The 72,089-nt window shown below is 37.4% G+C and overlaps 2 protein-coding genes across 2 annotated transcripts; one reads left to right on the top strand and one right to left on the bottom strand.

Moving 5' to 3' along the window:
- Window positions 1-21,821: 21,821 nt before the first annotated feature.
- Window positions 21,822-49,280, bottom strand: LOC104214771 (uncharacterized). The gene is made up of 20 exons (XM_070162890.1): window positions 48,161-49,280; window positions 45,849-46,287; window positions 43,145-43,232; window positions 42,852-43,033; window positions 39,564-39,700; window positions 38,386-38,452; window positions 36,403-36,541; window positions 36,156-36,270; window positions 33,991-34,066; window positions 33,718-33,900; window positions 33,136-33,296; window positions 32,165-32,270; window positions 26,490-26,691; window positions 26,076-26,362; window positions 25,744-25,865; window positions 24,841-24,985; window positions 24,642-24,734; window positions 22,796-22,869; window positions 22,653-22,706; window positions 21,822-22,580 (listed from the first exon to the last, which is right to left on the bottom strand). Exons 1-20 carry the CDS (start codon window positions 49,138-49,140, stop codon window positions 22,295-22,297), a joined length of 3,936 nt encoding a protein of 1,311 aa, XP_070018991.1. The 5' UTR covers window positions 49,141-49,280; the 3' UTR covers window positions 21,822-22,294.
- A 3,897-nt stretch (window positions 49,281-53,177) lies between these two features.
- Window positions 53,178-53,963, top strand: LOC138880816 (uncharacterized). Its single transcript, XM_070160995.1, has 2 exons — window positions 53,178-53,474; window positions 53,544-53,963. The coding sequence occupies exons 1-2, from the start codon at window positions 53,178-53,180 to the stop codon at window positions 53,961-53,963; spliced, it is 717 nt and encodes a 238-aa protein (XP_070017096.1).
- The last annotated feature ends 18,126 nt before the right edge of the window (window positions 53,964-72,089 follow it).

Raw genomic sequence — 72,089 nt, 5'->3', positions numbered from 1 at the left:
TTATTTTAAGAGCAGTTAACTTAACTATGATAAAGGAACTTAAAAATGTTAATCTTTGATATAGATACTTTGAAGTGCATTATGACATTTTTGATTACCTCTGAAGTTGTCAGTGAAGGATTGCATATAGGTGTTCGTAACACGCAGCGAAAGACAATAACAATTCTAGGTAGATCTTTTCGTGTTTAAAATTTATTTACATGTCAAAGATCTGATCTAAGACGTACCAGGTGAAGAGAGTCTCGTTTCAAATTTCTTCGATAGTGCGAAAACTCTATGCGTATCCACACCGAGACTGATCCTTGCTATCAACTCTTTGATCAATGAAACCCGCGAACAAATTGAACAAAATATTGTGTTGAAATTTTTCACAAAAATCTCAACTCAATGTTAGAAGAACAAGAAACACTTTTCTTGCAATTGTATTTTCTTTCTTGGCTTTGTATTGCACTCTCACTTTCACAAAGTAGGTTTTCTTCTCAAGAATCAGTGGTCTAGCAAATTTTTTCCATCACCCTTTATATAGCATCACCTACAAACCCTTTTCCTATTTGGTTGAGGTAATAATTTACTTAGGGTAAAAGTTTATTCCAAAAATAAACTTCATGGAATATTTTATATGGAAATTCGTAATTCCATCTAATTGGCATCATGACTGCCGATTTCAAATCCAATTCCAATTGGAATTGAAGTATCATTTAATGCATTATACTAAAAAGGAATATAATCCCATATGAGCTCACGACGTTCTTTGGCAATCTAATCCTAAATTGGTTTTTCCAAGTAAGTCTTCATCATTAATATATTATATACATCCCATATAAATTAAATAAATAGTAACTATATATATCACACATATATTTTGACCAAGAGATAATTTAATTTTCTATTCCAAATAGAAAACTTCAATTTATTCACAATATTAACTATATCCTTTGTGCTAGCAATGAATATAATAATATTTCACTTAGACTAATAACTAAATTTATTTGACTAATTAAATTCCTTAATTTAATTATCAAATAATAAGTTAATTAATCCTTTAGCAAAGATCAGAACACTTGATAATAGGCGAAATCTAGGTGATTTAGCTATTGTTTATGCTTCTGCTTGATTATATTCCGATGTCATATTATGGTTAATTGATGGAAAAACAGGCTCTACTCAAAATATGTATACCTTGCAGGATGAGAAGCCTAAATGATGCTTTCAAGAGGATATTGGGATGATTTATGAGCAAGAACAACCCCTAGGAGTTGAGTGTGCGCAAGGACGAGACGGACAAAATAGACAAAATCAAGCTTCAGAGGTGCGCTAACTATCGCGCGAACTACAAAGTTCGCGCAGTAGTTCGTGCGTATAAGGAGCAGAGGCAGAATACTGCGCGAAGTAGTGTGCAAACTTTGTAGTTCGCGCAATAGTTCGCGCACTACCGACCCGGAGAGACTTTATTTATGGGTAAAATTGGAATTCCTTCTTAATCCCACTCAATTTACATAAAACAAAAACTCCATTATTGGAAGGAGATCAGATTTTGAGGGGAGTAAGTGCAAAAATACTATTCATCCTAGAGAGAGAAAGTGAAGAGAAGACTCAATCTTGAAGTGAAGAAAAGAAGAGGATTACAATCTTGAAGCAAGAACTAAAAGAGTTTTTCTAAACTTTCTTCTTGTATTTACTTATATTATGTTTAAGACTTTTATTGTTGATTTTTGTATTATTATGAGTAGCTAAAAACTCTAGTATTCTTGGGTCATGGATGTTAGATGATCTTGTTGTTTGAAGCTTAGATTGAAGATCTTGAATCTATCGTTATGGGTTGTTTATTTGATTTTGCTTCTAATTATTTTACTGCGTAGCTAACAGTGAAATATTATTTATGAATCTTGAATTAAGACAAAGGAAATTCTTGGTTGCATATAGAATCAACTAGAACAAGTTTTGAATCTCGGGCATCGGGTGAAGAATTCGCAATTAAGATAGACATATACTTAATTGCCTTGTTTGGTTGAAAAATAGGAGTGCTAAATGCATTCTTGCTAATATCAATACCATAGACATATAGGTATTAGTTTAACTTGAAAAGATGCATAAGAACTCGAAAGAATCTTATGAATATTATTAACCCTATAATCAATAACCCGGATAATTCAATAAATCAATCTTAAGCTAAAATAGTAGCATGATCTCTAGCAAGTCCATGACCCTGGAATATCTTTACCCAAATTGTTATCAAAATATTGTGAATTTGGTGTAGTAATTTTGTATTGAATTATTGTTTAATTACTAAGTAAATTGTAAATTGGTTCTTTATATAGTTTGTGACAACTAAGCTTGAATTGATAATTGTTTAAATCTACATCAGTCAAGAAGTTGATCACAATTCCTCGTGGGAACGATACTCTACTTACTATATTACTTGTCGATCGCGTACACTTGCGTGAGTGTTTTGGTCGCAACAACACTCGTAAGTGTGTGACCCCATAGGTTCAATATTAAACCGGTAGTAAATTGATCACATCAAAATACTAATCAAGGGTGGCGTCTAGCAACACTCCTTAACGACCGGATAGCATAAAGTATACAATTTACTCTCAACAACCAGTAGAAGAATAATGTAGTAATTCCTTCTATCCTTATAGCTCTGGATCACCCTAGGATATGGTTCAACTGTCAAATCCTAATAGGCGACCAACTATGTGTTCACGTCAAATATAGTCGACCATTGAATGACCTAAGAAACTCATTTCGTCTTTCATTCAATTGCCCTGGCCAAGGTCTTAATTTGGTCGTTTATAATTCATGACAACATGGAGCTTAAACTCATTAACAAGAGTTGACAGATTCCATCTTGATCAATCACTAATTCTACAAGTATTTAATCGTACCCAATATCCTTTCAACTATCGCCCTAGGGCCATAGGTGTCTAGTATCAAAGCACAATAAATAACTTGTCAATTACTATGACGATCTCAGGTCAAAGGAAACGGTTACATCACATTCTTCAAGAGAATATCCTATTGACAGTTTATGGTAATTCTAACCATTAGGAATTATCCAATGAGTCGGTTCAATGATCATATCTCTATATGCATCATCTATCTATGTGATTTAGTTAATGAGATCAACTAATCTTTATCCCATAAAGACGATCACATAAATATTGATCTAACCGGATTACTAATGTCCAAAATTAATAATCCTACGATCAAGAACAAATTTAGATTAAATTATAAGAAACTTTACTCTCATTATCATGATCTCCATCACAATGTCAAGTCTCAAAATTTAATCAAGGACCTTATCAAATTAATCAAGCAATTAATATCAATGATAAAAGAACATCAAATGCCATATATATTTTATAAAAATATGTTCAAAACATCAAATATAATATTGGATCTAGGGCATATTTACTATATCCCTAACAATCTCCCACTTGCACTAGAGCCAACCGCTCTTGTACTTCATTCCCAATTTCCACTTGTGTTTGTCAAACTCCTTTGCGCCAAGAGCTTTAGTGAATGGTTCTGCAGCATTTTCTTTTCCAACAACCTTTTGAATCTCGACGTCTCCACGTTCAATGATCTCTCTTATCAAGTGATACCTTCGCAGAACGTGTTTGGACTTTTGGTGTGATCTTGGTTCTTTTGCTTGAGCAATGACTCCAGTATTGTCACACAACAGTGGAACCGCACCTTCTATTGAAGGAACCACACCAAGTTCAGTTAAGAACTTTTTCATCCATACAGCTTCACTAGCTGCTATATATTCTGCTTCAGCCACTGAATCAGCTATTGTAGCTTGTTTGGAACTTTTCCAACTCATTGCACCACCATTGAAGGTGAATACATAACCAGAAATAGATTTGCTATCATCTCTATCTGAAGAGAAATTTGCATCAGTATAACCTTCAAGTTTCAACTCAGAATCTTCATAGATGAGGAATTGGTCTTTAGTCCTTCTTAAGTACTTAAGAATGGTCTTCACCACCTTCCAATGTTCCTCACTAGGATTTGCCTGATAGCGGCTAGTCACTCCAAGTGCATAAGCCACATCAAGACGTGTACATGTCATGGTATACATGATAGCTCCCACTGCACTAGTGTATGGGATCCTACTCATGCGTTCTCTCTCTTCAGGTGTTTTAGGACAATCCTCCCTACTGAGAGTAATTCCAGTGCCTATCGGTAGATAGCCTCTTTTGGAATTATCCATATTATACCTCTTTAAGATGGTATCAATGTACAAAGACTGGAAGAGTCCAAGCAGCTTCCTAGATCTATCTTTATAGATCTTTATTCCTAATATATAAGCTGTTTCTCCCAAGTCTTTCATGGAGAACTGTTCAGATAGCCAAATCTTGGTACTTTGCAATGCTGGTATATCATTCCCTATGAACAATATATCATAAACATACAACACTAAGAATATAATTGTGCTCTCACTAACCTTTTTGTACACACAAGGTTCTTCTTCGCATCTAACAAAATTGAACTTTTCAATTGTCTTGTTAAATCAAATATTCCAACTTCGAGAAGCTTGCTTTAATCCATAAATGGATCTTTGTAGCTTACAAATTTTATTATGATCAGACGGAGATGTGAAACCTTCAGGTTGTGTCATGTACACATCCTCTTCTAGCTCACCATTAAGGAAAGTTGTTTTCACATCCATTTGCCATATTTCATAATCATAGTATGCTGCTATAGCAAGCAAAATCCGAATTGATTTGAGCATTGCCACGGGAGAGAAAGTCTCGTCATAGTCGACTCCTTCTTTCTGACGATATCCCTTGGCAACAAGACGGGATTTATAGGTCTCCACCTTTCCGTCTGCTCCAATCTTTTTCTTAAAAACCCATTTACAACCTATAGGTTTTATATCCTTTGAAGGTTCAACTAAAGTCCATACTTTATTTTCCTTCATAGATTCCATTTCGGATTCCATGGCCTTTTGCCACTTCTCATAATCAGAACTTTGTATAGCCTCTTCATAGGTCTTAGGGTCATCATCATTATGATCAACCTCATTTGATACATCATCTTGTACCAATAAATTTAATCTAGTTGGTACATGACGTTCTCGTGTAGACCTTCTAAGAGGTACTTGTACAACCTCTTCACCTTGTGCTGGATTTGGTTGTTGTTCAATTTGGTTTAGAACTGGTTCATTAACCTGTTTCTTGAACTTCAGTTAGTTCTTGAACTTCAACCGTTGAAGATGGCAACTTCAAAACATCCAATAAAGGTTCTTCAACTTGGGTTTCATGATCTTTATATTGTGTTGATTCATTAGTTTCTTGAACTTCATCAAGTTCTATTTCTCCATTATAATTTCCTTCTAAAAGAAATTCCTTTTCCAAAAAGGTTGCTCCTCTGGCCACAAACACTTTATGGTCAGAAGGGTGATAGAAATAATATCCCATTGTTTCCTTGGGATACCCAATGAACCTACACTTATCTGATCTTGAGTCAAGTTTATCAGACTGTAGTCTCTTAACATAAGCTGGACAACCCCAAACTTTAATATGTTTAAGGTTAGGCTTACATCCTTTCCATATCTCATATGGTGTTGTAGAGACTGACTTAGTAGGAACTTTATTAAGTAAGTATGTTGCTGCTTCCAAAGCATATCCCCATAAATTTATTGGAAGATCAGTGAACCCCATCATAGATCTCACAATATCTAATAAGGTTCGATTTCTCCTTTCAGACACACCATTGTGTTGTGGTGTTCCTGGAGGTGTCCACTGTGAGAGAATACCATTCTCTTTGAGATATCTGGTAAAATCTTCACAAAGATATTCTCCACCTCTATCAGACCTTATTACTTTGATACTTTTACCAGTCTGCTTTTCAACTTCACTATGGAACCTTTTGAACATTTCAAAAGATTCAGACTTGTGTTTCATAAGATACACAAATCCATATCTTGACATATCATCAGTGAAGGTGATGAAGTAAGAGTATTCACCTCTAGCTTGAATTTTCATGGGCCCACAAACATCTGTATGAATTAGTCCCAATAATTCAGAAGCTCTTTCTCCACTTCCAGTAAATGGAGATTTGGTCATTTTTCCTTTGAGACAAGATTCACAAGTTGGATATGATTCAAAATCATACTTGTAAAGGTACCCTTCCTTGTACAACTTGTTAATTCTTTTCTCTCCAATATGACCAAGCCTACAATGTCAAAGGTATGTTTGATTTACATGATCATCTCTTTTCCTCTTAAGACTTGAAACATGCATAATCGAATTAGCATTCACATTAGGTAAGACATAAACATCATGTTGGAGATAGCCATTCACATATAAATTATCACTATAATAAATAGAGCAAATACCATTGCCTATATTTATGCGAAAACTACGTTTGTCTAACATAGAAGCTGAAATTATGTTCGAAACAAATTTAGGAACATAATAACAATCATCCAACATAAGTACTTTGCCCGTAGGCATTATTAAAGAAATTGATCCTACAGCTACGACCGCAACTTTTGCACCATTTCCAACTTGTAGATTAACTTCTCCTTTCTTTCGCCTCTTATTTATCTTAAACCCTTATAACATATTACAGATGGTATAACCACTGCCAGTATCTAATACCCACAGTGAAGAATTAGTAGTAGCTAAAGAAACCTTGAAAATATTTTTCATTAATGTCTCACCTTGTTTCTTGTCCTTTAGAGTTGCAAGATACTCCTTGCAATTTCTCTTCCAATGCCCTTTCTTCTTACAGTGAAAACATTCAGCATCATATACTGACTGCAAGATGAAATCTTCAGAAAGCTCTTTACCAAGATTGTACCCCAACTTCTCATGTTCTTCTGTAAGAACAATCATATAATTGACAAGGGGTACAACTGGAGAGTTTTCAATGTCCAATTGTGTATCAACCATCTTCTTAAGATATTCAATGATTGCAATTGGATCCATATTCTGATGTTTCCTCTGGAGTTCAGAACTCATAGAAGCGAGAATGATGTGTTTAATAGCAAGGCATTCTTCCAAGTATTTCTGATAAACCTTGGTGCCTAGAACATCATTCTCTGGTGGGATTATCTTTGCAGGCTTATCGATCACATCAATGAGCTTTTCATGCATGAGAACAATTCTCAAATTTCTATACCAGTCATCAAAGTTTGGTCCTACCAACTTGTTGGTCTCAAGTATTTCGCGCAGTGATATAACAGACATATTGAGAAATCTAAAATATAGAAAAGAAAAGGCAATAATATAAGAACATATTTGCATATATCATAAAGACATGGACTTTTATCTAAATGATATTTCTACTAATTATTTTAAACTATTTACCCTCATTATAGTTTACGAAATCTTTATTTCTATTAGTGGAGTAAAGGAATCCTTTAACAATGTATGAGCCCCTTGGAAGTCAAGTCGTTTCTCACATATATTTTAAAGGTAGGTACTCTTACCAATTGTATCCACATACAATTTCCTTAAATAGCTCTATGTCAAATAGCCCCCTGGTAGTCAGGTCGATCCTATTGGCATAGTTGAGTTCAACCATCATGATAGCAAAGAACTTATTAAATTTTATACTCCCCCGGGTGGTCCAGACGTTTAGTGTAAAATTGAATAATTCTTTCAATCCATACATCTAATGCAAAAAATAATTTTAACACATTCTCGAACTATAAGTCTCCTGGTAGTCAGGTTGCTCCTTATAAACAAGAAATAAGTAAAATTATTTACCTTGATGGATAGCTCTTATAATAAAATATCTTATATTTTATTATTTAAGAACTCAAATTTTAGTAAGAGGGAATTGTTACTAAAATAGTTTTTTTTTAATAACATAAAGATCAAATCTTTTATAGCATGTGAATTTTGTTCAAGTTGTCTACATGCTTAGATCTAAATTAATTTACATCACATGTAATAAATAATTCAAAATTATGTAACGAACAAGCATGTGACATAAAAACGAAATTCAACATCTTCTAACATGTTTATCTTATATATCACATATATCACAAAAAAATAATCCATTCCAGAATATTATTATTAATTAACATCTCATGAACTAATAACAATTAAAAAATAACTATAGAATCATGTAACCTATTATAAATTCTCGTCGTATCTAATACAAAATTTCAAATTCAAGTTATGAACTATCTCAATGGTTATATGAATACATATTTTATCCACAATAAAATAATATCAATCCATATGTATTCAAACAATTTGACTATAGCACAAGACACATGTATTATGGTTTGAACGTTTCAAATATAATCTTGAAATATTTCGTAAATAAATTTTAGACACAATAAATCTGGCTCTGATACCACTAAAGGATTGCATATAGGTGTTCGTAACACGCAGCGGAAGACAATAACAATCCTAGGCAGATCTTTTCGTGTTTAAAATTTATTTACATGTCAAAGATCAGATCTAAGACGTACCTGGTGAAGAGAGTCTCGTTTCAAAAATCTTCGATAGTGCGAAGACTCTATGCGTATCCACACCGAGACTGATCCTTGCTATCAACTCTTTGATCAATGAAACCCGCGAACAAATTGAACAAAATATTGTGTTGAAATTTTTCACAAAAATCTCAACTCAATGTTAGAAGAACAAGAAACACTTTTCTTGCAATTGTATTTTCTCTCTTGGCTTTGTATTGCACTCTCACTTTCACAAAGTGGGTTTTCTTCTCAAGAATCAGTGATCCGGCAAATTTTCTCTATCACCCTTTATATAGCATCACCTACAAACTCTTTTCCTATTTGGTTGAGGTAATGATTTACTTAGGGTAAAAGTTTATTCCAAAAATAAACTTCATGGAATATTTTATATGGAAATTCGTAATTCCATCTAATTGGCATCATGACTGCCGATTCAAATCCAATTCCAATTGGAATTGAAGTATTTAATGCATTATATTAAAAAGGAATATCAATCCCATTCTTAATGGGATTGAAACGAGCTCACAACGTTCTTTGGCAATCCAATCCTAAATTGGTTTTCCAAGTAAGTCTTCATCATTAATATATTATATACATCCCATATAAATTAAATAAATAGTAATTATATATATCACATATATATATTTTGACCAAGAGATAATTTAATTTTCTATTCCAAATAGAAAACTTCAATTTGTTCACAATATTAACTATATCTTTTGTGCTAGCAATGAATATAATAATATTTCACTTAGACTAATAACTAAATTTATTTGACTAATTAAATTCCTTAATTTAATTATCAAATAATAAGTTAATTAATCCTTTAGCAAAGATCAGAACACTCGTAAGTGTGTGACCTCATAGGTTCAATAATAAACCGGAAGTAAATTGATCACATCAATATACTAATCAAGGGTGGCGTCTAGCAACACTCCTTAACGACCAGATAGCATAAAGTATACAATTTACTCTCAACAACCAGTAGAAGAATAATGTAGTAATTCCTTCTATCCTTATAGCTCTGGATCACCCTAGGATATGGTTCAACTGTCAAATCCTAATAGGCGACCAACTATGTGTTCACGTCAAATATAATCGACCATTGAATGACCTAAGAAACTCATTTCGTCTTTTCATTCAATTGCCCTGGCCAAGGTCTTAATTTGGTCGTTTATAATTCATGACAACATGGAGCTTAAACTCATTACCAAGAGTTGACAGATTCCATCTTGATCAATCACTAATTCTACAAGTATTTAATCGTACCCAATATCCTTTCAACTATCGCCCTAGAGCCATAGGTGTCTAGTATCAAAGCACAATAAATAACTTGTCAATTACTATGACGATCTCAGGTCAAAGGAAACGGTTACATCACATTCTTCAAGAGAATATCCTATTGACAGTTTATGGTAATTCTAACCATTAGGAATTATCCAATGAGTCGGTTCAATGATCATATCTCTATATGCATCATCTATCTATGTGATTTAGTTAATGAGATCAACTAATCTTTATCCCATAAAGACGATCACATAAATATTGATCTAACCGGATTACTAATGTCCAAAATTAATAATCCTACGATCAAGAACAAATTTAGATTAAATTATAAGAAACTTTACTCTCATTATCATGATCTCCATCACAATGTCAAGTCTCAAAATTTAATCAAGGACCTTATCAAATTAATCAAGCAATTAATATCAATGATAAAAGAATATCAAATGCCATATATATTTTATAAAAATATATTCAAAACATCAAATATGATATTGGATCTAGGGCATATTTACTATATCCCTAACAGTCAGACCATCAAGAAAGTTTAATTAGTATTTATAAATTATAGAAAAATACTTTTGAATATTCAGCTTATGGGCATGGTTTACACTTTACAATAGTTGAAAGCAATTTAATTATAATTTTATTTCTTTGACAAATATAGTTTTTATTTTTCAAAGCAATAATTTTTCTTTTCTTTTGTTTAATTATTTTCTTGATATTTAGAATTTTGAAATCACTTAAAAATTTAGTTATTAACTTCTTACTTATTTGAATCTCACATGAACTCCTAATATTTGGGAATTTAAATCGAGTAAGATTATAATTATATAATTTTTTCCTTATTTGAATTGAATAAAACAACTATATAAAATATATTTCCCAAAAAGAATCTCATAATCAAGAAATTTCGTCCAAGAGATTCTAGGTTTTGTGCTCGTGTTTTCTTATGAATTATGTTTTTTACATTCCTAGATATCTATTATGGTTCTACATTGTTAACTTTTACGCAAATTTGCAAAGCCTCTTCATGCTTTCTTTTGCACGCATCTCCTTTAGTTATGGATATTACAATTTGTAGCATGTTTAGGTAAGTACTTGGTAATTGCAAACATTTAGAGAAACACGTCGACTTTAGAGGTTTTATCCAATTCTGACTTCCATAAATTGTGATCTCTTATTTTAACATTTGTAGTTTTTTCTTCCTCTTACAATTTCATATTTTCATTCACCGCTTAGGCGCTTAACACAATATACAGTATTATGGTCTATATACCTCAATTTTGATTTCTCCCCAAGTATTATGGTATTATATCTACAAGTAATTTACAGAATAAACTTATAGTATTTGTTTGGTATTTCTGTTATCAAATACTTATTTTCTTTGATTCCTTTAGTGCTCTTAGATTATGTCTTTTTATTTGCTAACAAGAGATATATATATTTTTCTAACGTGGTTTAATTTTTCTTGACTACTGTTGCCTCTTCTATTTTAATTGTTAATATTTTTTTGTTTGCTTTCCTGACGTGGTTTGGTATTTCTTTCGTATATATATAAACTTTTAATTTTCATTGATCTACTTTAAGTAGCAAATTTAAAATTTTTGTGAAATACAATTTTAAATATAACATGTATGTGATATTTTTAAAAAATATATATATTTTAACTTAAGACTAGTAATAGTAATAATAATAATAATAATAATAATAATAATAATAATAATAATAATAATAATAATAATAACAACAATAATAATAATAATTCCAAATACTTATATAGCCCCTCAAATTTGACACATTTTTTAGTTAGGCGCCTTAATTTTTCTAGTAATCATTCACTCTACTTGTGAACCCCTATGTATCGACTCAAATTCCACCAGATGGTACCTAACCCAATACGCTAGACAAATCATCCAACATAAAACAAAACTCAAATTGAAGATTGTCAAATAAATAATAAAATAAGAACGCAAAATTTAATACAAACTACACCAAGAACTGATGACACAAGTTATGAGCAACTGAGAATAAGAATACAATACTGATATGAAGAAAATACATCATATGGTTGAATATATATAACCATAAATACAAGATCCTAAGCTACCATGAACAAATGATAGCTAATGATTGGAACGCTGACATGTCTTCAATGCTTCTCAAACTCCGCCACAACTCAGCTCTGAAATCTGCACGCAGGATGCAGAATGTAGTATGAGTACAACCTACCTTATATGCTCAGTAAGTATCGATACTAACCTCAATAAAGTAGTGGCGGGATTTAGTCAAAAGATACTCACTTTGTATAACTTGTGCAGTTCATAAGCATATGCAGAGATAGAGAAACAACCATGGAGCAACAAGTATAAATAATAAGGTGTATAGTCGAAGTAGAAAATTAGAAGCATAATTTCCAGAAATCATGACCAAAAGCATATATCAATACACCGAATTCGCATCTAAAGGAGATATGTATCAAGCAACATTTATTTAAATGCTTCTACATGAGTCTAGAGCGTCTATGTATAATAAAGACTCAAACTTTGCATCAACCGACACCCTCCAAGTGTCTAATAACATGCTAATAAAATACATACATATGTAAAATACATCGAATAGCATATGCAGATGATGTGCATGAATGTTGCATGCAAGAATGCATGAATATATGTATCTCGTGTCAAATCAGAAATCGGTCGGTTTCTTACAACCTACACACACGCTGTCATGACCCAAAATCCAGTAAAGGTCATGATGGCGTCGGACACCGCTGTCAAGCAAGGTAACAATAAATAATTAATTTGGTTCTCATTTTAGTATTTTTGAAATCATAATTTTCTTGTATTAAATAGTAAAAGATGGAATTTATGGAGTAAATAAAAATATTTTAACTATTTTAATACTGAACAATCCATAATCATCCCAAAACCAGGTATCACAAGTGCATGAGCATCGACTAGGAAGTAAAATAAAATATAGCATCTGTCCGGAATATAAATTGGGCAGGACAAATATAAATACTCTGAAGGAGATTCTGCTGGCTGCAGATTGTAATATGAAATGTAGCTCACCTAAGTCCCTTCATTATCTACGCCTCTGTGCCACAGGACCATTAGACATATATGCACATGCACAAAAATGTACAACAAGTGTAGTATAAGTACTTAAATCAACGCGTACCTAGTAAGTATCCAGTCTAACCTCGAAGAAGTAGTGATAAGGGGGTCGACTCCGACACTTACTATGGGCTAACAATAAAAAGCCGATATTATATTTAAGCATGAAACACATAACATAGCTGGAAATTTAATAACCAAAAATAATCAACAATTCTTTTACTAATGAAAATTTCCAAATTCATTTTTCATCATTTAACAATTTATATCTCAAGCCAATAAAGCAATGTCAATTATTATTAGTTCCAAAGAGTTATCATGTGCAAGTCATGCCGAGGTCGTACTGTCTGATCTAACATATAAATATAAACTGTATATTGCCGAGGGTCGAACGTCACGAACCATAGATGCATCTATTAACCTGCCGAGGCGAACTGCCCGCTCCCATAAGAGTAGTGAAAATTTACCCCGCTCGCGAAATATATTTGCGACGTGGTTGCACATAGATTTCTTAAGTTATTATAATATTCTTCAATTCTTTTTTTTCAAAAATACAAAATTCAAATGAAAACTTTCAAGTCTCGAAATTCTCAATTTCAGCTCTTTTCAAGACATTTAATAAGCATACTTGATCTCAATTCTTTTCAAGGCAAATAATAAACATAATCAAATAACAGTATCAATAAGGTATGGTATAAACCTAAAATTACCCGGACATAGGTATAACTAGTAGCTACACACGGACTTTCGTCATCTCGTGCGTACGTAGGCCACCAACAAATAGGAACACAAATTAAATCAATTCACCAATGGGGTTAATTTCCTCTTATAAGGTTAGAAAGGAGACTTACCTCGCTCTGAAGTTCCATAGCCGGCTCCCAAGCCTTTCCAACAACTCAAATCGATGCCCAACGCTCCAAAACTAGTCAATAAATGTGCAAATTCATAAATATATACTCTAATACTCATTATAATCTAATTTAAAATAATTTCCAAAAAAGTCGATAAAATCACTCTCCGGCCCACGTCCTCGGATTCCAAAATTTTTTGAAGATAAACTTTATCCATAACACCACGAACTCAAATATATAATTTATTTCAAATTCCATGTCCAATTTCGTGGTCAAAATCCAAAAATACCAATTTCTAGGTTGTTCTTCAAAATCTTAAATTTCTAGAAATTTTCATATCTAAATCCATATATAAACCTTGTATTTAACTCACAACTAGTAGAAATCACTTATCTCATAATAGATGATAAAATCTCCTCTTCAAAAGCTCCAAAAATCGCCCAACCAAATGAAATATGGAGGAAAATGGGCCAAATACCTTATTTTAAAACATCACTGCCCAGGTCCTTCCTCTTCGTGATCGATCGCGAAGGCCAAACAGCCTTGCCACCAGAATCATTTCTTCGCGGACGTGATGCCCTGAGCGCGATAGCGTTCCTCATCCCCTTCCTCTTTTGCGATCGCGAGCCCCGCTATGCTATCACATAGAACAACTCTTCCCAAACAAGCCAGCGCCTCTAACAAAGTGCGTTCGTGACATCTCCCATGCGAACGCGAAGAACCTCCCGCTCGACCTCCACGAACGCGACACCATATACGCGATCATGTAAAACAAAAATCCTACCAGTCCACTTAACCCTTCGCGATCGCGGCCCTATTATCGCGATCGCGGAAGAGGAAACTAGATGCCCAGAAACAATTCCACAAAGTCCAAAATTAGTCAGACCTCATCCCGAGGCACACCCGAGGCCTTCAGGACCCCGTCCAATCACATCAACAAGTCTTAAAACATAACACGGACATGATCAAGTCCTTAAATCACATCAAACAATATCAAAATCATGAATCGCACCCCAATTCAAGATTAATGAACTTTAGAACTTTAAACTTCTACATTTGATGCCGAAACCTATCAAATCACGTCCGATTGACCTCAAATTTTGCACACAAGTCACATTCGATATTATGGACCTACTCTAACTTCGAACATAGGATTTTGACCCTGGTATCAAAAATTTCACTCCCGGTCAAACCTCAAAAAAATTCAAATTTCTAACTTTCGCCAAATGACCCCGAAATGACCTACGGACCTCCAAATTCATATCCGGACGTGCTCCCAATACCTGAATCACCATACGGAGCTATTTCCAAACTCGGAATCCCAAACAGGCATCGATAATACTTCAACCCAAATTTATGAAAATTCTTCCAAAATGCCAACTTTCCATAACAGGCGGCGAAACGCTCCAGGGTCATCCAAAACCCGATCCGAACATATGCCCAAATCCAAAATCATCATGCGAACCTGTTGGAACCTTATGAAACCTTAACACTTAAATGATCTTTTAAATGATATTTTGGGCTGAGAAACATGTTTTACTACTGTCCGAGTGGCTTGTGAGGATTTTTAACTGAGTAAGGCCGAGGGCCTATGTTGTGAGGAAATATTTGACACGGGTTATGAGGCAGAGGGCCTGAGATATGTACACCACGAGGTGGCTTGATTGATATGAGGTCGAGGGCCTAGTGATGATGCCACGAGGTGGCTTGATATTGCGCTTGGGCCGCTAGGGGCACCTCCAAGAGTCTGTACACCCCGAGTGAGCGCGGGTACCCATTGTGATGTGAGATTGAGCCTGAGGGGATGGTATTGTTCTATGTGATTGCTCGAGGGGCTAGTATTATTCTGAGATGTTGCCCGAGAGACAGATTTGTTGATACTGTGCCCGAGGGGTGAACCTTTACGCGTTTATTTTAATAACTCACTGTCAATTCTCTGCTTAATTGTTGAAAAAGGCTTTTCATGAAATTAAATTGAGTTAAAGGATTTCTACCTATCTTTCACTAGTTTTACTATTTTTAATGGTTTTACTGCTTCATTATAGCATGCTTTGTGCCTTACGTGATTTTCTGTTTTCAGTCTTTATTTATGATTATTACTCACTGAGTTGGAGTACTCACTTTACTTCCTGCATCCTGTGTGCAGATTCAGGCGTATCTAGTTCCGCTCCTGAGTGTTGATTATTTCCGACTCAGGCAGATCCGAAGAGTCTCTAGGTAGCTGTTGGCGTTCGCACCCCGAAGCTCTTCCCTATATTATTCCTTCCTGTTCTTAGTTTCTGTATTAAACTCTGTAGATATATATATATATATGGAGTATTCCATTTGTTTAGATGTTCATGACTAGTGACACCCCGGTATCGGGCTGTGTTGGGTTACTTTTCGTGAATTATGCTATTATTTGTTAACTTTGGATTATCTTATCATGCTTTAGATTTATTTCTTATGGTTTAACTGTTAATAATTAGGAATGGGAAGTGTCGAGTGGCCTTGTCTTCACGAGAGGCGCCATCACGATCAGGTTTAGGGTTTAGGATCGTGACAAAAGAGGAGAAGCACAGATGCCCCATTCAGGAGATGTGAGAGGTTGACCTTGGGAGGTGAGAGGAGGGGTAGAAGTAGGCCAAATAAGTCTTGGGTAGAGTTAATCATGCGGGACATGGAGTAGCTTGAGCTGACCGAGGACATGACCCTAGATAGAAGGGTGTGGGGTTGAAGATTAGGGTAGAAGGTTAGTAGGTAGTCATGTATTTCCCTTTGTCTTCTCTAGTTCGATAGTATTAGTGCTAGTATGGTACCCTTTTTTTCCTTAGTTTGCTATATCCGCATGTCTTGTTCCGTTATTACTTGTCATCAGTAATTCCGTAGTTTACTAGTAGTACTTCGTTCATATTCTCGTGTGTTGCCTTGGATTTATTTCTCTAAATATACTATCTTGATATTACTTGTTATCGGTACCCCTTTCATATTCTCTGTTGATATCTTCGATTTAGTTTTCTAATTATTTGTCTTGCTATTACTTGATATTAGGGATTCCTTCACCTTCTTTAACCGAGGGTCTATCAAAAATAGTCTCTCTGTTCTTCCAAGGTAGGGGTAAGGCTGTGTACATCCTACCCTCCCTAGACCCCACTTGTGGGACTATACTGGGTGATTGTTGTTGTTTGTTGTTAAAGTTTAGACATGATCTCTAGCATGAGTAATAATGTTTAAGTATTTATACAAACAAGTAAAGCATGTCATAAGTAGAACATATATCAAGACAAAGCATAGAAAAAGCCTAAAAGTTTGCTCAGACATAGTAACCTTGGTATTCGTATGTATGCTCGTCACCTTGCATATGCATCACTTCCAAACACGTAGCATCTAGCATATAAGTACATTTTAGGAAAAATTTCCCTCATCATGCCAATATATATATATATATATGTATATGTATATGTATATATATATATATATATATACGTACGAAAATAACCATCGTATCAATATCACTCTCACCCTCACCATGTACATGAGAGACTGATATGCATAATGCAATGCATATGTATGAGAGGAATAATTATGGATGGTATCTCTCTCTCTCTCTCTCTCTCTCTATATATATATATATATATATATATATATATATATATATATATGTGTGTGTGTGTGTGTGTGTATGTATGTATATATATATATATATATATATATATATATATATATATATATATATATATATATATGTGTGTGTATGTATGTATGTATATATATATGTGTGTGTGTATGTATGTATGTATGTATATGTATAATGTATGACTACAGCTATAACATGTAATCTGACATACATTTAGCCCATCATACCCATATAAAATGCCTAAAGTCTAGACATGATCTCTAGCATGATTAATAATGCTCAAGCATTCATACAAACAAGTAAAGAATGCCACAAGTAGAACATGTATCAAGAAAAGGCATGGAGAAGCTTAAAATCTATCCAAGCATGGTACAAACTTGGTATTTGCATATACGCTCGTCACCTCGCATATACGTCACCCCAAATACGTAGTATTTATCATATAAGTCCATTTTAAAAAAAAATCCATCAAATTGAGGTTAAACAAGATATACGTATCATATCTCGAGCTAGCTCTATTCTTAAAAATCTGTCTTTTCTAGCTGAAAATCTATCACGGGCCCGGTCTAACCCAAAGAATGCTCAAGAAAGTCAAATAAAACTATAAAAATCAATTCCAAATGATAAAATTTCGATCTTTAATAAAATCTCAAAAGTCAATTGTGGCACACGTGGTCAAAATTCAAATCTAAGGTCAAGTCTTGATGATCCATAACCTTCCTAATCCAAATGTGTAATTAGTTTTCAAATCCTAGTCCAAATCAGTATTCAAAATCCCGTAAAATACACTCTTTTAACTTTCAAAAATCTATTTTCCTCTTTTGAATCTTTGATTTCAAGGCAAAATTGTTGATTGATTCATGTTATATTCATGGATTTGAGTGAGAATAATTTATTCCATCATCTTAGGTAAAAATCGATTAAGAAAAAAGTCCAAGTATGAAATGGGGGTATATACACAAGTGCAGAAATTTTCAATGCAGATTTGCAGAAATTTTCAATGCAGTTTTTCAATCTTCACTTAAAACAATCATAACTTTTTGTACAGATGTCGGAATGATAAACAATTTACATTTTTGAAAACTAGATTCAAGAGCTACAACTTTTATTTTTGGATTATCCCAATGTCTTTATAGATCGGAGAAATACTCTTGTGAAGTCAAGGCTAAATGCAAAAAGACCTAGTTTCAGCAATTCAATTTTTTTTTATTTGCTCCAAACGCGCCGAAACTCACCTGAACCCCTTTGGTCTCCTCCAAATCATTCCAACAATTCTAAATATCCTATATGGACTTTTCCAACGGCTCAAAATATGAAAGAAAATGTTGTAACACAAAGTCAACTCTCAAGTCAAATTTATGAACCTTAAACTTTCAATTTTCATGCAATAGTGTCGAATCGCACCCCAGCCCCTCCGATCCTAATCCGCACAAATGTACAAGTCCAAAATCATTATACCAACTTATAGGAATTTTCAAATGATTCTGAGTTCGTTTACTTAAAAAATATTGACTTTGATCAATTTTCTTCACTTAAGGCCTCTTATTAGGAACTAAGTGTTCCAAATCATTTTCGAATTTCTCAATCGGGACTTGAACCAATCATACTTATTAGTTATAATTTTACCAAAATAATTGATTGGGTCGTTACACCATGTGCCAATAAAACGTATCAGATGAAGCACTCAAAAAAATATCCTTATTTTTTCCTTCTCTTTCTTATAACCCAACAAAAAAACAAAACAAAAGATCTCCCCTTCCCGGTTCCGCCTATTTCTTCTCCTTCCCTCCTATCCGTTTTCTTCTTTATCGTTTACAATCAGATATCAAAAGCCTCTTTTCTTGAAAATGTGAAATAGAACAATCGTTCGCACTCCAAATTGAACTTCTCTGTTCAGATTTTTATACACTTTCAGTTGCACATCCGGTGTAGCTAAAAATTATAGTGGTTTCGTTATGTAAGCAAACAACAACAAAAAAAAGAATATAGGGTAAAACACATACAGCAAAACAACAACCCAGTATAATCTCACAAGTGGAGTCTGAAGAGGGTAGGTGTACGCAGACCTTACCCCTATCCTGAAAGATAGAAAAGTTGTTTCCGATAGACTCTTGGCTTAAGAAGATGAAATGCAATAATAAAATAGTAACAACGACATAACCAAAAAGATAGTACCAGAGAGCTAAGAATCACAAAATACTTGGAAAAGCAATATTAATAATCAGTACAGTGACAAGGTCCTACGAAAATAGTACGAGCACAACATGTACCACTAGCATACTAAAATACGACACTGACCAACTAACCTTACACACACAACAGAGTACAAAAATGCTCAACTACTTACTAACCTTCAACCCTAATGCTCGTCCTCCACATCTTCCTATCAAGGATCATGTCCTCGGTGAGCTGGAGTCGCGTCATGTCCTGCCGGATCACCTCTTCCCAATACTTCTAGGCTGCCCTCTCTCTACCTCTTCTCATACCCGTCAGGGCCAATCGCTCGTACCTCCTAACCGGGGTATCTAAGCTTCTCCTCTTCATGTGCCCGAACCATCTAAGCCTCGTTTTCTGCATTTTGTCTTTCATGGGAGCCACGCCCACCCTTGCCCGAATATCTTCATTCCTACTCTTATCCAACCTAGTGCGCTCGCACATCCATCTCAACATCATCATTTCTGTCATTTTCATCTTCTGGATATGAAAAATCTTGACTAGCCAATATTTTGTCTCATACAATATAGCCGGTCTAACCACCGCTCTATAGAACCTGCCTTTAAGTTTCGGAGCCACCTTCTTCTCACACAAAATGCCATATGCTAACCTCCATTTCATATAATTTGCCCCCTACCCAAGGTACTTAAAACTTCCTTTCTTGGGGATGACTTGTGAATCAAGCCTCACGTCGTTGTCCACTCCCCCCGTGACATCGCTGAACTTGCACTCCAAATACTCAATATTAGTCATGCTCAACGTGAAACCTTTAGACTCAAGGGTCTGTCTCCAAACCTCCAGCCTCTCATCAACACCTTGCATCTTATCAATTAGAACGATATCATCAGCAAATAACATACACCATGGCACCTCCCCTTGAATATGGTGCGTCAGTGCGTCCATCGCAAGTGCAAATAAGAAAGGGTTGAGCGCAGATCCTTGGTGTAACCCCATAACCATCGAAAAATGCTTTGAGTCTCCTCCTACTGTCCTAATCCGAGTCTTGGCTCCATCATATATGTCCTTAATCACACTAATGTATGCTACCAGAACACCTTTTACCTCCAAGCATCTCCAAAGAACCTCCCTTGGGACCTTGCCGTACGCTTTCTCTACATCAATAAACACCATGTGCAAATCTTTCCTCCTATCCATGTACTGTTCCACCAACCTCCTGATAAGATGGATAGCTTCCATAGTTGAACGACTCGGCATGAATCCGAATTGGTTCTCAGATATAGACACATATTTCCTCTCCCTCACTTCCACCACCCCTTCCCACACTTTCGTAGTATGACTAAGGAGCTTGGTACCCCTATAGTTGTTACAATTCTGGATATCACCTTTGTTCCTGTACAACGGAATCATCATACTCCATCTCCATTCCTCTTGTATCTTCGTCGTCTTAAAAATAACATTGAACATCCCGGTCAGCCGCTCCATGCCCTCTCTACCGACATACCTCCAAAATCCAACCGGGATCTCATCTGGCCCAGTCGCTCTGCCCTTGTTCATCTTACGCATAGCGACCACAACCTCTTCAACCTTAATGCGCCTACAATACCGAAAATTACGGCGACTCTCGGACCAAATCACCCAACACAATGTCTTTGTGCCCCTTTTCATTCAGAAGTTTATGAAAGTAAGTCTGTCATCTCCTCTTAATCAAATCGTCATCCATTAAAACTCTATCTTCCTCGTCTTTGATGCTCCTCACTTGATCCAGATCATGAGCCTTTCTCTCTCTCACCTTGGCCAACCGAAATAACTTCTTGTCCCTGTCTTTGTCCTCCAATTCTTCATACAAACGCTGCATTCTTGGCATCAGTGACCGCTAGCTTCGCCTCCTTCCTAGCCTTCTTATACACAGGGTAAACCACATGTTTTTTGCCATATCAGCAGAAATAAAGTACCTTAGCTGTTGGAAAATTTGGGTAAAACACACGTTTTTGGTTCAGGAGACGCACGGCACCTGGAACCATATGCAAGTTGGACATTTCAAGTCGATTTGATTAGATTTTTCTCGAATACACCTACCGTCCTTTGTTATTCTCAAAATAGTGTCAAAACTTAGAAGGTCTCATTGAAAAGGATGAATTTGAATCCTTAAGTTATCATTCAAACATCTTAGTACTCCATGTCCAAAACAAATATCTTGGACCCCAAATCATTCACGTTGATGTAATTACATGCAACAGTTAAAAAGCAAGGATGCTTCTGATGGTTTGCTAGCTCATCGTGCATAAAAATGAACTACCACTTTGATGGTTTAATAGGTTATGAAAAAACAATGAACTCAATGATTCAATGCCTATTATATAATTATAGTCAATCAATCAATCAATTTACAGCAGTTCCATTTAATACAAAAGAATTGATCTTGTAATCTGGCTAGCTTTCAAAGGACGTGCATTAAGACACAAACTTCTAAACAGAACAATTGTTCATCACAGTGGTATGAAATTGAGTGGTAGTATACATGTCAAAAAACATCTCCCACCAGGTTAAAAGCGTCGTCACCAATTCAGTCAGGGTTGACCCACAAAGAACTGCAGATTACTTTCTCTATTGGATAAGTGTGACAGGCCAAATATTTTCAAACTGATACCAAACTGTAGTTCCGGTAAAGCTCTTGGCGCATAAATGTCTCGAGGTTTAGACTCAAATGTATGGTTAGGGGGAAAGGAAGCTTGTCTCAGTGACTCGGATTGTTGAGCCAGAGATCTTAAGACGCACTGCAAAAGGTCTGCCAGCCAAGTTTTTCTCAGTCAGAGAAAGGTTGGGAGTCCATACAAAGATGGACTAGCTTTCTCTGGTATTGCCCATAGTATTCACCGACTGCAGTGACATCTTCACTTTCTGGGTTCAGTCCCAGCAAGTTAACCAACTTATCTGAAGATCTCAATTCATCATCCAAGCTTGATAGATATTCACTATGGATTTCCCGGCAAGCAAGTATAAACATGGCTGCTGTATCTGGTTGTTGTGCCCCACGAAGAGCAGCCAATGCCTCTGGCAATGCACCAGCAGCAACATACAAGATAAGTGCCCTGCATTGAGTAATTTCTAAATCAGAAAACCATCGATTTTCTGGAAAATATCAGATGAAGAGATGATGATACCTCCAAATGTTGTGTTCAGAATGAAGAACATGCTGAGCCCACCTTAGCAAAACCCTGCAGGACAAAAATTTTAAGTTCTCCATATTTGACAAGTATACTACTAATCATATCCACGTTCTCTTTGATCAAAGATGGGCATTAACCTTGCATAATCAGTTCCTTTTAGATGTGTTGCTGCTAATGTTGCAGCATCAGTCCAGCATCCAGCATCTTGTAACTGCCAAACAGATAGAACGTGAAATTAGCCAAAACATAGAGAAATATGAATGTGGCCTATCACTTGGAGTTGCAAACTCTGCATGCTAATGTAAGGCATAATTCTCAGACAATAAATTAGCGAGAGGAAGACAAAATCGTAGCAACTACAGAGGATGCCCCTCTTGGAAGACTACAAAGATGAAAACACAACCCAGCTATGGGTGCATTTAGTACAAACAAAAGTATTTTTGAGGGAAAATGTTTATGTGGAAATATTTTACCTTGGAAAAACATTTTCTGGTGTTTAGTAGGGTATAAGTGCGAATTGGCACATGTTAAATTTAAAAGTGTTAGATAGTTTTGATGCTAGTGTTTTGGTGATATCTTTAAGTATTAAGGGTTGATAATAATGTTTTTCAAATGAAAATTTTAGCAATACGGTTCACGAGTTGGTTGAAGCAAGTGACGTTTTCCCAAAAGCAAGGGAAGTCATTTCCCCATTTTGGTGAAAAACACTTTTCTTGAAGAAAACGTTTACCATAAGGATGAAACAGTTTTGGTCCATGAGTTATTGCTTTATTCTAATTTTGTTCTTTGTATTATTAGCCTAAGTGCATTTGACCTTTAAATAAATCAAATGGGTAACTTTTGTCCCTAAATGGATTGAGTCTAATGCACTTTAATGTTTCCCAAGGGTAATTCTAGATTTTGGAATGGATTGTTGAATTCTAAACTTGCTTCTTCCCAGCACCTATAAATTCGTAAAGGGACGTTATCTCTAGATATGATCTGACAATAACTAGGATCTCTTGAAGACATTGAACCTTCACGAAGAGATTATAACCAGTAATTTCCAGGCATGCTATAGTTTCTAATCATCTAAATGCCTCCAATTTCATCACAATGCCCAGTCAGATAGGAGAAATAAAATAGAGAACTGCAGTTTCATTCTTATCAAAAAATGATCCTGCTTCCCTTCCAATCCGCAGTAGTAACTCGATAAGAAATTGTCTTGTGGAGTCTTTCAATGAGTTTTCTGTTCTATCCATCATCCCTGTCATGTTCAACCCAAAACTTCATAACCAGCATCTTCCCATAATTGACAGAAGACTGCAAAGACCTCAACACTGTCCCCTCGCCAAATATCCTCACGCAGGAGCAAATTAATCCAACGACGCTCGCCAAAAAAAAAAAGAACTAAAATTCCACATCGATGAAATCTCCTATGTGCAGAATCTCATTCAAGGTCGTTGGTTCAGCTTACTTCAGATAATGTTCGATTGAATGTCATTGAACTTGTAACTAGCATTGGTTCTTACATAACTCGTCTATCTTTATCCTCCTTATCACCATCACTAACAGCATCCTTCTTAGCAGCAAATTTTTTGCTCGCAATTCCATCACGGGATTTGGGAAATTTTTCATTGTCGGATAAGCACATTGCTCCAGTCTATGAGATGGAAAAAATACCATATATATGTGTGTGTGTGTGTGTGTGTGTGTGTGTGTATCATATACCAAGCTAGTCGCAATTTTCAACATGCAGAAATCAGCCTGAAGCAACGTAGAACCTTACAAAAATAGTGAATAGTTCCACCAAGTAGGAAAGACAAATAAATAGGACAAGATGATATAAGATCTAATCATGCACTCAAGCTCAATCTGCAACAAGTCATACATCTAGCTCATTGTAGTTCAACAAACTTAAGGCATATAACTTCAGCATCAGTCAATTAATGTTCAAGGAAACATCAATATCACTAACAAAGGAGTATATATAGCGATCACTACCTGAGAACAAGCTTCTTGATACCTGCCAACAGCACAAAGGAGATGTGTTCCAGACAAGGACCGGTCTGTTCTCACCATATTGGCAGCAACAACCTACACAAGCATCACAACAAGGTAATTTAACAAGGATGGCAATGTTAAAGAAAAAGAAGGAATTTATCTGAAAAACGTAAAATGAAATATTGAAAGGAAGAAGCACCTTCACGGCTAGCTCAAGTAAAGACGTTGATACAGCTGAAGAAAGGGCAACGGCACGCAATGCATTTGCATAGAAATAAGAGCTCTCTGGAGGTGTGGAGAGCAGTAAACTAACTGCAGCCTCTAGGTTCCCAATCGATACTAATCTGGTAATCAGAAACAAAACCGTCAAACCAAACTGTTGTTTATTCAACAGGTCAAGTTCAAATGACAGTCACCTAATAAATTCCTTGGAAAGACCAGAAGTTAATTGCCATAGATGAAAATCTTCATTCTTGACTCCTTTAAATGTTCTGTTGTTCCTAAAGAGAGCAACAAATGATATTGGTTTTATTGCTTCACTAGTTTCAAGGACTGGTGAGATTTCCTGGAATATTTGCAATAATAGATTCGTGAAATTGTTTCGTGTTTAAGAAACGATAAATACATATTTGCCCCCCACCCCCACTTGTGCCGAAATCCCTTTGACACACCCATCCTTCAAAATTTTCCCACACTAAACCTTTCACCAACCGCGTCTAATACACACCACTTTGGTGTTTGACCACTTTCTCCAAACAAGTGTATGTCACACACCAATGACGTCGTGACACGTGTCATTAAATTTAAAAAAAATAAAATTACAATTACACCCATCTTCCCACCACCATGGCTGAATGAATATTGCAGGGGAGAGAGGCGGGAGGGGTCAAATATGTATTAAGCCTTAAAGAAAACACTTGATGTATGCCATCTTCTTCACACACACACACCCGGCATTTAAATCATCTATTCCTCAACTTACAGATTGGACGATATATAAGTTGAAACTGAACTAGTTCAACCCTGTCAACCTCATAGACCAACAATCTTGCCTTGCTGGCATAAAGATACAAAATAGACCAGTTATATAGAGGACACTCACTCGTGAACACGGTTTTGAATTGCCTCTTCTCCTTCCAGCTTTTCATGCCAAGGAATCTGCTCATTAGCACGCTCCCACAACTCTTGTTGTTCAAAGGCCATCAGCTGAAGTTGACCGTTGCCCTGCCAGAGAGAAGCCATTCGATCAATACAATATCCTGGGACTGGGAGTAGAACTAAAGGCACCTAAGTTCCTTTCTTTTTTGACAAGCCACTAAAGGCACCAAACTTAAAAGATGAAAACCATTCCTTCGAAATTTGAGTGCAGACACATAGTTAAACAGTCAAACTTGCAGATTATCTGTTTTATGAATATTCAGCATTAAAACTAACCAAAGCATTATTTTTTCCCGTTCCAGGCCCTGACTTTCCCTTTGATGATATCCTATTTAACATAGATGCTTCATCAAGTTCTGAAGTTGAAGCTGATTGAGGGGCTCTTGTTGGAGACTTGTTAGTCAATCTATTCATCCAGTAGTTTAGAGCTCGCGGTAATTGCAGCCAGAAAAGAGCTTCCATGGGTTCACCAAATATAGCAGCAGCGAAGGCAAACCTTACTGCAGAACCTTTATCCACTAGACCAGCATACAGTCTAACCGTCTCATCATTAAGTATGCACCCTTGAGTAACAGACATTGAAACATGTCAAATACTTCACCAAGTGTATTGTCTTTTATGCAATGTTGGGTGTAAATGCTGGTCGACAATATATTCTACAACATAATATGGATTACACAAAAATTACACCTTCTCTACGATAAGGTTCCAGTACTTTGAGAAGCATCTCAGGCACTACAGAGTCACCAATACGGGGTGATTCAATCATGTGATTACGAAGATCTCCAGCTGTTGGAGTTCCAGGAACTTGGTAGTTCGTGTCATCTGAGGTTGTACTCCATGTATTAAACCATGATGGCTTCACACCTAACTGTAAGATGGTACGTAATGCCTGCAGTAGAAGAAATCCACTTAAATATGAAATATTTGTTTACCGAAAATAAAGCCACAGGATTTGTTGCATGCCAACAAAAAAGACCTAAAATTGTACTAATTTAACAACCTTAACCCAAATAGTTGATTTTGACAAGTCAAATGGACTTCAAGTCTAACTCAATCCTAAAAGCCAGCTTTTCAGGTGAGGATTCCCAAAGATCATGTTAGCGGAAACGTAAAAGAAAGAACACAAGATTTAACGTGGTTCGGATCAAAATAATCCTACGTCCACCAGAGAACAGTTGCCTTTTTAATATTAACAAAGGAAGGGGAGAGTTCCCAATTACACTTAAGAGAATTTCTCTCTTAACTCTCTACTCACTACAATGTATTGTATTATTTTTGGGATGGTTTCTACAAATGAAGGAGTGCATCTATTTATAGAGGTAAAGACCTCCTCTTGATGTCATTGGTGACATCAAACTACCTCCTCTTGATGTCATGGGTGACATCAAAGGAGGAAGCTTCCTCCTAGCATCCACACCAACTCTTTCCACCAACTCTTCCAATTGGCATGCCATTGTTGACTAAACATAAACCAACACCTTCAATCTCCACCTTGGTTTGCGTTTCGAGCGTGCGTGTGAACAACTCTGGCCAAAACTTCTAAGCTTACTGGGCAACCCCATTGTAAGAAACAAGAAGAATCAAACCATTGTTGAACATACCACCTCCACCTAACAACTGTTCCCTTCGGAGTTGCATAAGTTGATGCACACCCCCGCCAAGTCCTTGCAGTGTGCAAACTTAGTGAGTGGAACTACCTTGGTCAACATGTCTGCAGCATTATCGTATGTGATAACCTTCACGACCTTGATAGTTCCCTCTTCAACAACATCTCGAATAAAATGAAATCTGACATCAATGTGTTTAGTGCGCTCATGAAATCTCTGATTTTTCATTAGATGAATAGCACTCTGACTATCACATCTAAGAGTTGATTCCAGCTGAACCAAACTCAATTCCGCTACTAAACCTTTCAACCAGATAGCTTCCTTCACCGCCTCCGCTGCTGCCATGTATTCTGCTTCTGTCGTAGACAAAGCGGCAATCGACTGCAGAGTCGACTTCCAACTAACGGCACTGCCAACGAGGGTAAAGATGTATCCAGTTGTGGACCTTCTTCTGTCAAGATCTCCTGCATAGTCAGAATCTACATAACCGAGAATTGAAATACCTCCACCACTTTTTCGAAAGGTCAGACCAACACCAGAAGCTCCTTTGAGATATCTCAATATCCACTTGACAGCTTCCCAATGCCTCTTTCCTGGGCTGGACATGTATCTACTTACCACACTTACAGATTGAGCAATATCTGGACGTGTGCATACCATAGCATACATAATGCTACCAACTGCACTGGCATAAGGAATCTTTGACATATGCTCCACCTCATCCTCGGACTGAGGCATTTGTAACTCTGAAAGTTTAAAATGAGGAGCTAATGGTGTACTTACAGGCTTGCACGTATGCATATTGAATCTCTTGAGAACCCTTTCAATATACCTCTTCTGAGAAAGATGTACAACACCGTCTTCTCTTGAAATCTCCATACCAAGGATTTTCTTTGCAGCTCCTAAATCCTTCATGTCAAATTCCTTACTCAACAGTTTCTTCAAAGCATTTATCTCTGTAATGTTGTTAGCAGCAATAAGCATATCATCAACATACAACAGTAAATAAATCATTGAGTTACCAGACATCTTCTTGTGATACACACAGCTATCAAATGCACTCCTTGAGAATTCATGTGTAGTCATGAATGCATCAAACCTCTTGTACCACTGTCTAGGGGATTGCTTCAAACCATACAAAGACTTCTTTAGTTGGCATACGTGATCTTCTTTTCCCTCAGCTAGGAAACCTTCAGGCTGATCCATATAGATTGTCTCTTCTAGATCACCGTGTAAGAAAGCAGTTTTGACATCAAGCTGTTGAAGCTCCAAGTCAAATTGGGCAACCAATGCTAGTAGCACGCGAATTGAGCTATGCTTCACGACTGGAGAGAAAATCTCATTGTAGTCAATTCCCTCCTTCTGACTGAATCCTTTTGCAACCAATCTCGCCTTGAACCTAGCATCTTCCACTTCAGGAATTCCCTCTTTCTTTCGGTAGACCCACTTGCATCCAACTGTCCTCTTCCCCTTTTGTCTTTTCACTAAGACCCATGTCTGATTCTTGCGAAGAGACTCCATCTCTTCAGTCATGGCTAACCGCCATTGTACAGCATCCTTGCAAGAAGTTGCTTCAATATACGAGGAGGGCTCCAGATCCTTAATCTCTTCTTGTGCAGCTACGAACGCATATGCAATCAAGTTTGCTTGATCTATAAGGCGTTCCGGTTCTCGTGTCTGCCTCTTCTCCCTCCCCTTTGCAATTGTGTATGGTTCATTGACAGCAAGTTCTTCAAGGTCTACATCTTCTGACTCATCTTTAACCTGAGTCTCTTGATCCTTTTCCTTGGCAAGCTCCACCGGAAGCTCCACCTGCTCGTCGTTCTTGTTTCCTGAAAACTCCACGGAAACTTTACGGGGATCAAGTATAGAGGATTCATCAAAGGTGACATCTCTACTAACTATAAATTTGAGTAAAGACAAACACCAAAGTTTGTACCCTTTTACTCCATCCACATACCCTACGAATATGGCCTTCTTAGCCCTTGGTTCAAGCTTTCCTTCATTAACGTGATAATAAGCTGGACACCCAAATACTCGTAAGTATGAATAGTTAGAGGGTTCACCTGACCATACCTCATTCGGAGTCTTAAAGTCAATTGTCGATGCTGGAGATCGATTGACAATATGAGCAGCAGTGTGAACTGCTTCAGCCCAAAATACTTTGGACATTTTGGCTTGTAGGAGCATACAACGAGCCTTTTCAAGAAGAGTTCTGTTCATTCTCTCGGCAACTCCATTCTGCTGTGGGGTATGCCTGACAGTCCTATGTCTTGAGATCCCATGAACCTTGCAGAATTCATTAAACTCTTCATTGCAAAACTCCAAGCCATTGTCTGTGCGAAGATACTTGATTTTCCGCTCCATTTGATTTTCAACCAAAATCTTCCACTCTTTAAATGCTTCAAAAGCATCACTTTTTGCCTTCAAAAAATACACCCAAACCTTTCGTGAGAAATCATCAATAAAAATGAGAAGATACCTCTTTCCGCCCTTCGATGGAAGTTTAGAAGGACCCCATAAATCTGAATGGATGTAGTCTAGCACTCCTCTTGTCTTGTGTTTGCCAGTGCTGAAGCTGACCTTCTTCTGCTTCCCTAGAACGCAGTGCTCACAGAAGTCAAGCGTGCTGATCTTCTCACCTTCCAAAAGTTTACGATTGCTCAACATCTCCAGTCCACGTGCGCTCATATGACCCAGTCTCATGTGCCATAGTCTTGCCTTGTCATCATTAGATAACTGCACTGTAGATGCATTTGCAGAGCCAACAATGGTGCTTCCGGCCAATGTGTAAAGGCCGTTCTCCAGCTTGCCTTTCAGCATGACTAAAGAACCTTTAGTCACCTTCATAGTTCCTGCTTCGCTCATGTACCTGTAGCCTTGTTCATCCAGAGTACCCAAGGAGATCAAATTCTTCTTCAGATCAGGAACATGACGGACTTGTGTAATAGTCCTCACGATTCCATCATGGCAGCGAACCCGAACTGAGCCAATGCCAACTATTGCACAAGTTGCATTATTGCCCATTACTACGGTTCCTCCACTTTTCTCGTAGCTGCTAAACCAGTCTTTTCGGAACGTCATATGCAGAGTACAAGCAGAGTCTAACACCCATTTGTTTTCATAACTACTATTATTATTACACGATGTTGTTAGTACATAATCATTATCAAAATTATGTACCTGTTCAACTGTAGATGCACTCGCCTTTTCCTTGGACTTTGACATTGGGCAATCTCGTTCAAAGTGCCCCTTCTTGCCACAACCCCAACACTCTGTATTCTTCTTGTTCACACGAGACTTTGATCTGTGCTTTGATTTGGTCTTTCCCTGTTGGCTAGTCCGGCCTCTTACAAAGAGGCCACTTGCCTGGTCATCTCTATCTCCTTCAATGTGCCTCCGCACATCACTAGAGTTAAGTGCCTGCCGCACTTGCTCAAGCTTGATAGGCTCCTTGCTATACATCATTGAATTCTCAATATCACGATATCCTGAAGTCAATGAAAATAGCAAAGCACATGCAAGCGTCTCCTCCTCCTTTTTAATTCCTGCAATCTGTAAGTCCATGACAAGTTTATTGAACGCATCTAAATGATCTTGTAACGAAGTACCTGACCCCATCTTAAATGTGTGAAGACGCCGTTGTAACAACATCCTTGTTGTCACTGATCGGTCTTGGTATAGCCCTTCTAGCTTTTCCCATAACTGTTTGGCCGTCTCTTCGGTACCCGTACTCACTTCACAAAGCACGTTAGGTGCAAGGGATAGTTGGATTGCACTCAATGCATCCCCTTCAATCTTCTCCTTGTCGGGAGCTGATATATCCTTAGGATACTTTCCGTCAATAGCATGGATTGAACATTCCCTCTGCAGTAACGCCATCATCTGGATCTTCCAGATATTGAAGTTGTTGCGTCCACTGAATCTATCAATTTCAAACTTCATGGAACTCATCTTTGCTTGTTATTCCTCCTTGGATCGTTAAAGAATCATGTTGCTCTGATACCAATTGTTAGCGGAAACGTAAAAGAAAGAACACAAGATTTAACGTGGTTCGGATCAAAATAATCCTACGTCCACCAGAGAACAGTTGCCTTTTTAATATTAACAAAGGAAGGGGAGAGTTCCCAATTACACTTAAGAGAATTTCTCTCTTAACTCTCTACTCACTACAATGTATTGTATTATTTTTGGGATGGTTTCTACAAATGAAGGAGTGCATCTATTTATAGAGGTAAAAACCTCCTCTTGATGTCATTGGTGACATCAAACTACCTCCTCTTGATGTCATGGGTGACATCAAAGGAGGAAGCTTCCTCCTAACATCCACACCAACTCTTTCCACCAACTCTTCCAATTGGCATGCCATTGTTGACTAAACATAAACCAACACTTTCAGATCATATAAGTAGAAACCCGCTCATTACCTCAACCACCATGGGGAACCAAAAATCTGGGCACGCCAAGACTGGACTTTCAAGGCGTGAATAGCGTAACGTAGGGGCCAACATTGGACAACACAACAGTGGAGATCAGTCTGACTGTGATACAATGATTAAAAAGAAATGGACGTTCGGCCTAACTCAATCTCACAAGCTAGCTCATGAGGTGAGGATTCTCCAAGACCATATAAGGAGGCAACAACTTCCCCCAACCAATGCTGGACACTTAACAAATCTAAAAAAATTCTCAATAAAGCAATCCTAACTATGTTAGTTTAGCATGCTTTGTGGGAAAAAGTGAAAGCAAAGTTACCAGGGCATGTGGCGTGGGTAGTAATATGGGAGAACATAAAGGCATTGGTCGAAATCTTTCTTTGAGTGGTCGAGCTTGGGGACCATGGACCATTTTATTGTCACTTCTGCATAAGCCAAGAAACAGTTTTACAAAGATACGTAAGTTCAGGAACCAGGAACTCTGTAAAATAAATCTATCTAGAATAGACAAAAGTTTGAAATATAACAAAAATGAGATATTATTTTGGGTAATTGGAGAATGCAAAAGAAATTGCATCAAGTTAGTATTTAAATTCATACTGCAAACATCAATGTTCTGCCTCCAAGAGTAGAAATTGCACAATATCAGACAACCACAGGATTCACTTAAGTAGTTCTCCCTGTGTGTTATACGGACTAGCATTCCTTGGTTTTCAAGACTAACGCGGGGTACTCTACCAGTTTCTGGAAGTTTATTACAGTAACAGGATTCTCTAAAATGTACCGGGTAATGACTGCAATTCAAAGAAACTAAAACTAATTTCCCTCAAAGAACCAAATGTGACACTATGAGAGAACCAAATAATTAAAATTAAGGAAGCTTCTTGAAAAGGACCAGTATAAAACAAATTGAAACAGCAACACAGAGTAAAATAACCAATCAAATCATGATCAACTCGTCCTAACTCCTAAGCACGACTGCGAACTTTGGGAAAAAGAGGCAGAAACCGAGATAAGGGATTCTTCTGGAAATTCCAGACAAGCAATTACTATTTTTATGAAGGCTCCAGGCGAGCATTTACTTTATCTGTGAGACTGTGACTATGCATCTAGGAGGACAAGAAGTTTGATTAACCAACACTGCAATTATTCCAGAATCTAGAATGGGCAACCGGCTTCCTTCTGCAGCAGGTTGGTACATTTCAATTTTAACTGAAAAATGTTATTTTTAACCCGGGAGAACAGATAAAACAGATAATGAAACAGAATAGTAAGCTTGTTTAAACATACATATTGACTTCAACAAGGCGAAAGCTGCTATCAGCTCCAGCAATACATAACACCAGTGGATCATTCTTATCTGATCGCAAAGGCAACCAATCGAGTTCCAACACAAGAGTTCCAGGAAATTGAGGTTGTAAAAGTGAATTGGCTAATGGATCGGGCGAGTCCTGCAAATGAGAAAAGCGATATAGCTTAGAAGCAATTAGAACCGTGTGCCATACTTTTAGATAACCTTTGAACAGACAATCCTTGAGACTTTTGTCGAAACCCATGCAAAGAACTTGAGAGGGGTAATGGAAAGTTCAGTCATTCAGGTTTTATGGATCTAAATAAGATACAACTACAGATAAGGAATCACCCCATGAAATGAAGCAGCAATGGGATTTCTGATACTACTGGTTATACTCTTAATCAGCAAAACAAAAGGATAGCAACTCAGCTATCATTATGCATCTCATTATCTGCATTTCTAAGATGGGGAAACCTATACAAATTCAAATGTCTCAACTTCCATATAAAAGGAGGACAGAAGCGCACAAAATATTGAGGCACATTCAAAGAAATCAACAAGGGGAATTTCTCACTTACCAAATCAAACACCGAGAATGTGTTATCATAAAACAAAACGGCAATACGCCCACGGCTACGATCTCCAGGAACAACTGGTGAGAACTTGATTCTGCGGATCCCTTCCCTATGAGTATTAAATGAAGACGACTGTCCAGTAGTAACATCCCACCAACGTATGTTTCCTGACCTGTCTCCCATAACCTGCAGAACGGATGCATAACTGCCAACCTTGCTACAAATAAGCAACCAGACAGCAAGTGACATTTAATGTAAAAAGAACACATGGCATACCACATGAGGCAGCCGATAGGCCATTGCCGTCACCAATCCCTCAGATGAAACAAATGAAGATGAAGGCCACTTTGGTCTGGAAAATGATGATAACATTTTGTGAGGTACAATCGTACAGCTGATAGCAAAACCAAGACACTGAAAGAGGTAAAGCAATCCGATTCTCTCTCTCTCTCACCCCCACCCCCCACCCCTCCAACCCCCACCCCAAAAAAAAATTGACCTACACTTCTCTTTTAGATTGTCCCAGGAGCTTGACATCTTTACTTATCATTGAACCTACCAAAAATCGATAATATTTTATACTATTTCAATCTTCATGCTATATCTTTCAAACATTTAGTCATTTTTTTTCTTCTGGGGTACATTTCTACTACTTAAGAAAAAGTTTCTACAAAATATAATAAATGATAGTAATGTATTTCAAGCACTTTCCTCTGAATTTACTAGGAGGTCAACTAGGGTCACTTTTACCAGATGAGGGAGCCTAAGGGGTGATGCCAGAAGAAAAAGAGCCTTCTATTCTTTAGAAATTAAAGAATATTAAATGAGCAAGTCAAAAATAAAACTATTTATGCCAAAAATAGAAAATGAAATAGAACAAATCTACCAGCCAGGTTAGTGTAGAGATCTGGCAATAAATTTATAACAATCACGATATGCAAATCGATGCTTTGTGCACTGGGCTGCCGCGATATGCAAATGGAACCATATAAAATTAACATAGTACTTTTTCACTAGAAGTATTTTAATTTTCTTCAGTTCCTCATACTTAATTTAACCAAGATCATTCATGGGAAATACTAAATTTAATGGACATCATACATCAAAATAGACCTGAACAATCAGTTTTGGCGTTGGCTGTGCTATTGAGTATTACTCCTATTTTTACAACTTTCTTTTGCTGCCTCACTTCACCCATTTGTTTTTCTAGTCAAACAATAATTTAAAAAAATTATCCTAATTAACAATGAGGAGAATCCTTCTACAGTGGGAACTAAGGCAACTTCTTGGAGAGATTTACAATGTGATTTGACAGCGGTCTCCAATGTAATCTGCTATCTTCTAACCCCCTTTCACCTGAGGACTTACTTTTCCTACAACTCCAGCATTTTCCTTTTCTTATTATAAATTTTCATGCATAAAATAGAGACCACTGATAATCAAATATCTTGCACTCACTGCAACAGATACCTCATAAAAGAAGATCAGAGATTTGCATTACAATTGAACAAACGTAATGAGGTACTATTCTTTGTTACCAAGTCATAATAAAGATTCAACCCGGAGCTCAGAATTCAAGAAAGACCATAGGTACACCATAATTGTGTAATCAATTGCATTGGTTGCTAATAGGCCACAGGGATACACATTAAATTCCTGTTATATAATCAGCCTGTCACAGCATATAGGTCACGTTCAGAACTGTCCATTCAGCAACTGCGTCACTGGTTAAGCAGATTACAAAGTCTCTGTATACGACTATAGTTGATCGGCAAAAACCTTTGCAATAGGTTTAAAAGTAGAAACAAGAAAAAGATTTAATGAGCTTCTGCCCGACTTGAAAGAAAAATAAATACACAGACAGAACATAGAAGGGCCAAAGGAAGTTAATCTAAAGGTCCGCTCTTTGGCCAAATTAAGACTGATTCATAATTTTGACAAGAGGGGTTGCTCTGATGGTAAGCAACCTCCACTTCCCACCAAGAGTTGTGAGTTCGAGTCTCCCCAAGAGCAAGGTGGGAAGTTCTTGGAGGGAAGGATGCCGGGGGTCTATTTGGAAACAACCTCTCTACCCCAGAATAGGGGTAAGGTCTGCGTACACACTACCCTCCCCAGACCCCACTAAGTGGGATTATACTGGGTTGTTGTTGTTGTTGTCATAATTTTGAATCAGAGTTATATCTAAATATTCATTTTCTGCCATGGCTATAACTATCAAAAGCCAATTGTTCTTCCATTTCTTTAGACCGTGCTTTTAAATACACTCCCTACCACCCCACAAAATTTGATTGGATGTAATAGTCCTCAGTAAAATGAAATCAGAACGGAAATATTTGTAACTAATTCTACAAGACCATAGGATGAAAATCGACTTAGAGAGTTAGCCCACCAAATATTAACTAATTGACGATCGTTGTTTTATAAACATTAGAAGAAAATACCTGAAGTCACGGATCCTTCGACCATGAACCTCGAAAACACCAAGTGCACCATTGACTAGTGCAAAAGAGAAACTTTCTGAAAATTCATCTTGAGATCCATCTGTCCCAGCTCCTTCTGCAGTCAAAATTTACTCTGAGTATTAGCATTCACAGGAAAACAACAGATCGTAAAAGAAATCATTTTTTAAGTCAGATAAAGAAATACAAATTTAAGTAATGCGTGAAAAATCAAGTAAACTGAGCTCACTAGCATCTGCTGCTGCTGCTGCTTTTGTCGGGGAGGATGTCTCTGTTGATGGTACAGCAGGACGATCTTTAGGCAATGGCCGTGGTACTGTTGGAAGAGTCCATTCTAGCACAGTGAACGGGAGAGCTAGTGATCTAAGCTGCATTGAAAAATATAATACAATAAACGCTGGAAAGTAAAGAATAAAGAATGCAATGGCAAAGTAAGACCGACCAGGCAGATAAAAAGATGTAATATTTCTAATTATGCTTCAATTATACCTGTGAAATAACTCTCTAACAATAAACAAGGAAACATCAGGCAAGCGGGAATAATACTCAGCCTTTTCAGAAGTAGTGGTGACACTAGCTTAGCTACGAGCATATGATCAAAGGTATCATCTTCATAAGGTAGTTGACAATCCAGTTCAGAGCCAAATCAACTTGTATAATAAGTTTTTGCAAGTAACTTAGTCCGTTCAGATAAAGAAGCAGCACATGATTGATAAGGAACTGAAACTGAATCGCATGGTAAAAACAACAACAACTAAGCCTCAATCACAAACAAAGTTGGGGTCTACGATATGAATCCTCACTTCTTTCTGTAAGCTCAAATCCTGAACAGCCAAGCGTTCAAATCCACGTTTCAAAATCTAATATAAGCGTGCGTTTTTTCCAAGGGAGTATCTTTTCAAAAGCCTAACTGCCTAAGTGAAAAGAATGTCTGGAGCAGAAGTGGCAGAATCTGATCTTTTCATAGCCTATCTGGAGATTAGCTTCCTAAAGCTTTTCTTTGTCACAAATTTATTGGAATGCAGTAACAACTGATTTTGGCTGTTACAGTTAATTCCAGTGCATGTACACTGCTGTTCGTCCTCTCCCTAGGGGTTCTCGGCAGTTAATCGATGTAACCTGATAAATTCTACTTTCATGGAAGGAAGTTATCTTGGACCTACAATCTCTTGGAATCCATGCAAACTTAGTGCATAATAATAATAGAGCACAATGGAAGAAAAAATCCATAGAGGCAACATCAATTAGTTGTGATTAATGTTTAGTTCACTAGGAGTCTTTTAGCTGGCTAGAGATTTGTACAATAGTAGAAAATGTAGAGAGCTTCTAGCGCTAGAGAACCTAAATCTTCAGATATCGGATTGCTACTGGTCTAAATAGGCCAGAGTGACATGATCAGTGTGAATTCATATTGCCAATCACAACTTGCTTCGGATTGAGGCGTCGTTGTTGTTTATCTTTGCTGTAAACAACAACTAGATGGTTGATCATTCTGGTAAAATTGGTCTGGAGAAGATACAATCACCCACGAAGTCCTACATCCTAAAATCAACCAAGCAATCCTGAAAGGTCCTTTATTACTGGAGTCTCAGATAATCAAATCATTTCTTAATCTAGAAAAACGTTCTTTTAGTTTCAAGTAAAGTTTAGCCATGCAAGATTTTCTCACAGAGAAAAGGATGGAAAGCAAACTCATTTATCTTTTTCCGGGGAAGTAACTAGCATGTAAAGTTATGGCCTAGCAGTAAATGAAGATAGAGCAAACCTTGGAGATCAAGGGTCCAAATCCCAACAGAGACTGAGACAAAAAAAATTACTAGGTGATCTCTTCTCATCTTTCTAAGCCTTGGTGGTAGAGTTACCCGATACCTGTGCTGCTGGGAGGTAGAAAGTACCTGGAGGAATAGTTGAGGTGCGCTCATGCTAATCCAAACACCACCGTCATCAAAAGAAAAGGTGGGGAAGTAACTACATTTCACTGTGAGCACCTTCAGAGCACTTAGAATCCACAGTCAAATCAAAAGCTACACCTCAATCTCATTAACTAGGTCAACTTACAAACCACAATACTTTCATTTTTTTAAAGGGATCCATAATACCTTCATCAATTCAAAAAATGCTATCTCAAGATCCAAAAAGTAATTGCATCAACCTCGAAACATACTTTACTCGACATCAATCATGGAGAGAACAAGGGAAAAAACATATTTACCATGATTGGTGTCTTAGTCATAGCCCAAACTTCTACTGGTGCATCACGAAACAAAATCAAAAGGTACCTACATAATAGAAAACCATTTTTACCCTTAAAAGATTAGGGAACATCAAAGACTTTTATCAGCTCAATGAGAGATATGATAATGACATACAGCAAGATGTGGAACAAAGAGAATACACATGGTGAGTCACTCAAAGTATTTTGGAACAAAGTAAATCATTAACTAGAAGCAATCACTCATATCACAGGTATGTTGAGAGCAAAGAGGAATTCAGTACCCATTCGCTATATAATCTAACTAGCATCAGACAAGAGTTTCCTCAAAATTCCCTGTCCCAAGCAGTTATGCTGTGCTTAAAAAAGATTACTCATGTCTTCAATGCTCCAGATGGGTTTAGGAATGGAAGAAGAGGGTCAGTCATGGGGCAATCCTGGAAAACAACCTCCCCAACTCCCGACTCCAATTTTTTTCTTTACAAACAATGCAAAGGAGTTACCAATCAGAAAACAATGCAAAGGAAGTGATGTATGGGCAGAAAGCTGTTATTTGAGTAAAAGAAACAAATAAAGACAAAGAAAAGAGTGAATTATGCATTAAAACAATTTGAAGTGCATCAGCAGTGGAGGAAAAAAAAACTTTGTGGGAAGGAGAAAGAGACTCACTTATTAGTCTCTCTACATTTCTTTTCCAGAAATTGTTTTTTATTTTATAATTAAGAAAAAAAAAATCCATGCTTCATAAGTTAATAACACTAATGTCCTTACATTAATGAGGTGGCAGATGCATCCATGATATACTGAGATCCCATGACACATAAAATGGGTGCCACATTGTCTTTTCTAATGTCAATAGAATGTTCAATTGTCTTTTCTAATGTCAATAGAATGTTCAATTGTCTTTTCTAATGTCAAATAAAATGTTCACAATAGCAACCATAAAAATCTAATCTCAAAAATCATGAAAACACTCTGGAGCTTGACCAACTAAAATTTCAAGATTTCCCATTCCCTAGCGCGTGCAGGCCTCTTATAAATGAAACGGTATAATCCTTCAGCAAAGCCTAACCACTCCTGGTCATAAAGAGAAAACATCTAGCTAATATTACTGCATCCGGGAAACAAAAGCAATTCATCTTTTCATGCACACAACATTTACAGGATGACAAATGCACCTGCCAGAAGATGAGGCCCTTAAAGCTCTAATAGGTGCTCGCTCTGGCTTCTGTAGAACTCGAAATGGTCGATTGAGTCCACTTCGAAGACATGTCACAACAAGCCTATTGATGTAGCCACCTGCTTTTTCTGTACCCTGAAGTCCAAATTGAAGAATCCATGAGAGGACGTTCTTTTTTTTAAAATATATAAACTAATGAATCTCCCTGTGCTTCACGGGGTTGCAAAAGATACTGAAATCTTAACATAACCAAAAACGAAAAAGGGTTTTCCAAAAATTAAAAAAATATCTTTAATTTTTAAAGATAATCTAAACATACAAGTTTATAAATTCAACGCGAAGGTAATTTGCAAAGCATAAAATTTCAAATATTAAACCAAAAAGTCGAGTCAAAACATAATTGTAAGTGAAAATAAAAAGAAGTAGCCACAACAGCACAACATCACAACAACAAAAAGCCAAAGGCAAAAGTGTTGAAACAGCTCTTGCATTAAAAAAGAAAATGTTTTCACAACAATTGAACTACAAATAAGAATTAAACAAAATTAGCCCATAAAATAATACACTACAAAATTTTAGCAATTTGGGTAGGTGGATGTCGATATCAACCTTACTCTCAACCAAATACGTATTGCAAATATTTGTGTGTGTAACAATTGCCTTGGATATAATAACAACCACCCAGTATGATCTCACAAGTGGGGTCTGGGGAGGGTAGTGTCAGACCTTACCCCTATCCTGTAGGTTAGAGAGGTTGTTTCCGGTAGACCCTCGACACAAGAAGATGAAAAGAGACAATAGAACAGTATCAGCAACAGAGGCCAAAAAGATAGTACCATCGATATAAGGATCAGAAAAATAAATTGGAAAAAGCAATCCAAGAATCAGAATGATCAATAACAATGGCAAGGTACTAGGAAACCGGAGCGCAAAAATAGTATGAACACAACACGTACCACTAGCATACGAAAACAAAGCACTAACATACTAGCCGTACACCCAGTACGGAGTGGACAAACACTCAACTACCTAAGTACCTACAACTCTAATGCTCAACCTCCACACCTTCCTATCAAGGGCCATGTCCTCAATGCTGGAGTCGCGTCATGTCCTGCCTAATCACCTTGCCCCAATAATTCTTAGACCGCCCTCTACCTCTTCTCATGTCCGCCAAGGCCAACCGCTCGCACCTCCTAACCGGGACATCTAGGCTTCTCCCCTGCACGTGACTGAACCATCTAAGGCTCACTTCCCGCATCTTGTCTTCCAAGGGAGCTACGCACCTTCGCCCGAATATCTTCATTTCTAATCTTATCCAACCTTGTGCACCCGCACATCCATCTCAACATCCTTGTGGCCAACACTCTAACCCATACAACATGGCTGGTCTAACCACCGCTCCATAGAACTTAACTTTAAGTTCTGGTGGCACCTTCTTATCACATAAGACGCTAGATGTTAACCTCCATTTCATCCACCCTGCCCCCTATAAGACATGTGACATCTTCGTCGATCTCCCCATTCCCCTGGATAACTAACCCAAGATACATGAAACTTCCTCTCATGGGGATGACTCGTGAATCAAGCCTCACGTCCATATCCGCTTCCCTTGTCACATTGCTGAACTTGCACTCCAAGTACTCTATTTTAGTTCTACTCAACTTGAAACCTTTATACTCAAGGGTCTGTCTCCAAACCTCCAATCTCTTGTCAACACTGTCTCGCGTCTCATCAATCAGAACTATATCATCAGCAAATAACATACGTCATGCATCCATCGCCAGTGCAAATAGGAACGGCCTGAGCGCAGAACAATTTGACAAATTTAAAAAAGCATTCCTCACATTTTGATACAACAAAATCCAAACAATTTAAAGGCAAAAAAGACTTTTAGGTCAGCCTCAAGGTTTTGTTCTAGTGGTAAGAGTATGTGTGTCAGGCGCACCTCACGGGTTTGAACTTTACCACAAACAAAAGATTGGTATTTAAGTAAGAGGGGTAGAGAAGTGGTCCCTTTATCTACCGAGTTTCGAACCGTGCGCTCGTGGATTTCTCAATCATCAAAAAAGAGCTCTTAGGTTAGCACTCAGCATTTGATTTTCAGAATATAAAATTAACCTATATATTTTCCTCGTAGCACTTTTGAACTAAGTATAGACATATAATTTTTACCGTTCATTCCCTTCTCAATTGTATACTTTAATGTATTCAAATATCTCCGTAAAAAAGAGTTACTTCTAAGATCTTTAGTCGTCAAATTCAAACATGTTCATACTAAGTTGTATTTACTATCGATGTTTCCTTTTGTTTTGCAAAAGAAAAAAAAAAGATGTTGTTTCTTTTAATTACATAAATCAGTCTTTATTCTATGGATATTTAGTTATATGTTTATTTCTCATTCAATTAATTCTTCGATTTTTCAAGATGAGTTATAAGTTTACTTTCCATATTTTTCTCCTATTTCAACACATAACTTAACCGTATATAAAGATAAAATATAATAAAATAAAAAAGAAGCACAAAACACATAACTTAACCTGTAATTGACAGGGTTGCCATCTTCTCCATCTTTTTCTTTAAATTTATTTTTCTTGCTTTTGGCTTTTTTTTTCCTTTTTCTCTTTCTTTCTTTATTTTCTTCATCTTCCCAACCCATTTTTCACCCTTCTTCTGCTAAAAAATGTTATCTCCTCCCTACTTTTTAAGTTATTTTATACTTTTCTTCCCCCATTATCTCTCAAACAACACACTAAATATTTACTTATGTCGAAAATTTTCTATAAAATCCTTAAATTTGAAATTACTCCTATAACTTTTCATACCGGTACACATTCATGTGGAAATTTATTTTGTAATTAAAACTTTGTGTAAGGACCTCAAATAGGAGAAAAAGGGGATTACATAGGAGAAATATAATTGAAAGATAGAGAAAGGCAACAATTTGGGAGAATAGATCTATAAGAAAGCTGACCTAAGAGAGGTGCCGTGTCACTTCTCTATTAAATGGGAGAAAGGGGAAAAGGGGAAAATCTGAGAAAATAGATAAACAAGAATCCTGTCCTAGGAAACGTGTCATGATACCTCTACATAGACCAGGATTATATAGATATATAGATGATTAGTTGTGATGACAGTATATGCAAACGGAAATAAAAAATGCAATCGAATGTTCCTCAGAGATAGAAATGCTAAGGAAGCACTCAACAGGAAGTGTAGAAGATGCAAACATAAAGTTTTATCCTTGGAAATAGTGAATTTTCCGTTGTACATGTTTGTCACCTCACACCTGTGAGTACGAGAAAGAAACCAGCCGGGAATTGCCAAGCCACCTTAATCCCCTGACGACACTGTTATGGACTGCAAAGCTAACTGTGACAGCGTTGGCAGAGACATCAATCACATCTATCGTACCACTTTGAGTTCCCACAGCAACCAGTGGAACAGCCACAGCTGGAGAGTTTCCTCCACCTTCATAATTGTAAGCTATTTAGTGGCAAAAGCAGCAGCACTACCTCGTCCAAAATCTTGATAAATGTTATATTAATACAAACAAAAGTAGCAGTCCACAAATATACTTACGTCCCAAAGTAGCAGTCAAAGAAGGGGAAGGTACGGCTAGCATAGTCACCGCTGAAGAAAGAAGATGAAGCTGTCCCACTAGACTAATCTGCAATCATAAACTGACCTTCAGCGATAGGGAGAAAAGCTTAAATTCTACGACAAAAGAAGAAACTAGTTTATCAATCATTTATCTAACAGCCCATGAACATGCTTCATTTTATTTCCTGTCAGCCGATGAAAGGAGACCCTCCATCCCAGCAAGAATGACCAGAATGAATATTTTCTCCACTGTTGTGCAGGTATAAAATAAAAAAGTATACCTTGTAAAACCTATCACTCAACTGTAAAAGAACAAGGAATAGAACCAACTCTTTTGGTTGACAAGGAAGCCCAACCAAAAGCTCACACAACTCAAGTTACTGGGATATCAAGTCTTGAATTGTACATTACTGTTGTGTATACCTATAAATAGGTTGCTTCAGTTTAACCGTTGCACGCAATCAATAAGTCCAATATAATTATTATTTGTATGTTGCATGCACCTTTACATGAGAGAAAAAGATTGGGGGACGTTAAAATACCACCTTTAGCGACATTCTGCCTACTATTTATTTGCTCCACTCCATTGGCTCAAATTAAGAGGGAGTTTGGATTGGCTTTTAAGCTGGTCAAACCAGCTTTTAAGCTCTTTTTAGCTTTTTTAAGTGTTTTGGCAATGCTGAAAAGTACTTAAAATAAGTTAACAAGTCCTTAAAAAAGCCAAAAGCTATAAGCTGGCCAATCCCAACTTACGGCTTTTTGGCCTTTAAGCTATAATTTCAACAATAGCCTCAAACAAAGCCCTAATGCATCCTTCTTTTCAGTTCCTATATCATCGTTACTTCTCCATTGCTTCCATTGCTGGCTCCTCCTCTTCCTTTCATCCCCATTAATGTCTTCCTTCTCTCCATTACAGCGGTTGGATTCCTTTTGCAGGAATTTTACATAAAATACTTCTGGCCAGAGGAGCATGAAGTTATTGAGAGCACGACGTCCAACACTTTGTTCTGTAAAAGACTGCAACCAGCAAAACTGCGGGAGCTAAATTGGTAAAAGCATTATTTGCTGATCACCATCCACGTGTCGATTCAAAATACAGAAGCAAGGGAGATTCTCGGATTATCTTGTGAAGGATTTTGTACCTAAGTTGCTCGAACTCGTGCTGATGTCCAATATGGGTGTGCTCTAGAGGCGGATCCTTCATGATCTACATTTTAAGATTCCGGGCTACGGATCCAAGTGCGGATACGGGTGCAGGGATTCAGCTAAAAATAATTCAAATCTAACAATAAAGTTATAAAAATATGTCTAAATTATGAGACATTATGTTGGGAAACTTACAAGGTATTCCGAGAAGGAGAAAATATAGATGAAGACCCTAGCTTTTGTTTTTATTTCAATAATCATTGTATTTGTCCCTAATTTCTCCATCGATTTTGGTCAAAGCATCCAAAAATCGATTAACCAGATCCGGTACGAATCCACACCCACACCCATGTCGTATCAACACGGGTGCGGCACCGAAAATGAAAAGTCCGAGCAACTTAGATTTGTAAAGGAAACTTAAGGGCTTTACATTGTCGAACGTGCCTAGCAATGAAACATTATTTTTTCACATTTAAAAGTTAAAGGTAACTTATATTTATAAAATTATCTTATATATCAAGTTCAAATTGAAGTGAAATGAAATATAAATTATTCTATATATGAATCAATTTAGAATTAAAAACCCTGTAGTAATCAGCTCCTTTATAGAGTTAACAAACTTGAGGTTATTTTAGTCATTTGAACGGAAAAAATGCTTACCATCACTTGTTTACTAAACACGCCAATAGCTTTTTTTCAACTTCAGCACTTCCAACACATGAGTGCTTGTTTACAAAACTAGCTCCAGCACTTAAAAAGTCCTTTGTGCTTAAGAGCCACATTTTTACCACTAATCCAAATGGGCTCTAGATCTTGCCTTTGATGAGAAAGCATTAATACAGGTTACTCCTCCATCCTCTCAATCATGGTAATGGAGACATTTTTGTTGCTTGTGGTCATGAACATAGATGAAGGAAACAAAGAACTGAAAAATTTACAATATCTCGTCAAGACGCTCTGATGATAAATCAAATCTTTTCCGAGCACAAGCAGGCCAAGTGCTTCATTGATAATAATACAAGTATCAGAGGACACTGGCAGCAACAAAAGTGAGATTACAAGTAACCCCTGAATGCCACTCTATAAAACTCCCTCAATTCAAATATAAGCTGGAAAATGTTGTACATGAATAACGGCTTTTGCCTTTTAAGCTGGCACTTTCATGCTGTATACTCACAAGAACTTTTTTCTTTGTCCTTTCTTTAATTAAGATAGAACAGAATGGAACCTTCTCTAACTTATACCCGTTTCTGAAGCCTGAATAATCCGCAGAATCCCTTATTTAGTTTTATCTGCTTCTTCTTTCTATGTCTAGTTTTCTTTCTTTTGTTGTTTACCAATATATAAATTTTTGTGTATATGGATTGGGGGAGGGAGGATCTAAAACTAGTCATGTCAACAATATCTATTTTATACCCAAGTTATGCCGGTGAATGCCGTTAATCTATTGTTCATAATTTTGTGAGTACTCTGCCATTACAATCCAACATGATATTCAACATCGTTTTATGACCAAAGTTACGCATGTTCAACCAACCTTGAAGGACACTTCATCCTGGCTTGTAGGGGATTTTGACAGACTGATCCTGCTGCTAGAATTAGTCCCAGAATTGTGAACAATGGGAATCTCTGAAGGTACAGTTTTACAGGCGTCTACAACAATATCTGGATTTGTCATGTCCTTCTGAACATCTAGAGATCCTTCCGCAGTCAGGAGCCATTTCCATACTTTCCCATCATCAGAAATGGAGATCAAACGAGTCTTAGATAAAACAAGAGATTCATCACAAAAATCAAATGGATTATCAAAATCCACATCAACTGAATGATGTGCATCTGAATATAGCTTGCCAATATTTTGAAGGGCGGCATCCGAATGGGAGATAACAGCTGCAAGAATTGAGGGGGAGGGAACAGATGTGCCAATTGAGGGCATCAGCTCTTCCATCGCACACATTGTGTGCACTTGCTCTCCGCTGTGACAATATGCAGATTATTATCCTTTGAACTCCCATGAATACAGGAATTTGGCAATTATTATGCAAGGAGATAAAAACAGGAATATCAGAGTTTCAAGTCACAGTCATGAAGAAACAAGTACAAAGAAAAATTTTCCAAGAGTAAGGAAAAACTAACCAGTAGACTAATAAAAAAGAGCATTGCATATGAGTGCTCGCAGGAGTTGGTGAATTCAGTTTAAAAACAAAGTTTATCTGGCTACCACAAAAGCAAATAGCCCCTGAGTTAAGTCATGGATATCTCTAAGAAACACCACAATCCGTACTACATGCAATGCCATGATACCTACAAATCAACCCAATTATGAATTTCTTGAACCTAAACTTCATCAGCTTGCAAAGTTAGTCCAAGAATATTAAGGTTGGACTAAGAATTCCCTGTTCTATGATGCTTGTAACTCAATTAATATCAGTTAACTAAACCTCCATTCAGAACTAGTTGAGATCGACTATATGAATTCCATGTCCATTTTATCCGGGCTCAATTTATTTTAATATTAAATAATCTTTCTTAAGGCAACTTAGGTGTTCTCTATAGTTAGAGGTAGGGGTGGTAAACGGTCGGGTCGGATATGGGCGGATAAAAACAAGTAATACAGAAACGGATAAATTATCCGACCCGACCCATATTTAATATGGCTTCTTGAATATGATGTTACCATTATCAAAAAAATATATGGCTTCTTGAATATGATCACTTTTGGAAGAATTCCTAGTCTCTCAAACTTGAGGAAACCCCAATTGAGGCTTTACAAATGTAAAAGTTAAACCCATTAGTTATCCATTGGTTATCCATTTTCTAGATGGATAATATGGTTCTTATCCATATTTGACCCGCTTTTAAAAAGTTCATTAACCAACCCATTTTTTAATGGATAATATAGGTGGATAACTGTTTTCTTTTATCCATTTTGCCACCACAGAAGTTCTCCAAATCTCACACTTCCACACATAGAATTACAAGTCTCTAACTAGATTAAAATGATTCTAGCTAATACCTAGCAAACTCTGAACTCACTGTAAGTTTAACAACAATGAGAAGTTGTTTTATCACCTATATAGCCTTTATTTGCATTATGATAATATGATTTGTTCTTAGCAAAGTCAACATTGATTAGAAAATACAGATCTTTGGGACAATTACCCTTGGCATGATTTTAGTTCTACCTCGTCCTTCTTTTAGCATCTCCAATCATCATAGTACAAAGTAATGGACTCGATGCATTTGGAGGTCTATGTGGAACATGTTTAAACCATCCATGCATCTTTTCTAATTTTATCTCCTCTATGAAGTACTTCCACCCTCTGTTAGGAGCTCATAAATCAAGATAAATTCATTTTTTTTTTGTTCTCTTTGGTTATACAACTAAAACACCAAAAATAATCCTACTTTATCTCGCATGAAACAATAGGGAAAGCAAATGAATGTCCGTGGATGCAAATCAATAGTGAATAGCACAACCTTTGTGAATTGAAGTATTTGCACATCTTATTTTTGCCTCTCATCGAAAAACTACAACTATAACTTTCTAAATTTGTCGCAGGAAACAGTAGTTCAGCACAGGGGCAAATGCAAAAGTCAATATAGTCGACTATTTAGTCAATCACTAGCATAGCAATAACTGATCCTAAATCATAATCGAAGAGTGAAGGCAATTCATAGTTGGAAGTTAAATGCTCCTACAAGCATAGTCAATACCCCCAAAATAAGTTAAAAATCACACGTCAATCACGTAAAGCTACTCGGGGAAAAAATCACGTAAATCTACAGCAATCAGCCACAACAATGTTGAACTCATGCCAAGTACTAAAGTTTCAACCAAGTACTTACTCTTTCCGCCGCCAAGTACTGATCTTTCCATCAAGATGAGCACAGTACAAAACCTCAATATTCGAGTCGGGCAACACCTCAAGAAACTTCCCACATCCCCGGGGCAGTCCAGCGGAGAACAATGCCGTCTCATACTGCAGATCAAACACCACCAACTCCCTCGGAAATACCACGAACATCAAGTGCCTCCAGTGCGGCGAAAATGCGAATTTCGCCATGTATGTTGGAAATGTAGCCGACACCGGAGCTCCATTACCACCTCCGGTAGCAGATGAAGATGAATCTCTCTCTAGCTTCAGCAATTCAGAAGCGTCCGTACGAATCTGAAGCTCCTTTAACACGACATCATTCTCCGTATCCCCTAACGCAGTTACTGAAAGCAAAAATCCTTTAAGCCCTAGGGCACAAAAATGGCGGGAATCAAACGGATCACGACGGAGACACGAGAAATATTCCGGCGACGCGTCGTATTTGAAGAAACAACGACCAGTAGAAGTATTATAAAGAGAAAGCAAACTCGGTCCGCAGAGAGCAGCTAGGATCCAGGAATCCGGTCCAGTTTGAACCCAACAGAGATCCTGAATCCCTAATTTAGAACCGGAACCCGAACCGGTATCGAAGAAAACAGTGGGTGATTTAGACCGGAAATCGAGTAAACAAATTCGGCCTTGACGATCACCGACAGCGAGGAGGAGGTGATGTTGAGGAATGTCGATGAGATGCGGGAGAGGCTGTGGGGACCACTTAACGGAGGTGATGAAAGGAGAAAGGGAGGAAGTGGAGGTGGTAGGGGGTGGGAGAGGAATAGTGGTGACGAGTTGCATGGAATGAGTTTCGACGACTGAAACAGAGCTGCCGGAGGAATAAGCGAAGAGGCCGGCGGGAGAAATGTCGGCGGATCCGCCATTGGAACGGGATGGTGGGCCCGGTAACATACAGTCCCATGACTCATTGGGTGGTCTTTGAATTTGTATCGACATGTTCTATTAGCATATGAGATCTGTTTGGTTCAAAGTTCAGTGTCCGAACTCAGAGCTGAGATTTGGGAATTGAAAGAAAGTTCAGTAAGGACTGAAGAAGATGGCCATGGACATGGTAGCACGTTGAACAGTCAAATTGTAAAGTGAATTTGATGAATAAAATAAGGAATTTTTACCTCCTATTTTAAATAAATATCCTTTTAAAAAATTATATTCTACAGTTATCTTCTTCTGATTTTTATAGCCAAATATCTATTTATGGTTACCTCTTACCCTTAAGCCATAAAATACGCTTGTATTATTTTTCTCTCTCATTCTTTCAGATTTTTCTCCACACTCTCTCTCAACTCCAGTCTTTCTCCATGAAATTTCTCTTGTTTTAACGAATTAGATCGCATGGCCTACTTCGGATACCAGCTTCAGATCTCATGCTCGGCATTGATAAATTAGTCTCACCGTCGGATTTATGGTCTAGTTCTCATGTTAATTGGAAGATTCTAGCAGCACAGGCATCCGGATTCTCCGACCACAGCCTTCAACTTTCGTGTGCCGGTGTTTTAAGCATCTTGTGTGAATCAAATTAGAGACGCTTATATCACATGGAGGGCATAGACCATTTTACTCAAAGATTTTTCAAGTTCCAAGAATTTTTTGGCGTAACTTTCGTGTGCCCATCCTTCAAATCGTTTTTCTCCGGCTCTTCCTTTAACAAAGGCACAATTTCTGTTGATGGCGGCCATGGCTTCTTGTTGTTGTTAGAAGTGAAATGAGTCGTGGCTTCCTGTTATTGTTGCTGCTTATGACGTTATTATTGCATCTGTTGTACTAGGAGTAGTTGGAAATTAGGGTTTGTTCTTGAACAAAGATGACGGATTTTGGGGTTGAGCAACTTAATTTTCTGTTAATATATTTTAATGTATTTTCAACGTATCACATTGTATTTTCATGTATTTCATTGTATTCGTTGTCTTTTTTTCATTGTAATTCAATGTATCTCGTTGTATTCTATGTATTTCATTGTATTCACTGGGTTTTTTCTCTCATTGTATTTCAATGTATCCCGCTGTATTTTATGTATTTCATTGTATTCACTGTCTCGCTATATGCCATGAATGTATTCATATATTTTTTTAATTAATATAATTTATGTATTTAGATGTATTATATAATTTCTCTAAAGATTGCTATATTTTTTGGGTATTTTCGGTTGAGAATCTTATTTATAACTGAAAATACAAAATTTGTGTGTTATAATTGAGTTTGTCGAGTTATATTAGGTGTCTATTATGTTAGTTGATTCACTTTCCATTTTAAAACAATGTAATCCCTTATTTCATGCCGTGAATACAGTCAAATACAGTAATTTGTCCAGTTGTAATCTCATGTTTCACTCTATGAATACAGTCGAATACACTCGAATACAACAACTGATTAGCTGGACTTCCCTGATTCACGCTTATTTTTGCTATTGTATTCATGAATACAATAGCTTAAATACATCTTATAACCACAAAAAAAGTATCTATAATCCGTAATATAGCAAATGGTATCTATAGATGGCTAATTACTACTAAAAGATAGTGCTTTATGAAAATTTCTCATAAAATAAAGTGCAATTTTTTTTAATCAATGAGTTCTTTCTTAACTTTTTTTCTTGGAATTATTGTTAATTTTGTATATAGACGATAAAGTCTTTGATTCTAATATTTGAAATTTGTTTGTTTTACATTTACAATAAAAAAAATTTGGGGATGCTACTATATTTATGTCGAGTATAAGAATAGGCATAGGTGGATCCAGGATTTGGTGATACCGGGTGCCACACCAATTTAAACGTAGATATATTATAATTAATACAATCCTAATAGGGTAACATTTTGCCGATTTGATGTATTTTGGTTCGAGTTATTCCGTATCAACGTCGTCTTTAAGATGGAAAAGAATGACATTCAATATGAATTTTTGATGTCAAACATTTTTTCCATCTCATTTCACAAGAATTAGGAACTTTTTCCTAAAAAGAAAAATTCAATCCAACCCATTAAAGAACTAGCTAGATTCCCCTCCCCCCGGGGGACTAAATAGTGATATAAAAAGTAATAAAAAAAAGAAGAAGAAGAAGAAGAAAGAATTATTGAAATAACTACCCATTAACGTCTTAGATAAATAACAAAATAATTATTAATCAAAGATTATACATTACTTAGGTCATTAGTTAAGGGGCTTAGAGTTCTAAACATTGAATCTAATGGGATTTCGATTTTTCTAAAAACTAGTAAACGGATAATAAATTTAATCTTGCGCCCTTTTCCAAGGAAGTAAACTGACAATTGCACTACTCAGTCTTTTAACAATATTTGAAACGTTATATCTGCTCCGCATGTTTAAAAAACTTTTATAAAAAATGTACCAGAATGGACTCAAACCCCCGTCTCTTAGGTGAACCATATGATAAATCACCACTGGCACCTTACGGCCTTTTGTTCATCTGGGTGCCAAAAACTGAATTTATCTATTTCTTATACATATACACATAATAAATACAAAGTTTCGATCAAGATTTGCGGGTGGCGTACCACCTCGTACCTACTGAATAGATTCGCCCATGAGAATAGGTAATATGGATTAAAAGTGTTAAGAAACTAAGCTTAAAGTAACAATATAAAATGTGAAAATAGACAAGAGATCTAGGGAGGAAAGAGAGAACTTTCATATTTCATCAAGTATTTTCCAAAGTGTTTTTCAAGTCTCTACAATATCACTTCTCTTCCTCTATTTATAGTATTACATAGAGGTATAATAGATAATGTCATAAACATGGTGTTGGCACAAGTAAACGTTAGTTTTGAAGACTGACAAAGGAACTCAGGATGAACCAGGTCCATCCCTCAGGTGCACAAAAATGGGCAGATTTGAGCATGTGGGTTACACGTGAAGGAGATAAGCTTAACTTGGTGTATTTTATATCTCCTAATCGAAAATGTTGCATAATTGATAAGGAGAAGGACTCCTTAATCAAAGAGAACACTATCCAATATAGGGAAGGAGTTAGAAGTTGAAATCAACTAGAACTCTTTCACCACGGACGAGTTGCATCAGAACTCTAGTTATTTCTTCATCTACTAACTCTATAAATTGCAGGATGTTCTCACATTACAGGTGTTGCACAAAAATACAGAAGTTAAACGTGAATTGAGAGCAAAATAGCAAGGCTTTTTGCAAGCAGTTCGTGTGTGATTCAAGTGTGCAAACCTGAAGCTACATGAACCAGATTGAAGAACCAGCTCCATAAAGAGTTTTATGTGTCTTTCTTTATTTCTAGTTCAATTGTAGTAGGTGTTTTCATATTGTACTTTTCAGCTTTATCTAGAAGCAATTGTATTAAGTACCTAGAGTGTTCAAGTTAGAGTTAACTTGAAGTTGTCGCAACAGTTAGAGGCTGGTTGCTACAACGGGATTAGAGGTAATCCTTAGGTTTACAAAGAGTTTTGTAAATGCTGTTTTGGCTCAGTGATTTAGTAAAGTATTGGGGAAAATCCTACTGAGTAGTAGGTCGGGGTTTTTTCAACTTTTGAGCCGGGTGTTTTCCACGTAAAATCTCTGTGTTCTTTATTTTCTGTATTTATTATTCCGCAACAGTAGTAATTGGAACACATAGAAGAACCAGGTTCTTCTAGAGCAAAAATTGGGTACCACACGAATCACCCCCCTCTTGTATGGTATTGACGCTTAAATCATCAATTAGTATCAGAAGGGGTTATCCTTGAAGAGGCTAACACCTTAGGAAAAGATCAAAATGAGTGCACCACCTGGAAACTGGGAAGGGCAATCCACTGCTAGGCCTCCACTCTTTAATGGTCAGTACTATTCTTGGTGGAAGAACACGATGAGAGATCAAATCATAGGAGAAGACTATGAACTCTGGGACATAGTCACTGATGGTCCCCTGGCAACTACAAAGAAGAATGCTGAAGGAGTGGATGTGCCAAAGACAAGAGCTGACTGCGTTACTGAAGACTTGAAGAAATGGGAGAAGAATGCCAAGGCCAAGAAATGGCTTGTGTGTGGGACTGGGTCCAGATGAGTATAGTAGAATTCAAAGTTATACTACTGCTAAGGAAATTTGGGACACTTTGCAAGTGGCTCACGAAAGAACTCCTCAAGTGAAGAGATCAAGAGGAACACTGTTGTACTCTCAATATGAGAATTTCACTATGAAGGGAGGAGAAACCATCCAAGAGACGTATACAAGGTTTACCATACTGACAAATGAACTTAAGTCTCTTGGAAGGGTTATTCTTGAAGAAGACAAAGTTGAGAAGATTTTGACAAGGGTTCTGCCAGTCTCTTGGGAAAGCAAAATCACTGCTATTCAGGAATCAAAGAACATTGTCACTCTTAAGTTGGATGAGCTAATTGGAAATCTCACTACATATGAACTTAGAAGGCAAACCATGAAGATGGATGCACCCAGGAAGGAAAGGAGCCTAGCATTCAGAATCACTGAAGGTGCTGATCTAGAGGAGGATGAAATGACCACGATCACAAAGGACTTCAAGAAGTACCTAATGAGAGGAAATGGTCCTTCAAGAAGTGAAAGCTACAACAAACCAAGGGTTCCTGAAAAACAAACCAATGAGGGTTGTTACAAGTGTGGGAAGACTGATCACCACATAAAAAACTGCCCTCAGTGGGAAATTGAATGGAAGAATGAAAGAGCTGAACGAAGGAACATGAAGAAGGAACAAGTTCAACCCAAGAAGAACAAAGGATCAACAAAGGCTATGGTTGTTTCTTGGGAGAAAGCTCAGATGAGGACTTAGAGGGTGAAGATGGAGATGAACAAGCACTTATGGCAATTGGAGAATCCGATGAGGAATTTGAGGTAAGTATAATTCATCTCAAAGACAAGATTAAATTTTTGTCTAAAGAAAGGCTATCTGAGTTACTCCTGGACTTCATTGATGAATCTGAGGATCTAAACAATGAAAAGAAACAGTTGTCTAAGGAGTATGTGATTTTGAAAGCTAAGTGCAAAAATCTGGAACTTAGGGCTCGTGAAAGTGAAAGTAAAAATGTTGAGTTAAAGAACCAGGTTCATGAACTTGACACCACTGTCCTAGAGCTTAGATTTGAAAATCTAAAATTGAAATTAGGAACTGGTAAAAAGAAAGTTGATCACACACAACTCACTTTAGAAAAAATATAGGAAAAATGAAAGATGAGTTGTACAAAAGAGATGAGCAAATAAGAGTCCTTAAGGAGGATCTAAACAAGGTTAAGCACGAGCTAGACAGAACCTGTAAATGGAATAGGTCCTCCGATGCACTTTCATGGCTACACGAACACCATAGTAGCAACAAGAGAGGACTTGGCTACAGGACCCCTGCACCTAAGTGGGATCCCAAAAGCAAGTACATCATACTTCATGAGAACAAAATTTGCACACACTGTGGTAAAACTGGTCACTATAAAAGTGAATGTATTGCAAAAGAAAAGGCTAGTCAAAAGAATAAAGAATTTGTTCAAGGGAAAAATAGGCTGCCAGGTTGGGCTAAAAAGAATCTGATTTACACTTTTGCCTATAGAAAAGGACCCAAACTAGTTTGGGTTCCTAAGACTAACCCCTGATTTTCTTTTGCGGGTCCAAGTGAAGGGGAGCAGCCTAATATGGTACATAGATAGTGGCTGCTCAAAGCATATGACAGAAAGCAAGAACCAATTCCTTTCACTTGAGGACTTCAAATGAGGTAATGTCTCCTTTGGAAATGGGAAGAAAAGTGAGATCATTGGGGTTGGAAAGGTAGGTAAGACTGATTCTCACTCTATTGAGAATGTCTACTTTATAGATAGCCAAAAGTACAGTCTAATCAATGTATCACAATTATGTGATCAAGGTAACTTGGTAGCATCACCTCTACCAAATGTTTTGTGATTAATCTCACCACTGACAAGATTGTTTTGCAGGGGAAAAAGAGTAAACAATACATATATTGTAGATTTGTCCACACTTTCAGAAAATGAACTCACTTGATTAAGTGTGCTGGACAATGATCCCCTCCTTTAGCACAAGAGACTTGGACATGCAAGTCTGAGTCAACTCAACAAATTAGTCTCCAAGGATCTGGTGATAGGGCTGGCTGCCTAACATCAAGTTCAAGGAAGACAAAGTTTGTGAGGCTTGTGCAAGAGGGAAGCAGGTAAGATCCTATTTTAAATGCAAGAAAGTGGTAAGCACCACCAGAACGATGGAACGGGTCCATATGGATCTCTGTGGTCCAATGAGAACATTAAGCGGAGGTGGTAAAATATAGGTGATGGTGCTTGTTGATGATTACTCTAGGTTTACTTGGACATTGTTTTTAACATCTAAAAGATGAAGAATTTGACATGTTTACCTTTTTTGTTTGAAAAACTCAGAAACAACTAGGTAATCAACTTGCATCAATTAGGTCTGATCATGGAACTGAATTTGAAAGTGTTAAGTTTGCTGAATTTTTGCATGCTACATCATAAATAGTTGCATGACTAGACCTCTTGTTAAGAAGATTCCCTATGAGTCACTTAAAGGGAGAAAGCTAAATATATCCCATCTTAGGGCATTTAGATGCAAGTGCTTTGTGTACAATAATGGCAAAGACTCCCTAGGTAAGTATGATACCATAAGTGATGAGGGAGTATTCTTGGGATATTCTTCACGTAGTAAAGCTTACAAGATATAAAGTAAAAGAACTATGTGTGTAGAAAAAGATGTATATGTTATTTTTTTTAAACTAACATTCTTTCTGAGAGGCAGGAACAAGATAATGAAGAGTTTGGGCTAATAAGAAATTCAAATGGCGAAACCACAGTCTAGCCTGAAGATACATCACAGGAAGGAATAGGTGATGGAACAGGTCCTTCTACCCAGGGCAACATGACAGGGGGAACTAACTAGAGAGGAACTGATCCTCAAACTTCGAGGGAACCTGTCCATGAACCTATTCCTCAGTAACAAAACTAGGAAGGAACATCTAAAAAATTGACATTCCTATTACAACATCCACGAAATTGGATATAGATGAACCTGATTCATCTGTTGATCAGAAGTTGTATAGGGGAATAATTGGTTCTATTTTGTATCTTACTGCTAGCAGACCTGACATTGTTTTCAGTATAGGTCTTTGTGCTCAATTTCAGACAATCCAAAGAAGTCCCACTTGACTGTTGTCAAGAGAATACTATCACGACCCAAAATCCCAACCCGGTCGTGATGGCGCCTCTCGTGAGGACAAGGCCAGCCAATCAACAAAACAGTACATCTCTTTATAATTACTTAGCAGGAATAAGTCTAAGTCATGGGCAATATAATCTTAAATGCGAAATAAACGTGATAGAACAAGGAAAACCATCCCAACTCAGCCCGAAATCGGGGTGTCACAAGTCATGAGCTACTACAGAGTTTACTAATATTTTACAAAGTCTGGAATTATCATAAATAACAAAGATAAGGGAGAAAATGGGGTTGCGGACGTCAACAGCTACCTCGTTACTCCTAGTCACCGCCTGGCCTGGAAAGAATCAGCACTCAGGAGCGAACTTAGCTCTGCCTGTATCTGCAGACATGGTGCAGGGAGTAATGTGAGTACTCCGACCCAGTGAGTAATAAAAATAAATAACGACTGAAAACATGAAATCTCATAACGGCACAATATAGCGCTATCCCAAGCAGTAAAATCAGTTATACAGTAAAATAGTGAGTATCAGATAATTCTTCTTTTAAAACAGTAAAGACAAATAATTTCCACAGTAAGGATAAATCAAAAGCTTGCCCCTCGGGCTCAATATGTAAATCTCAGTATAGTATCAGCCCCTCGGGCTCACTCCCAACTCACCAGCACACAACATCAGCCCCTCGGGCTCACTCCCAACTCACCACACACAAGCAACGGCCTCTCGGGCCCACTCCCAACTCACCTGGGTACCCTGCGCTCACTGGGGGTGTGTACAGACTCCGGAGGGGCTCCTACAGCCCAAGCGCAATATCAATAGGCCTGAAAGCCTTCACACATCACACACGAGGCCTGAAAGCCTCCTCATATAACACTCGAGGCCTGAAAGCCTCCTCACATCACTCAACATATCCTCACGTATGGCCCTCGGCCTCAATCAGTCCAGAAAATAATCATAAGCCTCTTGGGCATCAGTAAAACAATAGTGCTCAGCTCAACAGCATTATAAATATCATTAAATCTCGAGTTGAGTATAAATGTAGCTGAGTTCACAAAATAATATAATTCAATTGGACTGAGTTCAAATAATATTTCAATTCGTGAGGAAAATAGTGATGTAAATTCACAAAAGATTTCAGATAATTGGCACGAAGCCCAAATATGGCAATAAGCCCCAATCATAGTGAAAAATAATAAATCTTTATCAATTACGCAGTAAAAATATCAACTGGGATGGACCAAGTCACAATCCCCAATAGTAAATGACCTCGCGCTCGTCATACAACGCGTGTCTTATCTCAACATAGTAGTATGTTGTGCAATCCGGGGTTTCAAACCCTCAGTGCATCATTTAAAATCATTACTCACCTCGAACCGGTAAAATCTATAGCTTGTGATGCCTTTGCCCCTCAAATCGACCTTCACGCGCGTCGAATCTAACCAAAATCAGAGCGAATACATCACAATATGCTAAGGGAACAATACCCAATCGAAAATACTCGAAAAACGCTAAAAATCACGAAGTTGGCAAAACCCGAGCCCCGGGCTCACTTCTCGAAAAATTACGAAAGTCACATCACCGGATTCCTCGTCTCGCCACGAGTCCGTACATATAAAATTTACCAAAATCGGAGTTCAAATGACCCCTCAAATCTTCAAATCTTATTTTCAAATCCCTAGGTCCAAAATCCCCAATTTACACCTCAAAAACATGTAATCTAGTCGGATTATTCGATGATAATTCAATATTATGGAGTAGAAATAATCACAAGTGACTTACCTCAAGATTTCTCATGATTTCTTGCTCAAAAATCGCCCCAAACCGTGTTATTTCGCAAGAAAATAGGTAAAAAAACGAGCAGAAATGCAGCAGCTTTTAATAAGCAAATCTGGTCGCTAAAGACCCAAATCTGGTGGCTAAAGGTGCTAATCTGGTCGCTAAAAGTGCCACACCAGACCTGATGCACCAGCACTCTTTAATTTCACTAAAAAGGCTCTAACTCCTTCATACGAATTCGGAATTAGACGATTCTTATTTCTATGAGTCACAAATAACAATATGAACACAACCCTTCAATCAAAACTCAATTCGGAGCTCATTTGCCCAGTGCGATATCCATTTCGCTCGTTAAACAATTACTCATGTTTCGCGTCAAAAACCCAATCGCGACTTGATAAAATTAGACCAAAATTTTCAGATCAGTCCTATAATTCATTATCAAAATTCTGAAAGTCTCGGAATCAAATTTGGATCTCTAAAACTAAAAATGAACCTTTAGATCATTACATTTTGCTCAAAACGGCAAAAATCTTCCAAAAACTCTTCCAAAATTTGTCCGAGCCTCATGGGATCCCAACAAAGTATACTAACAAGTCCCATAATATGACACAAACTTAGTTGTTTCTTCAAATCACCAAAAACAACGCAAAAATACTAAATTCACCTCGGATTCAAGCCTATGAACTTTGAAACTTCTAATTTTCACATCCGATGTCGAAACACGTCAAAACTAGTCCGAATGATATCAAATTTTGCAGACAAGTCCAAAATGACATAACGAAGCTACACCAACTCTCGGAATTCCATTCCGAGCCTCGGATCAAAATCTTACCTATCAACCGGAATTCGCCAAAATACTAACTTTGCCGATTCAAGCTTAATTCTACACCGGTCATCACAAAAATATTCCGGAGACACTCCTAAGTCCCAAATCACCTAACAAATCTATCTGAACCATAAAATTCGCATTTCGAGCGCTCTAACACATAAGTCAATATCCGGTTGACTTTTCCAACTTAAGCTTCCTTAAAAGAGACTAAGTGTCTCAAACCTTACCAAAATCATTCAGGAATGACTTCAAATTTTGCACACAAGTCACATTCGACATTACGGACTTGCCCCAACTTTCGGAATCGCATTCCGACCCCGATATCAAAATTTCCACTTCCGGTCGAATTTTCTCAAAAACCTTCAAATTTCTATATTTAGCCAAACGGCTCCAAAATGACCTACGGACCTCCGAATTCACTTCCGATTGTGCTCCCAAATCCAGAATCACCATACGGGACTATTCCCAGTCTCGGAATTCCAAACGGACATCAATAACACTGAAATGCATTTTAAGCCAAACTGATGCAATTTCTTCTAAAATGCTATCTTCCACAATAGGCGCCAAAATGCTCCCGGGTTATCCAAAACCTGATCCGGGCATACGCCCAAGTCCGAAATCATCATACAAACCTGCTGGAACCTTCGGATCCCAATTCCGAGGTCGTTTACTCAAAATTCCAATCCTAGTTCATTTCTTCAATTTTAAGCTTTCAAAATAAGAATTTCCATTTAGATTTGTCTCCAAACTTCCTGAATTTTAATTCTGACCATACACACAAGTCAATATTCCCGAGATGAAGCTGCTCATGGCCTCAAACTGCTGAATGACGTGCCGGAGCTCAAAACGACCGATCGGTCGTTACAAATACTGAGATACTTGAAAAGTACCACTGACATTTTCCTTTCGTATCCAAAAGGTAGTAATTTTAACCTAGTAGGATATGTTGATGTTAATTATGCAGGGTTCCTTATGGATAGGAAGAGCACCTCAAGTATGGCACACTTCCTTGGTTCATGTCTTGTGTCATGGGCTACTAAAAAGCAAAATTCAGTGGCCTTATCTACTGCTGAAGCTGAGTATGTTGTTGTTGCTTCATGATCGTGCTCAATTCTTGTGGATCAAGCAGCAGTTGATAGATTTTGGTATTGAAGTTGGTTGCATCCCTATTTTTCTGTGATAACACTAGTGCTATTAGTATGACTAAGAATCCGGTTCATCATAAGAGAACTAAGCACATAGATGTTAGACACCATTTTTTTAGGGACAACTATGAGAAAGGCTTAATCACCGTGGAGTTTTGTGCTACTGACAAGCAAATTGCTAACATCTTCACAAAATCCTTAAGAAGAGATCACTTTGAGAGGAACAGGTTGGAATTAGGGATGATTAAGATCACCTAAAAGGACCAGTTCAAGGTTAAACGAAAAAAAATGAAAAAAATTGAAAAAAAAATATTTGGTTAGAAAGTCTGTAAATTGTGTATAGTTAAATTAAATCTTGCTCAATCTCATACTTTTCATAGTATACTTTTGTGCCATGTGTTAAAATGACTCATTAATCTCTAATAATATTTTCTCTATTTTGGCAAATTTAGACTTACACAAGAGAATTATCAGTGAAGAAACTGGTTCATCAAGATAACACAGTATGTTTTCTACATTCTGCATAATTTGAAATAACTATATTTGGATCATGAGCAGAGTCCTACCAAATACCAAAGTTCCTGTAAACTTATCCGTTACAAGTGAACCGGTTACGTTCAAGACTTCTGACCGTATTAAACTACCTAGATTCTTTTAAGTCTGCTACTCAGGGGGAAGAAAGTGGTTCTTCCGAAATTGAACATGCATCTTCTGATTCTAAAGTTTCTCTTGAGACAATTTCTAAAGTTGCTGCAAATTTGGAAAATAGATTTGTAGGATCTATAGCAGGTGTTGAGACTACAAAATCTGGAGAAGTTGGTGGTAAAAATGAAAAAGAGAAAAAAATGAGAGCAAGGGTTCTAGGAGTACTGTGAGGGGAAAGGGGACAAGAGTGGTTGATTTTTTACCCACTTCTATGAGTTTAACCAAAGACGCAGGTGCAATGGTTGTTTGGAGAGATGAACATGGTTCATCTGTAGAGGAAACCCTCGCAAGACCTGCAGAAGAAAATGACTGAAAGCTATAATCCAGCTTCTTGATAGAGTTAACAATGGAACCAAAACTCATACCATTCCTTATGGCTTCATTCTCACAACTGTGCTTGCACATTTCAATGTACCTAAGAAAAAGTGGGAGGTTAGTACAAACATGGATCATTTTTGGGTTAATGCTCTGCTTGCTTGCGATTATGAAGTCAATGTCACTCCTAAAGAACCTAGTTCATCCAAAAGATACCAGTGATTAGCAAGGTCAGAGCTTTGGTGCAAGAAAGTGGGGCTAAGGATGCTGAGATTGAAAGGCTGAAGAAGAGGTTGGTTGAAATGAAGACTAAGAGAGATGCTCTCAGGACTGAGCTGGCAAGAGAAAAAGAGAAGAATGATGTCATTCTTCAAGGTGTGCTAAAACTCCTCCAAGTCAAAAATCAAACATCTAGTTCTTCCCAGCCTTAAGCCTCCTAGCCTAGTGTAGATTAACCAGTGACCCAGTTCGGGATTTTTTGTTTCTTTTGCTCATGTTTTCAGTATTTTTATTTCTTCTTATGCTTTGTGGTAGACTCTTATCAATCATCAATGAAATTTATTGTTTTTGCTCTAACTGTTTGTTTATATTTCTTTGATGGTTAAAATTATTAGCTTGATCTATGATGATTAATCCATGATTGCATTTGAAGTAGCCTCAGTGGCCATGAGTAAGCTTTAAAATCTTGTTATCTCACATTTTTTATGCAACTTTTCGATGATGCCAAAAGGGGGGAAAAGGTTGTGCTTTAAACAAGTGATATTTACACTTTGAACAATGATATTTATAACCTAATGTACCTGGTCCTTGATGATAAGTGATAAAAAGGAAAAATATTTCTAACATTGTGTTGATGTTGAGCTGAGTTGAAACAGGGCCTAAGCTTATGAAAAGTACAAAGTTTGTCATCATCAAAAAGGGAGAATTTGTTGGCCCAAGTAAATGTTAGTTTTGAAGACTGACAAAGGAACTCAAGATGAACCAGGTCCATCCCTCAAGTGCACAAAAACGGGCAGATTCGAGCATGTGGGTTACACGTGAAAGAGATAAGCTTAACTTGGTGTATTTAATATCTCCTGATCGAAAAGGTTGCATAATTGATAAGGAGAAGGACTCCTTAATCAAAGAGAACACTATCCAAGATAGGGAAGGAGTTAGAAGTTGAAATCAACTAGAACTCTTTTACCACGGAAGAGTTGCATCAGAACTCTAGTTATTTCTTCATCTACTAACTCTATAAATTGCAAGATGTTCTTACATTACAGGTGTTGCAAAAAATACAGAAGTTAAACGTGAATTGAGAGCAAAATAGCAAGGCTTTTTGCAAACAATTCGTGTGTGATTCAAGTGTGCAAACCTGAAGCTACATGAACCAGATTGAAAAACCAACTCCATAAAGAGTTTTATGTGTCTTTCTTTATTTCTAGTTCAATTGTAGTAGGTGTTTTCATATTGTACCTTTCAACTTTCATAGAAGCAATTGTATTAGGTACCTAGAGTGTTCAAGTTAGAGTTAACTTGAAGTTGTCGCAACAGTTAGAGGTTGGTTGCTACAACGGGATTAGAGGTAATCCTTAGGTTTACAAAGAGTTTTGTAAATGCTGTTTTGGCTCAGTGATTTAGTGAAGTGTTGGGGAAAATCCTACTGAGTAGTAGGTCGGGGTTTTTTCACCTCTTGACCCGGGTGTTTTCCACCTAAAATCTATGTGTTCTTTATTTTCTGTATTTATTATTCCGCAACAGTAGTAGTTGGAACACATAGAAGAACTGTTTCTTCTAGAGTGAAAATTGGGTACCACACAAATTACTCTCCCCCCTTGTGTGGTATTGACGCTTAAATCATCACATGGCATTAAATATTTGAGATCATGGAGGAAGATCATGGGGGAAATGATGGAAGTATGGGAGTTACAACTATAGTGAGAGTTATAGAGATAATGGTGAAGAGTAGTGGGTGTTACTCCTTTAGGAGTTGTGGACATCCGCCATAATTAAGTATTTTACAACACCCCCCCTTCAATATCCAATTATAATGGGTCTCGTTAAAACCTTACTAGGAAAAAATCATGTGGGAAAAAAAATCCTAGTGAAGGAAAAAGAGTACACAATCATGTAATACACATTGCTTGCTGCCTTATTAAAAATATTGCTAGAAATATCCAGTGGGATAAAACCGTAGCTAAGGGAAAAAGAGTACAACACGTATTTGTCTCCCCCTTATGAAAACATCACTTTATTTCTCGAAGATGATACATTTCAACCTTGTATTTTGACTTTCCAAATGTTTAGGTTGGTAATGCTTCATTGAATAGATCCACCAAATTATCAAGCAAACAAATTTGTTGAACATCTATTTTACCATTATGTTGAAGATTGTATCTGATAAAGATCTCTCTTGAAATATGCATTATTCTGACTCCTTCGATATATCCTTCATTCAATGAGCTATGCAAGCATCATCATCTTTAATATTATTGTAATCTTTATTTTAAAGAAAAATCACACATTCATTGTATGTTGAGTCACTTGCTTTATAAGTTGCTAGTATTTTTGCATGACTTGAATAAGTATCAATAATTATTTATCTTGTCTAATATTATAATATAGCAGCACCCTGGCATGTAAATAGATTGTTTGAAGAATGAACTTCAAGAAATGCCTACATTTCTATAACCAACAAAATCTTGACAATATTTGTTAGGATAATAAATCTTTATCAATGATTTTCTTTTTCAATAAATACCAATTTTATTTCATTATCTCTATATATGAGTAGATCTAAATCTTGATAATATAATGTTATACTCATGGTTCTAGCAAGAAATATAAGTCATTAATTGCACTAAGACATAAAAATAAATCTTATCATATAAGGACTGTTGAAGTTTTATAACAAATTTCCTGGGAATCTTTATGTGCTTCAGAACAATTTAAATCCTTCAAAGTTTTTCATTATACGCATATCAAGTTTTTCATGTATTCTCAGATTAAAACTTGAAATGATTTCATCCACCACAAGAGAGGATGTCTCCATATAACTAATACTAGGATATTTACGAAAACTCTTGTGCCACAAGTCGTATTTATGTCTATCGACTTAATTTTTCGTTTTATTTTTTGCACAAGAACGTATTTGAACATCCACTGACTTTGTACTTTCAGGTGTTGGGACTATCCTTCCAACTTCATATTTTTCAGGTAAAATCAATCTTGATTGCATATTTTTTATTTGGCCAACTATTTATTTGTCCAAATTCTATGACAGATTTGAGCTCAAGATTCTCGTCAATATTAATAATATTGAGTGCTACGTTATATCAATAATACCGTCGACGGTCATTTTACATCGATTCCATCATAACTCAATAAAGACATAAATTATCGAGATCCCTTTATCTCATTATTTTCAGGTACATGAGCATCTCCCATGAGTTCTTATGAAGTGTGATGTCATGGTGCTCTTCCAGAGCACTTGCCTCCTTATTATGACCATCTGGATCACTTGCTCATCTCCTTCTTCAAGGAGTTTTATCTTTGGAACCGATTAGTCTATTACGCTTTATGCGTTCCATAGACTATGTCCATCATGGACTTTATTCTATTTAGAGCATTTAGCAGCTGGAATATGATATTTAGCTTTGGGTCAGCAAATGCGACTAATATTTTGTAAATGAATTATCACCTGAACTTTAAATTCATATTTTCTTGTACCAGGATCTAGATGTACTCATAATAATTCATTCCATGCATTGCTCTTCAGCTACCTATTTTCTCCTGCTAATATTGGGATCACCAATACATATCCCCAACCTTCTTTGGGACCAATCTTTGTACATTATGGTGGAATAATTAAATCATATAGCACATTCATATTTCTAGATGGAAATTATTTGGTTCTTGACCCTGAACCAATTGTGATAGGGAGAATGCACAAGTGATGATGTATATTAAATAATACATCTCATACCAAACTTTATGAGAGGTTTTGTTCTCATAACCAATGATTTAGCTATAATTGAAGGCATACAATTTTTGCTAAACCAACTTGGATTTAAACCAGCATTATCAAGATAAATCATCATAATTTACATTCTAAAATTGTGCTTTAATAATTTGAGCAAGCAACCTTGAAAAATCCAAACTGCAAGTTGATAACAAACGCACATGTGATCATACAATAGATGCATCTTTTAAAATCATATAATAGTAAATGGTCCACATTGCAGGTGACTGGCCCATATATATGTATCACCTTTTATTTGTTCCAGAAATCAAGGGATTCAATTCCAACCTTAACTGGTATATCATGAAAATAAGCAGCACAAAAGAATTCTTGGAGAATCTTCTATTTCTTCAATATATGCCAATGTTAAATTCTCAATTAATTTTTTGCATCATAACTGAACCGGGATGGCCAACCGGTCATGCCGACTAATATTTATTTCAGTAAATCTTTAATTTACTTGTGGCATGTGACTCCATCATCATACTTATATTTGTGTAGTACAAATAGAAGAAAAGTCGGGCAACCTTTTATATTTACCCGATATGATTATAATAATACAAACTCTTACTTTCATTTACAGTCTCAATATGCCAACCACTTTGGCTAATACATTTGAAACTAAAAAGTTTTTTTTGTGACTTACTACAATAATAATGTCATGAGCAATTTCAATCATCCGGACAGTAGCAAATTAGTTCCTCGGAGCTCTTAATTGCTTTTGTACTAAAAAATCTTTTGTTACACAATCCATATGGTGAATATATCTGCTACGAAGAAAATTATATCATAATAATTGTTACGGTCAAAATCATCATAAACAAAATTATTTTTGCCTTAATAAATTTTGATAAGGTATGTCAGAATATTTTTGAGGTACCGCAACTACGTGACCAATGACATATTTGTTTACCCATAAAATAGTATAGCTAAATTTATAGTGTGGTTTATAGACAAGCGAATCGATTTGATACAAAAAATGATAAATAAATTAAATAAAATACAAGACTTAGCGTTGAAATTGAGATAAAATGGCAGACAGCTTGGCTCCAGGAGTGAGGCTTCCGAAAGCAGCAATAAGAATAACATTAGACATAAGATAAAGTATTATTTATCTTGGAATAATGTGTAGCATAAGTTTGTCAGGATTTTCGTGTGTTACAATAGTTATTGAAGCCTCTATTTATAGTTATACCTAAGGAACAAGGTCCTAGGATCAAGCCCCTCTTAAATGACAATAATGGGAGTCATTGATGAATATGTAACGGCAGGTCAAGAATGCCAAAATTCTCTGTAACATATGTATATTTAATACTAAGGAATATTCTTCATTGAATGTCATCCGATGACAAATATCTGTTTGCTCTCTTTGATAATATTCCCTTCGGGGCCAACCCGATGCCAACCGAAGATGTTGTCCTCGGTTTTGGTTTCCACTTACTTCGTCTTCCGTCTGTCTCTGATTCCACGTATCATTCTGTTATTCGAGTATTTAATGTGAACTGATTTTATCCTATACAAATAGTCCCCCTACTTTCCGATGGCACATCTTTGTGTCACTGGGAATTTGATGAAGATTCCTTTCTTGGCGGAAAATTTTCTAAATCCTTCTGAAAAGTTTATGACGCTCGATAAGACGTATGTCTCTCCGTATTTAATACCCCGAATGCATGTTACTCCGCGATTTAGCAATATTTTCGCCGGTTCTCGAGGTAATCATGGCCACGATTTTAGCTGCTTATTCCTTTACTTATACGTCTCATTCTCCTTCTTTTACACTTAACAGTTTTACAAACTCTCTCAACTTCTTTGCATCCGACTTTTTCTGCATTCATCCTTTTTAATCTTCTTCAAAGAACTCTTATAACCTTCCTCTGATCATAGTTTCTTTCACTAACTCTTCCAAGAACTCTGGTCTTCTCTTCGGTGGGGGTCCTAAGGAGAGCAAAGACAAAGAAATCGATGTTGATGATGACCCCCTACGGTGAGCACCATCATCCCCAAACATCTCAACACAACCAAGGACTTCGAAGAGAAGTTCCCTTCTTCAAATTCCCGTACTTGGGCTGTTGGCAAATTCCCTTCTTCTATCTGCCCTTCCAGCATTCCTGCTGTGAAAGAAGACTGTGATTGCCATAACTTGAACATCATTGCTCCCGATCTGGTGGAGCAAGTAACCTTCACTAAGAAGGGCTTCATGTACGTTTATACGTACCCATTCACTTTGGGTACGTTTTCTTTGAGCTGGGGACTTGACCCCGTGATTTTGGAATTGTGCCACCGATACCAAGTTTGTTTGGCATGGGTGGGCCCTTTGATGTGGCGAACTATATCTTGTCTTCGGCGACTGTGCCAGGAAATGCAAGAGGAGCTCACCTTGGCTCGTATGATGAATCTTTACTCCCCTAAGATTTTCCGTGGGGGAGTAATAAATTTCAGCAAACGTGGCCACCATACTTTGCTCACTGGCATGGATAATGACAACGACCGTAGATGGATGGAGCGGGTTGTCATTATTTCCACCAGAGATATCATCCTGGCTACAATTCCACCCTTCCCTAAATCCTAGACTCGTACACATAAGTTCAAAGTCTATTTTCTTTTTGAAAAAAGATTATTTCATATCGTTGATGATCCTTCTCTTTTTATTATTTCAACAACTTGGTAGACACCACCAAGGGTTGAAGGCTTGGATCGGTGGATTTAGAAGATTCTGGACATCACCACGCCTGAGACCCGCCGGTGGAAAGAGTTGGCCCCCAAATATGGATGGAGGGTCAAAAATCATGGTAAGTTGACTCGTAAAACCTATTCTGCCTTCGTTTCTTCTTTGTACATAAGAAAACTGGTTAACCTCACCTTTTTGTTGGATTCAGGTCTCCCGCAGGGCTTTGTTACCATCCCTAAGGAGGACATTTTGGTTGATTCCGTAAAGGCTGCGAGGCTGTTGAAGGAGGCTCTCACCCAACACATGCGTCATCGGATCTGCTTCTGGTGTAAGCACTTCCTCTAGGAGTCCCCGTCTGGAGAATAAGCAACCAAAAAGGCGGCGTTCTTCCTCGACCGAGGGGAAGAGTAAAAAGTGAAGAAATTCGCGCCCGAGCCAGTCGTAGCCACTGTGGTCGATGATGGGGAAGCCAGTGAGGAAGGAGATTCCCTACAAAGGAGACGATGACCTTCATCAGCTCAACAACAATGCTTGCAACCCCAGCCGAGGACGATGCCCAAGCGCTCTGGGAGAATTTGACTTGGTGGAGATTGCCAATTCTCCCTTTCCGATCCTAATTCTGCTCCCGGTACCATGAGGCCGAGTATCGGGCCTCTTCTGCCTTTAATTGGTGAGCAACCAATAAATAGCACTGCTTCCGCCATAGCCGCTTCTCAACCCATAATACCATCAGCTTCATCTTTTTCCATGTCGGTCATACCTTCATCACCAGCAACCACTACATCACCCCTACTGGCCTAAACGCCCGAGTGGAGGATGTCCCTCCTCCCTAGTCCCCAGTCCCCAGACCATGGAAATTTAGGGCACAACTATTCGCCCCTTTTTGCAGATCCCCAGAGAAGGAGGAATGTCTCTCTCTCGGTATCTACCGAGTGCCATCTGATGTCTCGATCGGTGGAACTCGCCAATTATCTGAAGCCGCTTGATTCAGAAAAGGATAAGAAAAAAATGCACTCTCTTTCAGGAGAGTGTCTATTAAATAATGCCATGCACAATGTGGCAGCGGTAACATACTTATTCTCTTTACTGCTTATTTCATCTTGACTTGCTATGACAGGTTTTTAACTTGGGTTTTTCTTTGCAGGCCAACTTCCTTACTTCCGAGGGCCTTCAAAAGTCGATCCTCGATAAAGAAGGACTCCAGTCCGAGCGGGACCAGTTACTGGCCTAGAGGGACGAAATTGTTGCTCACCTTCATGTGTTGAAAGCAAAAGCTGTTGAGGCAGGTGAGTTAGAGGCTCGGTTGAAACAGAGTGAGCAGGAAGTGATGACCCTCAGCCAAGAAGCCTCTCAGGTAAATGTACAGTTTCAAGAAGCCAAGGCTAAAAGGTCTAAGGTCCAAAATGTTGTGCTCGTTGCTGTCGAATGTGAATCTGCCTCTATTAAAAGAGTGGATAGCTTAGAGGCAGCCTTGAACTCCAAAGTGGGAGAGGTTATTGCTGGCGAGAAGAAGCGCGCCCAGATGGAGGATAGGTATAAGAGGATCATGGAACATAATAAGGTTCATATAACCACTATCCGTAATCTTGATCTTAGCCTTAGCACCACGAGATTCGAGCAGGATGGCCTTTTGACCAAGGTTGATCAGCTTAAATTAGAACTCTAGTGTCGAAAGTGAATTCCCTCCTCATTGAAAATCATATTATATGTATAGCAAGAGGAGAAAATTCTTGGAAGAGGCCAAACCGGGCGTCATTGATATTGACGTTGAAATCGCCAAGGCCCGAGAGTGGAGTTAACCACTCGAGGATGCCTCCCGGATCAACCTGACGCAACTGACTCTTCTGGTTCCAGTTTCGAGTTCTCAAGAATCGAAGAGGAACTTGAGAAGAATAACAATGAAAGCCAAGATCCAGAGCCGACGGCAGATCCGTCTACTTCTCCTGGGGTGCTGGTGCTCCTGTTCCCCCGAATTCTGGGGGCGATGTAGTTTAGCTTTTTGCTTTCTTTTCCTTTATTGTTTTCGTTTTGTATTTTTGTACTTGTGTTGCTTGGCACGTTTGATGAATAAAAGTGCTTTTTGTTTAAGCATTGCACAAAACTTACTTTTATGCGTCGAATTATGCAAGGCTTTGGGCGCATTTTCCCCCGATAGCATTTGGGTCCCGGGCATAAACTTTTCCGAAACAAACCCTTTACTATGAGGGTTCCATAAGAGAGGGCCCTATTATGTTTCTTGAAGAGGACATCTCCTGTTTGTTCTGACACTAGTATTTGAAGTACTTGATTAACTTTCAAATGGTAAAATCAATTCATTGTTTGGACAAGAAGCAAAATAAAAATAAAAGGACTTCCTTTTATTCCTTCTATCTTCAAAAGTACATAAGCATTCGTTTTGCTGAAGGAAAAATAAATTGCCATTACATGTGGCTAATTTGTACAACTTGTTTCTACGGGGCTGGCTGTGCAGTCCCTGGTCCCGATGAGACATTTTTGTTCAAGGATTCCGTAGTCCTGGTTTCTGTGGCAATCAGGTTGCCGTATTCTCATATCATTCTCCCCTAGTGTTCGAATGCGAAGAATGCGAATTGGAATACTAGAAGTCTTGCTCCTTTGAGGATTCCACTAGTGAATGGTTGGATAATCTTTGGTCTGATAGTAAGTTTTATTTCCCGTTAGGAACTTTGTTATTGAGCCAAAAATTATCTAACCACCCCCAATGGCTTGTAGGGAAAACACTTGTAAATGGTTGAATAGCCTTTGGTCTGGTCGCGAGTTTTGCTTCCCATTAGGAATTTGCCACCGAGCCAAAGACTATTTAACCATCTCGCAATGATTTATCGTTTTGATGTCTTGTCATTTAAAGGTCTTATTTATGTTGATGGTGTTTCCTTCGTAGTATGCTTTCTATTGATGCCTTATTAAAATACTTGCTAGAAAAACCCAATTGGGACAAAAACTAGACGAAGGGAAAAAAAGTGCAGCACATACTTTCAGTATAAGCGGTGCTCATGAGTAATAAATACCTTTTGAGGTGAGTCACATTCTAGTTGATCGACAATTTTACTCCATCTTGGTTTTCTAGTTCGTATGATCCTTTCCCAGTGAAAGTTGAAACCCGGTAGGGGCCATCCTATGTTGGACTAGCATCCCTGCGTTAAGCTCTCGGGTGTTTTGAGTCACTTCTTAAAACCAAGTCTCCCACTTTGAGATAACGGAGATTGGCTCTTCGATTATAGTAACTTTCCATTCTTTGTTTCTGGTCCACCATCCTTATGTGCACCAAGTCCCTGCTTTCGTCAAGCAGTTCCAATTTGACTAGCAATGCTTCGTTGTTTATTTCTTTGTCCGCTCGGAAGTACCTCAAGGGCGGTTTTCCCACTTCCACCGGGATCAAAGTTTCTGTGTCATATACGAGAGAGAAAGATGTCTCTCCCGCGCTTGACTTGGCCGTTGTCCGGTATGCCCAAAACACTCTCGGTAACTCTTTGGAACACTTGTCTTTGGCTGCTTCCAATCTCTTTTTTAGGTTTTGAATGATCACCTTATTTGTTGATTCCGCTTGCCCATATGCGCTCGGATGGTATGGCGAAGATGTGATTCTTTTGATTTTCAAGTCTTCAAGGAATTTTTTGACCTTTAAGCCTATGAAGTGTGGCCCATTTTCATAGGCAATCTCCTTCGGTATTCCGAACTGGCAAATTATGTTCTCCCATTAAATGATAACAAAATACTCTAATTGGTGTTCTTTTGTTTCGCAGGGACTAGTCCAAGTTAGGAAGAGACTATGGAGTGTTTTGGCATCAATAATGTGGAAAAATAGCCAATCAAGAAGTACCCAAGCGGAAAGAAGCAAAATGAAGACTGGGCTGAAGGCCACCGCGACCGCGGCTGGACCGCGGCAGGCCAAGGAAGTGAGGCAGAATGTTCGAATTTCACCGCGGTCGCGCCGCATTCTGCCGCGGCCGCGGTAGACTGTATAGTTGCCCAGAACTTTTGGGACTAAAGTGTAAATCGGGGAAAACTTATTCCAAACCCTTATAAACTCAAGAAACTCGCCCAAGAAAGTTTTAAACTTGTTTTTAAAGTAATTTGGAGGTAAGAACAAGTGTAAGAAAAGCAACCAAACATTAGAGTTTTTCTATCTTCTTTTTATTATTTCAATTGCACATTATGCATACTTTTGTAGTTTTATCTTGCTTTGCTATGAGTAGCTAAACCATTAATCTAGGGTTGATGGAACCAATTGTTGGATGAAGTTTTGACTCAATTTTGTTATAATCGAGCCGGATT

Source organism: Nicotiana sylvestris, chromosome 11, assembly GCF_000393655.2.
Source record: "Nicotiana sylvestris chromosome 11, ASM39365v2, whole genome shotgun sequence".
Taxonomy (NCBI): domain Eukaryota; kingdom Viridiplantae; phylum Streptophyta; class Magnoliopsida; order Solanales; family Solanaceae; genus Nicotiana; species Nicotiana sylvestris.
Note: the sequence above shows the minus strand (reverse complement) of the source record. Positions and strands in the feature narration are given on the sequence as shown.

Excerpts from the sequence above, each read along its gene's own strand:
- LOC104214771 (XM_070162890.1), bottom strand. The coding sequence starts at position 49,140 with ATGTCGATACAAATTCAAAGACCACCCAATGAGTCATGGGACTGTATG. Across the intron at positions 36,271-36,402 it reads AGCAGCAGCAGCAGATGCTA|AAGGAGCTGGGACAGATGGA; the intron begins GTGAGCTCAGTT and ends TTTTGACTGCAG. Across the intron at positions 33,297-33,717 it reads CATTCTCGGTGTTTGATTTG|GACTCGCCCGATCCATTAGC; the intron begins GTAAGTGAGAAA and ends TCTCATTTGCAG.
- LOC138880816 (XM_070160995.1), top strand. The coding sequence starts at position 53,178 with ATGCCAAGGCCAAGAAATGGCTTGTGTGTGGGACTGGGTCCAGATGAG. Across the intron at positions 53,475-53,543 it reads TTGAGAAGATTTTGACAAGG|TTGGATGAGCTAATTGGAAA; the intron begins GTTCTGCCAGTC and ends GTCACTCTTAAG.